This window comes from Electrona antarctica, assembly GCF_951216825.1.
Source record: "Electrona antarctica genome assembly, chromosome: 5".
NCBI lineage: Eukaryota > Metazoa > Chordata > Actinopteri > Myctophiformes > Myctophidae > Electrona > Electrona antarctica.
This window is the reverse complement of record NC_136810.1, coordinates 34,116,949-34,188,895: the sequence shown is the minus strand read 5'-3', so window position 1 is coordinate 34,188,895 and position 71,947 is coordinate 34,116,949. Positions and strand designations below refer to the sequence as shown.

The following is a 71,947-nucleotide window of genomic DNA, read 5'->3' as shown; positions in this document are numbered from 1 at the left end:
GAAAATGTAGTATTTCTCAAATTCTACTATACTTGTCGGCACATTTGCGCACGCACGCACGCACGCACACACGCACGCACGCACGCACGCACGCACGCACGCACGCACGCACGCCACAATTTAACCTTGTTGGTTCATTCACTGTTGTAAGGGCATTGGACCCAACTTCAACGTTTAAAGTTTCATGATGCTACGTCTATTTCGAGCAGAGGCACGGCGAGATTTATCAATTGCATCCACGCTTCCTAAGATGAAGTGTCAAGTTTTTTCCCTGCTCGCCAAGTGCTTGTCTCAATATTTACCAGTCTGTTTGCCCCCTGTGTGAGTGTGAATTCACTGTAAGGAGGAATGTTTTTTTTTCATTGCTCTATAGTTCTCGCCTCACTGTGAATCTAAACAGCCTGTCTCCTTTCTCTCCACAGTTGATATGCAAAGTGTCGACACTGAGAGCGCTGTGCAGCAGGCATACAGAGAAGCTTACGGCTTTCAAAGCAATATACCCAGACATTGTGCGTGCCCACTTCCCCCCCTTATACAAGGAGCTGTTCGGATCGGACTTTGAGCAGTCCATGCCCGTTGACGGGTAGCAGCTCTGCCACAGGTGCCAGTGTGACCACCGTAAGAGTGGGGGTGAGGTTGGGGGTGTGTGTGTGCGTGTGTGGAGGAGGAACCTGAGACACTTTAACGGTGCCCTGCATAAACCAGGATGGACGGATGGCACGCTGTTCTGTTTTTTTTTGTTTTCTTTTGTTTATTTACCTTGAGGGGAGGGTTTAGGGATTAGCTTTTATGGTGGTTTACTTTACTGAATTCAGTTATCTTTGTTTGGAAGGCATGTGGGTCTTGAAAAAAAAGAAAGAAAAGAACTTGGCGATCAAGAGAAACATAGAAACAATTTCTGTTCAGATGAACTTGACCTTCCTGTGCACATTATCCCATCATGGATATGAATCCATATTGCTTTAACATATATGCTATTTATTTATTTATACTAACTGTATATGTTGGGTTTATGTGAGCCTATGGCCTGGAATTATCTGAATAATCAATTAACCACATGAACCCTTGTGTCCCTATTTAGGGCAAATTCTGTCAAATTCTAAACAAAAACAAACGATAAAAAACATATTTTCAAAAATAGTGACAATAGCAGATCTACAAGATCACAATGCATTGCTATGCGACGCATTATGAGCGTGTATATCAGCTATATATGCTATTTGATGTATGACAAAGTATATATGGCTTAAGTGGTTAAGTGGCATCCTTTAGAGTTCAAAAATACATTTATTAACTTTCTGTTAGAAAGTACATCCATGCCCCAAAGACAATATGTTTTGAGGCCTGTGTTTGCAGAATTCCACTGCTGTGCGTCTGCCTCCCATTTATATACCCGCTCCCCCAAACTGATGGTATATGTGCACATCTGGGTCAAGTTCAGCCCATTGTACTCTTGTGTTCTCTTGTATCTTTTGGACACAGTGCTTGGAAACGGAAAACTCATGGCGACTTTGAAGGGAGGTACCATCGGCAGTGGTGATGCGGCACCTCTCTGTGGACAATCGTTTAAAAAATAAGATAAAACAAAAGAAGCATAGAATTCTGGTAATTCTAGTCAAAAACGCAATGATTTTAGCTGTCAAAGACTCCATCCACCGTGGTTGCATAGTGAAATCATGTAAGACCATCTGCTATTAAAATTCCTTTCTCTGGATGGGTGCCCTGAGGAAGCACAGGGCACTGACACAACGAAAAGGGTTCATTCCACCTGTTTTCTAATGTACTACAGGGTATACGGTCATAAGTACTTACTATACAGAAAAAAAGTAATGTTTATAGAATCTATTTTAAATAACATGTATGATATCAGTAGTTAGACCATTCTTAATTGTTGAATTGATAAGGCACTTTTATTTGCACCTTTCTTTAATTTAAGACTTGTATATTTACCTAGTGATGTGTTGCATGTGCACAAGAAATACAAGTTGAAGCGTGATTACAGAGGGTAGTCCTGGGAGCTGCAGATGATAACTGGTCTGAGAGTGTGGCGTGAGAGGGCTTTTTGTTAGGGATGGCTGGCACTGGCTGATCAGGGGCAGGGGTCAACTCTGAGGCCTGGACGAGAAGGCAGGTTACACTCCTTACCTGTTAGCATCACCAGATGTAGCTCTGGTCTGTTCTAATGCATGCACACATCTAATACAAATGGCATGTGCCCACCTGCTAGGTGGGCCACATCGGTGGGGTTTGGAGCATCAGTACAATTCAGGTAGTTGCCAGTTGGAGACATGTACTGTACTTGACTCTGAAATATTTTGCTGTGATTGTCTAAACCTTTTCTTTTGCACTCTCTGGGTTGGCAAATCCCATCAATCTTGCAATGAAGAAAACTGAAATAAATAAACCATGAAAAGTATTTATAAATCTGACCTAGGTCTGATTACAATCAACCTCAAATGAATAGCTTCTGACGGGTCAGCTGTTTTGCGTAATCCAATTGTTCCATCTAGTGGAAGGTTGAGATACAGCAAGCCGGGTAATGGTTGATTGACCTAGAGATGATCCACAGAGTTACACTCATGAACCTCTTTTGAATACTGTTCTCCATCTTATTTGCGAGAGATTTGATCTGCCTCCTCGCCACAGCCTCAGCCCAGCAATGCCACGATGCACGACACAAAAGAAACAGGAAAGGGAAAGTGAATATTCAAAGCCTTGTCTGGTAGTAAAGCTTCTATTTTTGTAACATGTTTTGGTTAATTAACTCATGAAAGAGAAAGAGGGAGAGAAAAAGATGTCAGGTAGCACTAAACTATATTCCCGCAATAATTAGAGACTAGCTGTTTGTTTGTTTGTATGGTTTTAGGGGAGACATGAAAATGGTGTAGGACAAGTGCTATTTTCAGAATTCTTTGTTGTTGTGCTTTTGTTTCGTCAAGTGTGTCTTTCTTGTCAGTGTTGTAGTAAAAGTGTTTTCAAAAAACAACAAAAAAAAACCCTGGATGTGCCAAACGGTAGTCGTTGCTTCTACTGTACTCTCCAGTCTAAATGTAGAATGGATTGCTAATACATTCCTGCAATCTTGGTAGCGGCTTCTAGGAATATCATAATGGGAGAAAAAAAGAAGAAAAAGAAGGCAAACAAACATTGATATCCCTTTAGAAACTCATCAAAGCATGATAGTCAAACTAGTCACCGACTTTAACATAAACACCAGTTGGGTTCATTTGTTTCTTTGTTTTCTCTGTTTGCACACTATCATTCCTCTACCGTGCAATTTGCACAAGGCACTAACGCCTTGGGCTGTCACCCCTCAGGGAAGATTTTCTTTGTCTTGTAGTGGACAGTTGTTGAACTCTTGGTCCTTATTAGTTTATCTTGTTTTGTTTCTGTTTGTTTTTATCTTTGTTCAGGGATGATCCACATGAACAGGCTTAGATTTATATTATGTTTCCATTATTGATATTCCTTAAGGGGCTTTCAGCCCCATATAATCACTACACCCTGTCTTTAAAACTCAAATCCCATTACTTATTCAAAACATAGATCCAACATACAGCATTTCTGTCACACACACAAAAGACTAAAACGTTTTTTTGAGTCTTGATTTGGTTTCAAATGGTGTTATCAGGGTCAACTTTTAAAAGAAAACCCCTCTTTGTTAGAAAAAAAACCAAATATTCTTATGCAATATTAAATCTGTCGTGTGTGTGTTGGGCCGTAGTAGATATGCTGTACCTGAGTAATAATCTCTGTTATTATCCTGTCCTATTTGGATATGCACAAAGCCCTCTATGACAAGTAAACCTCAGACTCCCAGCAAAAGAAACCCAGTCTGGAACACTGCTAGACAATCCCGGTAGAGACGAGAGGCCTTAGGCCGCAGTGAGAGCAGAGAAGAGGAAGAGATGTGAACGCTCAGGGTTATGGATAGACAGACGCTGCAGCTGTCTTTCCTGTCCTCTTGGACAGTTGTGGAGGAAGCATGGCTCTTTCAAGAATTCTTTTTGATCTGTTAACAGTTCTCAATTGATTATTATGGGAAGAGGCCGAAGAGTTTTGGCATGGCACACTGAACATGCAGTACAGCACTTACGGTTGGTAGTATCATGATTATGAGAGTGAGAGAGATTCAGTGAGACTGGCTGTTTTTAAACTATTAGTCAGGTTTCCTCTTCAAAGGCATTTTATGTTACTCTTTTGGATGCTTCATTACTTTATATCTCATTTTACGGTCACAAAATAAATAATAAAAACAGGCATGCAATGTAATTTTGTAAACTGTAGTCCTATCATCAAATTGATTCCTCTGTTAATGCAAAGGCAAATCTGGTTGGTGTCTTAGTTTAAATCGAAAGGCTATAAGTTATGCTGACACACGGCCATGTCTACAGAAGAAGTTTAAATGAGCCTTAAGTGGTGATTTGCTTCTAATGTGTGTACTACGATATAAGACTAGCAATAGTCTTGTCTTACTATCGCACGTCTCTGAGGAGTAGCCACTGTCATTTTCTATTTCCTTGTTCTACACGTTCTCGATTCTGACGCTTTGTCAAATCATTTCAGTTTCACATGAGTGATAAAGCCCCCACCGCTCTGTGTTCATCACCGTATATAATTCTAGCCGTATAGTTGTGACCTTGGCAGAATAGTAGTAAAATGATCATCATAGACAAGGATACATGTATCTATCTACAATATAAACTACTCCTTTAGACAGTCCTTGTGAAGAGATGTCCTGTGTAGTCTCACATGAGATAAACCCATTATGTAGTAAGGGATTGATGGTTGGTGTGCTGTTCAATCAATGTATATACAAAAAAACAAAAATGTGTTGGTCCTTCTGTCTCTGCTCTGTTGTCTGTGTGTAAAAAAGCAATAGTGTGTGTGTGTGTGCGTGCGTGCGTGCATACGCCGTACGTGCGTGTGTGCGTGTGTGTGTGTTTATACTCTGTGTGTAAATAAAACAAACCCCCAGACAAGGCTTTAATAATTACAGATGAACAGGGTTTTCGTGAACGAGGAGTCTGTAGGTCTTGATTTCCTTTGGATTTTTATTTTATTTTATTTTATTTTAAAAAGGCTTTGGTAATGCTGACCTTGATGATCCATCCATAATAGGTGTAGGTTTTTAGGAGCATGACATAATGCCTTCAACAATTCATAGGTCTTCAGAATACTGTGGAGCAACATAGATGAACTATAAGCGGAAAACACACCATAGCCATCCTATTAACCAGCATGGCCACAGCCTGACCCATTAGAAATTGTGCACTCTTGACTATAAATTGTAAAAACGAGTGTCTTGACCATAAATTGTGAAGATCTGTATTATGTCATGCTTAAATTTTACATGTACTGGAGTGTTTGTTGTGTTACCCAGATTTATAAGTCAATTTCATTGCATCTTTAACAACTCATTTTTCGGAAGCACAGCTGATAAGGTTTTATGATTAAATTACATTTAAGAATATAGTTTAAAAAACGAAACGCGACTTTTAGCCATAATCGAATGTCAAGCAATAATATATGTGGTGTATTACTTTTTTGATTTCTCTGCCTATAGGATTTGAACATCTGCATGTAAATACACTTCTTATTTATCATATTTGGTTCTGTTTTATGTTGATTTCCTGGATGTTTATTTTTTTGTTTCATTTGTATATTTGACCAGTTTTGTTCCCAGGTGGTGAACAAAGAACACGACACGGCCTGTATGCTGTATATCTTATTTTCTCACTCTTTCTCTCTCCCTCATTCTCGGCTGTTTATCCACCATATTTAATGTTATTATTGATCACATGTATAAAGGTAGCTTGGTAACTTCTGTCTGTATAGGTAAGAGGAAAATACTGCTACTAAGGCCTACCCCAGTGCAAATATTTATCTGTTTATCAATTACACCATATTGTACGATAACTTTAGTTTCCTTCCCTCCTTTAGGAATAGTTTGATAGGGAAAGGGTGTGCCGACATTTATTTTGTGTTTCCCTGACGTGTGGTGCTAGGTAAGTTAATTTTGTGATCAAAGTATTGATTCCTAGGCCAGGCCACCCTATTAGTCCATTCATTTCATTGCGTATTGGTGCATTATTGATATTAGGATTCAATAAATAATAATGATAATGATTATGATAGTGGTTAAATTACCCAGCCAGTACCTGTATCAGTGTGCTAGCCTTGGGATAAGATGCTTATTTCCTTCTCACTTATAGCAAAGCTAGTATCTGCTAATAAACAAGTTATTTAAGGTTGCTTTTCTGGTTTGTGGAAAAAAATGATAATGTTCAAACTGAAACAGCAGTATTGTGTTTGTTTCCTTTGTTCTGATTGTAAAAAACCACTCACTGAGGCTGTAGTTGGTCAGGTTTTAAGAAACTTAAGTATTTACCTCTCTTGTGTCTGCATAGCACTTCACCTGATGCAGGGAAGCGGTGCCCAGACATGCTCAAACAGAGCCTCTTTATGGCTTATTCATTCCCTATTTAGACCATCCTGGAAGAGTGGTTTTCTCCAGACCAGTGGCATAGACATTTTTGCACCACATTTAAGTGTTATTAAAAATGTACATGAAAGAATTGCCATGTGAGGATAAAGTTGACCTTTTCTCTCCACACTGTAGCAAATGTCAGTCCGAATATGCTTGCAATAATACACAATGTACGACACTGAGTGCCTCTTGGTGTTCCAAGATGCATACACGGTTTCTGATTGTCTCTTTTTGTGGTTTTCCAAATGTGTACTGAAGTGACAATGTATTTTGTACATGAGGATGAACTCTCGAGCCTAATTTATGCTTTGTCGCGTGGCGGTGTCCCTCGTCGAAAATACTGAATTTCAGTTATTTTTGACGAGTGACACTGTTGTGCAGTGAAGCATACATTAGTCTTTACTCTCGTGTGCTTAGACATTTTTATTGTTATGTTGTTGATCATGTCCATGAGGTTGATACATTCATGGTTGAGGTGTTGATTTTACGGAAAGCGTAGGCCTACAGTACATGCTACCCCACGCCCATACTTGTTCCGAGAATCGATCTGGAATGGTCGATTTAATGCAGCATTTTTTTCAGATGATATTGCATAAAAAGTTCACTTGCACAATGTTTTTGGAAGAGACAAAAACAAGTAGGCGGTTCACATGACTTCATTTCCAGTTTGTTTTATATATTTTCTTTTCTTTATTTTTTCACTAAGAACAGAGAATTGACTAAAGCATTGTATATCAAGTATTTGTATGTGGTATGTAAAAGAGGCATACAACACATCTGAATTTCTTTAATGTTCTGTGTTTAATGTGAGCTCAGTTGGTTGGGGGTAAAATATGAAGGGTGGGTGGAGTACAGGGGTGGAATTTTCTCCATGCAAAAGCAGTACAAACTATGGGAAAGCCGAAACTAGTGTGTGGTTGTCACAAAATTTCTTAGTCACGTTTGCTACTGATGTTAAAATGGGGACAGATGATCATGTACCTTTTTATCCAGCTCTTTTGAACTCTTTAGCAGGTAGTCTATTCACAAACGTAGTTTTGCTCCTTCTCGTCTGATTCTTAAATATGAAAATAAGTATTTTGATTCATTTTGTAAATACAGCTGTAAAGAAAAATAAGAAATTTAATGTTGTCTTTTAAATACTTTTCATTCTAATATGAATGTTGTTATATTGTACTTAGAAACTGTACCTTTAATATTACCTTTATTAAAAGTGCATTGGACACATCGATTTTAGATGTGCTTTATGTGCTGTTATCCCATAATAAAATTTACCGCTTGTAATGGTCTTTTATTTCCTGTCTCCTCTGTTGTCTACTTTTTTTAAAGATAATTTTGACACACTGTATACAGTACACTGACTTCATCAGTCCTGTCACTATCGTCCTCAGCATATCTCTTAGGTCTATTATGAAATGCGGTTCTTTCTTTTGGAAGCGGAAGCTTATTCCTAAACTAACACTAAAATAATCACGACTCTAACATTTTGTAATCACTGCTGTCTATAGATGAGTGGATGTTCGTGGAACTTGGTGGGAAATGATCAATTTGGCTGCCCTGAAGACACAACGCTCTCTATACTGTATATATGTATTATGAAACAGTCTCAAATAAAGGTGGCATAGATAGACCCAGTCATCTTATAATTAACCTAATTAAACTAAAACTATCAATTATCTTAACAAAAAAAGAACTGCACTAAAATATAAGATATAGGAAAATGATTCTGTCTTTAAATCTTTCACTTTGAACAGTCCTAACTATAATAGATACATATCCCAAAAAGAGCCTAGACACTTGCGCGCGCGCGCGCACACACACACACACACACACACACACACACACACACACACACACACACACACACACACACACACACACACACACACACACACACACACACACACACACACACACACACACACACCAGAGAATCTCCATGCTCTCACAGTCACCTTGCAAAATCAGTAGAGGTTTTACATCCATGCAGGACTTCTTTGAATTCTGGCTTCAGGAGAGAATTGTTGCATGCTCACAATATACTTTCCTAGCTCGATCGGATATTTTGTATGTTGATGAAGCACATAGGCCTAATGTGACATAGTTGTGTGTGAAACTTGTGTATCATTTATTTGCAAATGTTTAAGTGGTTTCAACAAATCTAGCAAGCACTAGGCAACGTAAAATGTATTTATTAATTTTATCATGAGTATTCTTATTTCTTAACCCTAGAAGCTAGAACACTAAACATATTTTTGTTACACCATCACTAAACACGGGTATATTTTACCTGATAAAAATACATTTGTCATCAAAATATATTGAATACATGGCAACTTGAGGTACTGTTCATTAATATTTCATCATGACTTTCCAAAAAAAAGAAAAAGAAAAATAGATATCCTTTTGGGGGCCCTATCATAGGGGGGCAAAATCGGTGAAAAACGTGGGTATCATTTAAAAAATATTCCTAAAAAAACTAAATGGAGCTGCGAACTTCTCCTTTGGTCCATCCATTCCTGGGACATGTGATAGTGTTGGGTCAGCTACTTCGAAAGCGTAACTTGTATAGCTACAAGTAGCTCACCATGGTAGTAGCTTGATCAAGCTACAGTTATGCCCCTGGAGAAATGTAGCTTGAAAAGCTACAGCTACACTTTTTTTTTTCAGCGTTAAATTGAGAACCTACATGTGGTGTATATGAAACAAATATCTATCCTACAAAAAAGGTCCCATGGCAGCAGAAATATGCCTGTCTCAACTAAGTTTTATTAAAAAATAAAATAAAATGTGTTGAGGATACTGTTACATTATGACATTTGAACGTCAATGTTACAGATATCTTAACTGTAAAAAAAAAAGGCCAGAGGTGACTAAAAAATAAGTAAGTTATACTCAGCTGACATCAGGCCATATCACTTTCTCTTGGAACAAACAATACTACCTACAATCTTGTTTAAAACAATGAAAATAACTAATTCTATTTTTATTGGTATGACCATGACGAGCCACATAGGCTACATTAAGCAGGGGCCGCATGCGGCCCACGGGCCACGGATTAAGTAGCACTGGTTTAGATGCCAGGGCAGAATCGCTTCCAAGACTAGTCAGAATCGAGCTTGACATTAAGGCTTGTCCTGTTGTTCGGGACAACCAATAAATCTTGGACAAGTGACTCACAAGTGATTCTTGGTTTCACTTTTTCTGTGACGCTCATAGCAGCCAACAATATTGTCTGACATCATTGTCTGGCTTTCCTAATAATCACCTTTCCAATATTGTTGTCCACCATTGCGTTTCAGGAAAACCTTGTGTTATGCCGTGGCTTGTTTCTTTACTTTCAATGGGAAACAATGTCACATTTATTTATTTTAAATTGCTACTGGCCATCACATAGGCTATTTCTTTTTGCTAAATGAGCGATCAATCTTATCCCAGCAAGCACGGTCAGGACCTGGACGAATTAGTGATGTCTCTTGGGGCCAGATCAAGTCAAACCAAGACTAGTCAGATCTGGCCCAGAATATCACCTGATTTCAACCAACATACATTCTGCCCACTAAGACGGACGTCCCTGCACCAGAGAGTCCGATTGGGGCCAGATCAACTTAAGTCCTATCATAACTAGTCAGATCTGGCCCAGAATGAGCTATAATATTTCAACTGGTGAAGACGTCCTGGAAATGACGTAAAGATCATCCCCATATGGGCTGTGATCTGGCCTAGTCCTGAACGTCCTGAACGTCATAACGTCATCATGACGTCATTTGGCTTGCTGGGATGGCTCGATGATTACATGATGAAACATTTAAAACATGACGGCCCCCGTCTATTGAGAAAGTATACATGCTAATCAATGGACTTCTGTTAACTTGTTAGTCCTAGAATGTATGTGATCTTATACATTTCATGTATTCCAAATACGCGGCCATAGATCGGTCCTCTCCGCACACGTTTAGCAGACTGACCTCGTCAGTTAATTTCATATCCTGACGGTTCTGGCAGAAAACGTGTAGGCCCTATTTAGTGAAATATCTCCACTTTTCCAAGAGATCACCCGTCTGAAGAGATTCACACGGACGTCGGACAACATTCTCTACACTGTAGAGTCTACAGCAAGGGGCCGAAATGAATGCAGGACTGAACATATCAAAACTTCCTTTAAGAAGCACAAATGTAGGCCTATGGGGCACACTTGGCAGGTGGTGTGATCAATCACCCCACACCAATCCAATTGGGTGTGTACACTTTGATTGATTGATTGAAATATTTATTAACAGTTTGTAGAATTACAGTACATTTCAAGCACAAACTCAATACAAAGACTGTTAACTGTGAGTGGACAACCCAATTAAGCATTACACTTGTTTACAAGAGGGTCCACCTTGTTCAATTCATCAAAGTATTGTAGTACTCAAGTCCTGACTCGATTCGAGTCCGGTCTTGACTCCACATTTTCATTGACTCGGTCTTGCCTTAAGTAGTAGCCTGACTAGTTTGTTTTGGGATGTCTGCAGCCTTGTTTTTTTAGGTGCTGTGTAGTGTGTACTAGTGTGTAGGCCTACTGGTACCATGAGGTTCATGATTGCATCATAGTCGAAGAAGAACTACTAAAGTAGACTAGTAGTTCATTTATTTCGGTCATGATAGCATGATATGGCATAACATAATTTTCTTTATTTAATCCATATAGTTATTAGTCATCTATTCCAAAATTAGTTTTCATATTTAACATTATTATGATTTGTATGTATTTAAAATAAAATCCCACAGTTAAGATGAGATCGCTTGGTGTGTGTGGACCGTTGTGCAGTATGCCGCCTTGTTTCCGGGGGATTTGAATTAGAGTTGCACCAAAACATTGTCGCATGTTGAACGTTTTTGTTATGCTGTCATGTCAACAGCAATTGTTTGATAGTTTTCGTAATGGATCTAGTATGGTAAGAGCGCGAGGACATTACAATTATATCTACGACAGGAGCGTGTTGAGCTAGCTCCGTTTGGAAGTAACCTCTATATCTACGCAGCAGCGTAGATATAGAGGTTCCAAACGGAGCTAGTGTTGACCATGATGCAATGATACATACAGTACCTACGATCTAGTTTAACTGAATTGGCACAGTACGGTACTGTTATCGGTACACTGTGTCCTTAGTCCTGACTGTACTTACTGTTGAAAGAGAGAGAGAGAGCCTGGGCACACCTGAACTTCCATGCGCGGCCAAAAGAAGCTGTCTGTCTGGGTCTCTTCCGGGTTTTTCATCACTCTACGAGAGTCTAAGCGACCATACTGCTTATTTCTTGCGCGGGCGAAAATCCATGCCTCAAAGTAACTCTTACCTTGTACAAATGCAAAATCTAAGCTGCTTTCCCGGTTGCCCCACTTGTCCGGTTAGCCCCTTTCGGGACCCTCGGTTAGCTTTTCTGAATTTTGGACGTCGCTACCCTAGGGTCCCTAAGCTTATTCCACCTTCCATGGGATGCAGATTTACATACTCTCTGTTCACGGAGAGCCGCAGTGCCGCTTGAGTGTTGGTGAGATGTTTCAAAGATGCATAACACAGCTATAGGAGACAACGGAAACGTGTATGAAACCGCATTAACCGCCGATGCTTTGCTGAACTTCTCTCTCCTCTCTCTTCCTTGACTAGTTACTGCCTCTGATTGGACGACCGCGTACATGCAGGATGTTTATAATGCTGTTGTGTCTTGGGTGTTAAATACTTAACGGCATCGGCTGTTAATGCGGTTTCGTACACGTTTCCGTTGTCTCCAATAGCTGTGTTATGCATCTTTGAAACATCTCACCAACACTCAAGCGGCGCCGCGGCTCTCCGTGAACAGAGAGTATGTAAATCTGCATCCCATGGAGGGTGGAATAAGCTACGAGGGACCCTAGGGTAGCGACCTCCAAAATTCAGAAAAGCTAACCGAGGGTCCCGAAAGGGGCCGTGGTCCGGTTTGTGTGCGGCAAGCAATTACACCCCGCACGTCCGTAGTTTTCAATAAAAAAGGTGTTTTGATCCACTCTGTCTCGGAATCTGGCATCCATCTTACCATCATTGGTAAATGCGCAACAGCGCCCCTAGCGGCCAGGGTTCTGTTGCGCACTAATACGATGGAGGAAAATGCCAGATTCCCTTTTCCGGGAATCTGGCCGACACGTGGGTGGAGCTTCATTTCCATCCACCAGCTGTCTAAAAACCCGGAAGAGACCCCGGCAGACAGCTTCTTTTGTCCGCGCATGGAATCTTAGGTGTGCCCAGACCCAGAGAGAGAAAATACCAATAGCCAATTTAACACAGGTGCCCAGTCTGCCCACTCTTGCTTGGTGCCCACCTGTCCGTTTATTTGTTCTTTTAGGGAAGACTCTTCTCCAGTCACCGAAACAACATTCTTTACAAGGGATGTTTATGACAAATATTCCCTTGCACCTAATATATCAGAACTGTGGGCCATCACACAAAGGTACGTACAGTGTGAAAAAAGTTAAAGAAAATCACTGGTGATATTTTGAGCTTGTTTTAACTTCAGTATTTCCATTATTTATTTTGTTACTTTATAATTCTGAGAAAGAAAAACTGTGTCGGTATATAAGACCTTCGTCTTAAAGATAGCCTGACGAAGGTCTTCTCTACTCTCGTATGGTGTTCTCCTATGCACCTGTCACCTCTTTAGGTGTGCAAGAGATTACTTTCTAGTACTTCTACCTCATAGGCCAATATTGTACCCTTTACTACAATATTTAGTTAGTAATTGTTACTTTGCAGATTTAGATTATTAATTCAAAACACAATTTATACTTTGGATTTTTGAAAATCAGCCATTTTCAAAATAATTTTATACATTTTGAAAGATTATTTCAAAATGTATTTTACTTTGGTACTTTATCTATATTTTGATTCCAATACTTTTGTACTTCTACTCAAGTAAAGTTTTGAATATGGCCTTTTACTATTTTTATATTGTGGCATTATTACTTTTACCTAAGTAAAAAATCAGAGTACTTCTTCCACCACTGTAAAAACAAAAAATCATATGCTGTAGATTGTAGAAGTATGCACCGTTGTCATTAAACTAATATATTTGTACGTTTAAGTCCTCCTACAGTGAAGGTTGAAGTGAAAGAGGAGTCCCCGGGTGCTAAGCCTGAAGGCCCCGCTTCCCGAGAACAGCATTCAAGGGTCACGGTCCAGGACAAAGGTCATGTCAAGGACGAACACGGTGCATGTTGGGAAAGCTGTGATAGTGACAGTCCCTCTGCACGTGACACCAAGAAGAAGAAGAAGAAGAAGAAGAAAATTCAGGATGTTAAGCATGAACCTCATGACACGTTTCCTGAACCCAGGCTGCCTTACCCTTGTATGTCCATCCTGTCCTACAATGACCAGAAGACATATCTCGGAATCCTGGCAAAGAAGATGAAGGCTCCACATGTACAGTTTGAGACTTATATATGCAGTTTTATCATTTCTTTCCCCTTTCTTATGTATTGCAGACTGCAGTGCAGAAATAATCCTTTGTTAAATTACAGGGTTTGCAAATGCGAGTGAAACAGGAAGAGGCCCAGTTCACAATGTACCTGCAAGACGTTGCAAGAGTGTGTGCTGATGATTACAAGTCCATATCCCAGGGAGCTTTGCGATATTCAGAGGTATTGGTACTACAAGCCCCATAATTCTTGTTTTCAGTATTCTAGTACCACAAATGCCTCAACTCAAAAGCCCTTATTTGTTCCCCAGGAGTTCCTCAGCGGTTGTTTAGAGTATTTAAGGACCTTTCCACAGTTCAGTCAGATCCACGAGACAACCAGTTTGACAGGAGGAACCTACAACCCAAGGCTCACTCTGACTTTTGAAAAACGGCTGCTAGCGCTGGTAATGTACTACTACTACTACTACTACTACTACTACTATACCATGTGTATAACAGTAACACAATATTTATAGTTCTATCATCACTTTTGTCCTTTGCCATTTCTATATTGCATTGGCCAGCTTTCTGTCATTTGAACTTGTGTTGAATTCTAGAGCATCTTGATGTTGGTGCATTTTCTCTATTTCCATATTTGCTCCCCTTTTTTTTCTTCAGGGCAAAGTGGATATTACAAGCCACAATATAGTGCCTGCTGATGCACAGCTTGCATCGGATTATGAGAGTGTTTCATCAGAGAATCCCCCATCTCAGAAAGCGAAGGACAACCACGCTGTAAGCAGTTGTCTGTATTTCTTTTTTAATTACCCTAACAAAGTAAGCCACACAGATGTAGAGTTTTACAGTTAGGACGGGATTCATGACCTGAGGCCTTTTAGAACTCTGTTGCAGCATTTGCATTTTTCACAAATACCCTGCAGAGGGCGCTCATGTATAACAGACACCAACTAGTGATATGAATCTGCAGTATTGCACATTGTAGTGTGTAGTAGTTATTCTTCACCACTTTCATCTGGCTTCCCTATAAAAATACAAAAATAAATAAAAACTATTCTGTTTAATTCTAAATTCCAAAATATATATTTTAAAATATCGATCTACAAGCTTGGAACACGTCACATTTTGTTACTTTTATGCAACACCATTATAGAAAGTATAAAATATGGCTTAATTAAGGACCTTATACCTAACTACACTGATACATTGTGTAGAAATGTTGGCGAGCAACCCATGGTTTTGTGTGTTAAAGTTAAAGGACCACTTCACCCATTTTCTAACTTCATATTGGTCTCACTAATGCTCATTATACGATGGCACCATATCTGTCTCAGGCTGTGGACAGTTCAGAAACCTGCCTACCAGTGACATCATCGGTAGGCAGCTGAAAGGCATGTAAACATACGTATTCACTCCTAAAATGTATAGCTATAAATAAATAAATATTTCACAAAAAAAAAGAAATTGTAAAGGCATACATGTCACACATGACGATGTGTCATATGATATTGGTAGGAGATTTCCAACTGTACAAACAATTCAAATCACGCAATTAAAAACAATATAACACACGTTTACAATGTTACAAGTTTAGATGCTTAATCAAACAGTGCTTTACTGGCTATGTTAAAAACATATGCGAGCACATATGTGCGAGATGATTTTAACCACAGGACAGCGTGACATCAGAAGCCTATAAATATCCCTGTGATAATATAACGTTTTTATTTTGCCATAAATGGATGGCCTATTTTATTTCCAAGTGACAATGACAAGCATAGCTTGCCTATTTGCAATGGCATAGGCAGTAGGGGCTTAATCATTCACCCATTTAAAAGAGTGCTTGCCTTTAACAGTCATTCAGATAAATTGCAGATCTGGTCATCTGGATAAGATACGCTGATCGCTTATGTGAGATAATTTTTGGGAGTTGCGACCGCGGTGGGCGCCGCTGTTTAAATCCCATGCATCCCACCCAGCACACACCAGCCTTCATCCATATGTTTATGCATTCATTCATCAATCACTCCATAAATGTTGATTATGACTGCCTTGCCAGGCTATCTCTCATTAACGTGGCATCACACACTCACAGCAGTGTCACGGGGACCTACATGACTGCTTTAACGTGCACTGCGCACAAATGGGTAAAATGTATATACGGTAGCCTACATACCTATTCTATTCATGGCGATGTTAACTGTGATGTGTGAGTCATGTAGCCTATTACTTGACAAAGGTTGTAGCCTCATGGAATAATCCTCCTGGCGTTTCTTGCCAGTGTGCCAAAATGCACGTGCGTGCGTGCACGGACATGACAGGCAAGCGAGGCGAGAGGGGGAACCTTTTTTCTTATCGGAGTTCAACATGTATGTTTGGTCGGATTCCGGTTGTTCATGTCGTAAAATTGGGGCGTTTACAAAATATTTAAGGACTGTTATTTAAATGACGGTCGGTTTCAGCTGTGGCATTTATCAAAGCTCCGACCTAAAATACGCTGGGATCAGCTGTTTACGAGCACTTCATAAATTCTGTGCCGACGTGAGCGCAAACCAAAACCCACGCTCGAATTTAAGGCAGAATTTACACTCCATTGATAAATTAGGGCCTATGGGTGCAACAGTTAAAGGACCACTTCACCCATTTTCAACCTATCTTCATATAATCCTCAATAATGCTCATTATAAATTGTCCATTTCTTTCAACAGTAGACAATTGACAATTAGGATTCCAAACTACAGCCTTTCTCTTCCTGTAAAGTTAGCATTCTGAAATAGAAGCCATTATTCTCGTGTTATTTAAAATAAATACATTTCAATCTTGTTTGAAATGACCAACCCCTGCCTACCGATGATGTCACTGGTACTTGGTAGGCATGTTTCTGAACTGTCCACACCTGTCCCTCCTCTGAGACACACATTAACATTAGTGAGGACCAATTATATGAAAATGGGTGAAGTGAACCGAACTATTCGAATAAAATAGTTGATTCATAATGTATCCTCATTGGGCTTATTTCATTAGGTGAACATTTCCAAAATAGTGAAATGAATAGGGAATACAAACTCATGTGGGCGGCGTTTGTAAATCAGTTGTTTTAATCGCTATAGGACAAAATGATAAAATACAGTTTAAGTAGATTTTCTTTATTTATTTAAAACAACTTGCTTCTCGATTATTTAATTAATCAAAAAAGTAAACAGTAATAAGATTAGTAACCTGATGTGTTACATTCTACAGTCAGTCAGCAGCGACAGAAATGCAGAGAATCTATGTGGCCATTATGAACCGCATGTATGCCTGACACGAGATGCCCTCGTCAGGCTGCTGGACAACTTTGGCGATGAGTTCTCTGATCCATGGGAGCTGCCGGTTTCTGTTAAACTAAACCCAGGAAAAGGTACAATATATGCATAGAATCTGACACACTGGAGCCATGGTCTTAACATTTGTTCTTCTGTGTTTTACACGGATATATAACTAACATAAAATTGTATCAAAAATGAAGAAGATCAAAGCCTCACTTTTCTTTATACAACTGTGCACATGTAGTCTCTCGAGACAGACTGTTGACTCCGTCAAAGGAAAAGAGGGCACTGTTTTTCCTTTATTTTTTGATGATGGGTTCTCAGATTGGTGCACATGTGGCATGAGCAGCTAGCTCCTGTTGCCTCAACAGTGTTTTTTTTAAATACATTTTTATCCCATGATTTTGTAACCCATTTTTCACCCCTGTGTCAATTACCTAATGTGATCCTGGGCTCTACACACCCTCCGCCAACCTGGGGAGAGCAACGGACTTGAACTCATGCTTCCTTCATGCATGAGTGTCCAAGTCGCTCCTTTACACCTGGCGGGGGAGTTTCCCTGGTTGGACGTAGCACGTGGAAGGAACACGTTATTCCAACCAGTTCCTTTCCCCTCCATCAGGCGCCCCGGCTGGCCAGGGGGAGGCCGTTTAGAGACCAGGATTACTGCGAGGGTACCTACCCTCACACGGGGAGAACATGCAAACGCCACACAGAAAGGGGGGGCATGAGACATGGCCAAAGCATTTCCAGGGGTCCCCAGCCAGTTGAGAACCCCACACAAAACATGCAGTAATCCTGGTCTCTATGCGGCCTACCCCTGGCCAGCTGGAGGGGAAAGGAACTGGTTGGAATAACGTGTTCCTTGGCTTCCACACGCTACGTCCAACCAGGGAAACTCCCCCTTGTCAGGTGAAAAGAAGCGTCTTGGACTCCTCATGCATTGAAGGAAGCATGAGGACAGTCCGTTGCTCTCCCCAGGTTGGCAGAGGGAGTGTAGCGCCCAGGATTACATTAGATTAGACAATGACACTGGGTGAAAAAATGGATGAAAAAATCATGGGATAAAAATGTAATTATGAAAATAGAGGGTTACATTTTTAATTTGTCACAAAAAGGATCATATTGTGTTAAATTACAAGAGCTTTATTATGCTTGCAACTTATCATATTTTTACATTTACTACACTGCTAGTCATGAGATATTTGAGGTTGATTTCTAATCACGGATTGAAATTGAATACATGTTGAATACTATCACCAGACCCATATTTATTCAAGGGGGAAAGAGGTCCTATGTCATTTCTTTAAATTTAAATATTTATTATTAATCAATTGGACACATTTCTAATATGACTCTGATCACCAGGCAGGAAGACTGTGTACATAGACTCTCCCCTGAGGAGAACCGAGGTCACTGTGAGAGAGAGGAGCCATATTTTCCACGAGGAGAGTCTGAAGCTCTCCATCAGCAAAGCTGGCCACACACATGCTTACAATGTGATGACAGAGGTCACTGATGCCAGGAATAAACACACACCGGTATGCTCACATCCTGCAACCAATAGCATTAACTGACATCTGTGATTTAAACACAAATACTGATATCTTTGAATGTTTAAAACAGGAGATCTCCCAGAGAAGTTTAGTGTCATTTGAAGAGACTGGCCTTGACTTTGAGGGGGATCTCACTGACCTGGAGACGTTCGGAGAGGCAACAACTGCAAAACCGACTGTGAAAAGGCTGAAGACTGACAGTGACGAGCATGTAGCCGTTCCAAGTCCAAACACTTCTCCACAGACAAGGAAAACTATGAGGTCCAGTATGCGTCTTGCTGCTAAAAACACCACAACTTTTCCACTAGCCGAGGTCAGTTCCTCATTGTCCCGCACAGGAGATTGCCTGAACGAGACTTCTCAGCCAGGCTGCGTTGAACCCAGTGCCTCACAAATATCTGAGCCAAAGGTCACACAGACGAGACAGGTCGAGAACAGTCAAGAAGAATCGGATGATGAGAAGCTGATCATTGATGACCCCTCGACTCCACCCACAACACAACCCACGGAATCTGAGACTGTGACCGCCTGCCCAGACCCTCACGCTGTTGAATGTGTCCCTGCAGATCCCCAGTCTCCCCAGAATGTTCCTATGCGGAAACGAGTCTGTAAAAGAGCCAAGGTGGTCCCTGGGGACCAGCTAGGACAGCTCCTACGCATGCAGACAGCCATGCTGAAAGCTGCCAAGGACCCGACCAAACCTACTGCCGCATTGTCGGAAGCCTGTTCACCCCTACCAGCCGCTGGAGCCCCAAGCTACACCCACCCAACCTCCCTGGTCAAGGCCTGTGTGTCTTCATATCTAGAGAGCACCCAGAGCCAGGATGGCGAGACCCGTTACGCTGCTGCGCACGGCGGACCTGCAGCTTCTGTTGACCTCATTGCTGTAGAACATAAGAGTTAGTGTCAACATGGCATTTTCTGATATCTTCTGATTTTAAGATATTATCTTTCTTATGTTACCACACTATAGCGTTGAGCTAATATGACCTGTCCTACTCCTCCAGAAATCCTTTCCCAGGACTTGCAGGAGAGTGCAGAGGATGTACAGGATTACGAGGCTCCAGAACAGGGCAATTTACTGTACAATCTGTACAGTCTGCAAGATGTGCTGCTTATGGTGCGCAGTTCTTTGAGCTTCACCCATACCAGGAGGGTAGGGGACGGCTCCAACTCGGTAAGAGGTTCTACCATCTATTGTGCCAATTTACCAATATAACAATATAACGGTAACTCTTTATTAAATTAGTACAATCTTAAAGTAATTTCTAATATTTTATATGGGTGTTATATTTATCTGAGCATCACGATATGTTCCCATATTCTTTCTTTTTTATGATATGGTCATGTTTAACACAATGTTTTTTTTTTACTTGTTTTCATCATAGATAAGATGTTTATTTTTGCTTTATAACCTTTGTCCTGTCCCCTAACAGTATGTACCAGTCCATGTGCTCCCCAAGTTGGAGTACCAGATGTGCTACGGTGTTGAGTGTGTCACCCACAGCGAGTGCTGCCAGCAATGGGTAGAGACACTGCTGCACTCCAGCACTGTATGCTACATAGGTAAAAGGAATCACCATCATCAGCCCTGTCTTTTTTTATGTCCACAGACCAGACCAACCAAAGGCACGAAACGGTTCGCCCAAATTGTTAAATGCCCACTACTGGGATTTGGAACCACGCCTTTGTCCTCTAATTTTTCCTAACAAAAGCCAAGAAAATCAGCATTCAGCAGTATAACATTTATGTGGTTTATGAATGAGCATTTGCTCTTTGAGAGCAGCCCTCCTTCGCAGCAGAGCTGATTAGAGCGTATGCTCCCACAGACCAGTGAAATAGTCATGAGATGACTCATCATCCCTCATGACTGTTTGCTGATTTAGTTTGTCCTGTTGCCATAACTACAGCCATTTTTGGTTACGGAGGCATAACAAAGAATGGAGTGTGCACTGTGCAGAGCTTGGTTAAGTATTGTTTTCAGCTTCACTGGCTTTTGAGCCGAATGGATTTGGTGTTATGTTTCTTATCTCTTGCCCAGGGTTCTGAGGGAAACCGTTTTTCGCTCTTCTATTTTTAAACAGTCTTTCCCATTTGTTACAGTGTGGGTGTGGCTTAAGGGAAAGCACTATATTTTGTACAGGTGATGATAGGAAGTGTTATCCTAGATTGTAGGCTTCTAGCTCCTAGGTCATTTCATATACTGCATTCCAGCAGAGCTTCTGTTTGTTGGAGGCACGCCTTAGACTGTCTACCTCAATTTGCATTTCATATTTTCCATCCAGTCTGTTTAGGTGGTTAAATCCGTAACCTTGTGTTCAATAACTCATCTACTGTATACAGGAATCTTTTTAAGTGTTCATATTGGCTTGAGGTGGGAAGATTAATTCTGCTGTGATGTGTTTTGTATTTGCTTCTATAATTACAATTACAATACAAATAGTTTTCTCTATGCTCTATCTAGTCTAGGCTTCACAAATTACACTGGTTTTTGATTCTGAGCAATAATGTAGAATGGATTCTCATTGTAATGGTTCTGTCCTACCTACACTAACTGCAAAAACAAAAGTGGGGCTAACTGGAAGCTGGTGCAGATTTGACAGAAACCCCATTACTGGTGAGAACCTTGAATCTTTTAAGAGAGGATCCAATTAGAACCACAAGAAAGGTTGAACTCCCTACTTTTTTAATCATCAAATGAAAGAGAACAGAACTAATCTATTTATCATGCTCTAAAGACCGCTGGGGGTCCCTGGACCACACTTTGAGAACCACTACCCTAACCAACACTGTGCCTCTATCAGATGTTAAATGCTGAGAGTAGGGCAAAGGGCATCATCTCTAAACAATGTTATGTGGCCCAAATCAATGAACGTGAATAGGATTTGCCAGTAACAAAGCAATAATGTCATTTTGGCATAGTCATACACTTTGATGAGATCACTCACCTTGTTACAACACGTACATCTCCTGTGTGTAATCCTGGGTCTATTTAGACATACGTTAGTCAGGCTTCCCTTTTTGCTTAGCGTTAGTCATGGTTTATCACGAGGCATTTCTTCTATGTATTGTATATTGTCTCTGTCGGGTGGAAACCTCATATCTCCAAAACTGTAACTTTTCAGGATTCAACATTTTGTTGCTTTCTGTGATGCTGTCGAATGATCAAGTAGGGCGTTGATCTACGAAAAAAACAAACAAAAACAACACAAATAGTTAGAATATGGAGAGATAGGAGTTTTCTGCCCGACACCAACGATATGTTTGGCTCGGAAATTTCAGAATAGCAATATGTGTTTGAATGAAGACACTGTTCCCATAACAATCTGGTACAGGGTTGAGTGGGAGGTTATATAAGATCATTGCAAAGGAAGTGCTAGCATTTCTTACATCCAAAGCTCCTAACATCTTTTGTAAATCATGACAGGCTAATCACCGCCGTGGCCTTGTCACCGGCGTTGAGGGCGTGACATGTTTGATGTACAGGCTCATTAGAGCTTGTTCTTTTCTCGATGCACATCTCTCTGTCTGACTGATGATCTGTCTCTCTGTGTCTCAAGCTCACATCAATGCGCACACATCAAAAGTAGCCCTGCTGAGAAAGCTACCTGAAAATCAGATTGATTACAAGTGAGTACCCTCTGTCCAGATGTGTTGAGGATTACTGCTACAAAACCCATCTAAATCAATAGGACAGAATGGTGCACTTTTTGTGGGGGAATTTAGTGACATTTGGCACAAATCATCCACTTGGACTCAAGGATCAACTGATTAGAAGTACCCGTTCGGGGGCACGGTGGCACAGTCGGTAGTGCTGTCGCCTCACAGCTAGAAGGTCCTGGGTTCGATTCCCGCTCGGGACGCTGTGGGCGCTGGCGGCGTGTTTCCTCCTCCTCGTCATCAGTGCCCATACCGTGTCCCCTAGGGTAGTTACCCTCACAAAAAACATGCAGTAATCCTGGTCTCTAAACTGCCTCCCCCTGGCCAGCCGGGGCGCCTGATGGAGGGGAAAGGAACTGGTTGGAATAACGTGTTCCTTCCACGCGCTATGTCCGACCAGGGAAACAAGGAGCAACTTGGACACTCAGGCATGAAGGAAGCATGAGTTCAAGTCCGTTGCTCTCCCCATGTCCCCCATATATGGGAACTAGGTTGGCAGAGGGTGTGTAGAGCCCAGGATCACATTAGACAATTGACACAGGGTGAAAAATGGGTTACAAAATTGTGGGATAAAATTCAGGAAAAAAAGGGGTACCTGTTCAAAGGTCAAGCTAACTAACATCACAAGACATGGTCATTAAATTCCTTCATTGTCTTTACTACATACAGTATACTGTATTATAGTGTAGCAGCTAATTGCATTTTTGCATTATAATCGTTCACAAGTGGAAACAAGTACCAAACTTTTCACGAAGACTTCTTAGGGATTGTTCTTCAGATAAAACCCATTAGTCACAAAAAAATCAAGATGGCTGCCACATTTCCAAGATGGCCACCCGTTAATACATTTTTTGGAGCAACTTTGTGTACAATTGTCCAATATTAATGATCTTGCTAGAAGCCAGATAAATGCCCCTGGAGAGGCTAAGAAACTTCATTCAACCATACTAGCCCATACCCGGGGTTGTGCGCAAAGTTTTGTCTAAAGAATGACCCAAGAGGTACAGTCAAATTTTGGTCCTTGTTTCTAGATTTGAACGATTGTTGTGCTTATCTGAGTCTGCACAGACACATGTAAACAGCAAATGGCTGCCAGAGGTATATTACTGCGATGTGGTATTTCTAGTATTCTCTTTCTTGTGTGAATCTATGTTGTGATGTAATATGGATGCCTGTTGAGACACATTTATTGTAACCTGCTTACTTTTCTTTCCCACCCACAGACATTCTAAACAGCTGAACATTCTGCATCACTTACTGAAAAAGATGATTTTGTAAGTAGGGGTGTGGGGGGTAGTCTCTTGACTGTGTACTGTTGGGCTTAATTAAAGGGTGGCACATGACCTCGGTGTAGTAGAGGTCATGGATTCAAATATTTTGAGGGAGGGATGCACATGCAGATTAGACACCAATGGACCGACATGTGGAAACAACGGTTGCACATGCGGTTGCACATGCGCTGCTCCGTGCTTGTGGTTAGGTTGTCGGTCTAATGACAGTCGGACCAATAGTAGGTCTAAACTTTGACCTGTCACATGGAACTATTTTTTGTGTCCAGTATCACTACGCCAGCACCTGCACAAAACCATAGTTCCATATGACAGGGGTCAAAGTTGAACGAAAGTTGCGCTATATGGTAGAAATAGGTCAACAATACAAATTCTCGTTTTGTGGATTCATTTATTTAGAATGAGTGGCCCTATTGACCGGAACTACTTAATATTCACAAAACCCAGACAAGAACTCCCATGCAATCAATTAATACCTTTGCAACCACTATATTAATGGTTTCCTATATTTCCTACAGCTTTAAGTCCAAAAATCTGAACTAACCCTTTAATATCAAATTCGGTAACACTTGAAGGACAGGTCTATAATGCATTGTAATCGCATTTATAATGAATTACAATGTGCTTATTAAGTGCTGGTCATAATTATAAGCTCGGTGGAAGAGCACGTTATAACTACTTTGTTATAAAGTGACTTTGTATTAAGACATTATAGCATAATTATAAACATTTATAAAGTGTGTTATGAAGCATTATTTATAATACATTATTATGCAGTATATTAGAGACCCCGAACTTTAAGTAAAGTGTTACTTAAGGATGTGCTGTTCCACTGAGTTCATAGTGCATTATAACCAGCCCTTATAAATGATAGTATGAGTTATAATAATTATAAACATTTATAACAAGTATTATAATGCAGACCTGACCTTAATATAAAGTCTTACCTTTAATTCTTGTGGGACTCCAGTGCCTGTCTTTATTGCATGGTGGTTTTGTCTTTGCACATCTGCCATCACGCTCTCTTTACATGAATGTTATTGCATCACAGTGTTGTCATTGTCAGACAGCCGCAGGCCAAATTACGTCACGCGTGTACGTGTGTGTGTGTGTGTGTGTGTGTGTGTGTGTGTGTGTGTGTGTGTGTTTACTGTGTGTTACTGTTTGCTTTAGACAGAGGTATTGTACAATATGCTTTTCAGTCACACAATAGAAATGATACCTGCTGCTTTCTTATGGGTCTGCTCGCCTGCATTCCTCACTGTGCCGCCGCATTCCTTCAGCATGAACATCAAGCTGAAGGCAATGGGAAGGGATGCCTCTGAATGCTGTGCGTGTGCTCCACACAGGTTAGAGGAGGGAAGGTACCTGATCAGGCACAAGGGTGGCGATCCCTTTGTGACCATATTGAAAGCAGCAAATGGAAAGGAGAGCCAGTGCCCGGACCTCCGCACTGTGCCCCCGCCCCCTGCCTGTGGCCCCGTGCCCTGGATAGCTGTCGACCCAACTGTGGTCCTGCCCTTTCACCAGAAGCACGGCCGTGTTCCCTGCACCTTCCCCCCGAGACCAGATCAGATGGTACGGTCCTGGTCTATGATGATCCTTGAAAGACTTGAAACCTTAATATTAAAACAGTCTTCAAGTATCTTCAATGGATTTCACATTTTGATACAAACGTGTTTCAGCCCTTCTGGCCTTCATCATCAGTGTTTGAGGTCATATCCTAGGTGGATATGACCTGAATATAGCTCATCAGTCATTAATATGCAACAAATATCATACACAGTACAATATCCAAAAATATAGAATGGAAATATAAAAGTTATGTTACAAAATTGAATTCACATTCAGAGATTAGTGAGATTCACAGTACTATCGCGTATGACATCTGTTCGTGCAATGTCCCATGTTCACTTCCTGTTGGTACAAATCGCTAGTAGTCTATTTCCCACTAACTGCCAATATATACTGTACTATAAAGATACTAATATGCACAGTAAATAAATACTGTATAATATTAGTGTTGATTCGAATTGGGACACAAAGTGTCTATTCATTCACTTCTCAGATGGGCTGGACCAGTGTACCACACAGTCAGCTCATTACTGCCAGCGGGGACAATGGAGACCACAAACCTAATTTGTTTTTATTTTATTTATTGTTTTTTAAATCAGTGAAACATTCTGTGGAGGTCTGTCTGAAATAATAAACAAACAAACCCCAAAGACGTTACCACATGCAACTCACAACATCCCTCACAAATTTTAACCCAGATAGATCGGTATCCCCTCCTATACGTAACTATAGAGGGTATGCGCGTGACATCATCATCGTACTCTGAAGTTATGCGGAAACGCCTGCTGAGTGGCAATAAACAACTTTCTGGCCTTGACAGCCCATACATCCAAACAGAAAAGTCCTATCTGATCGCATTAAACGACATTAAACTTACCTTTCCACTCGATTTTCCATGCGCATACCTTCTCTATACCTTTCAATCTGGGAATCCCTTTTGGGGTAGTTGTTGCTATGTACAGAAGCGGTTCCCAAACCTTTTTGGCCATCTACTGTTACCTCCTAACCTAGCTTATGCACCCCCCCACATGGAAATATTAATTGCATAAGCTATATAGAGACATAGATTTCCTATTTATCCACATATGCACATATTTGAACCTGAATATGGCATATATGCAGCATATGCTATATTCTGCATTTAAGTAAAAAGTAGCCTTGCAGAGCCATGAGGCCCATAGGGCTCCTAGGAGCCTATCTCCTGTTTCTGTAGCGTGAGGCAGCTTGATGTACAAGTACACCCCCTGGACATGACGCTAGTATGTCGCAGGGACTTACCCCCAATCCAACCCTTGATGCTGCTTGAGTGTCAAGCAGGGAGGCACTGGGTCCCATTTTTAGAGTCTTTGGTATGACCCGGCCGGGGATTGAACCCTGACCTCCCAGTCTCAGGGTGGACACTCTAACCACAAGACAACTGAGCTGGTCTTCTGCATATGCTTGCCATATATTGGCATAATATGTTAAAATATTTAAAATAACACCATAGCACCACCATTAGCCTTTTCATGGAGCCCGCACACCACAAGGGGTGCACACACCACAGTTTGGGAACCCAATATAGCAACATACATTTTTTGTCTTTTTTGAATAAATGTTTTTCAGAAAACGTAGGTCAGGATTTAGATGGCGTTTTAGAATCGGCCTCAGGTCTAAATGGGTTAAATCAGTTGGGTTTGGTTGTCATGATCTGGCCTATCTTCACCTCTGGTGTTAATCTCGTTAAACCCTATTTCCCTCATTTCTTTCCCCCCCACAATGCATTTTGTGCTATTTTTGTGAAATGTTCACCTATTATGCTATGGTTCATGTTGTTAATACTTAGTAGTGACTGAAGTGTATACTAGATATTTCAAAGGAGTCATTTTAACTTTATTTTCTAACTATTTTTACAGACCCAGAAGGGCAGGCCAACACCATTCAACAAGCAAGGAGGACATCCACCACAAGGCAATTCTAAAGCAGGAAGCAACAAGAAGAAGAACAAGAAGAAGAAAGCAGGACGTGCAGCTAGGCGTAATGAGTGGATGAAAAAGACAATTCAACAGTCCGTTGAAAATCCCGACATGTAACATTATATTTCATGCCTACATGTCTCTTATACCCTTAATAATGTCATCTTCAGATAAGCTGAAGCTAAAAACGATTGGGCATTGCTTGGCTTGACATTATAGACAAACTTTAATTCAGACATATACAGCACTTGTAGTGTTTATATTTGTATAGTTTTTGTTTCTCCCCCGGCCAACTGGGGCCATGCTGTAGCTCAGACTGTTCCAAGGGAATTGGTGGCTGAATTGGGGAGACATTTTGAAAGAATAACTTTTGTTTGTTACCTTTTCATTGTTATACAATTTAAATGTGGGGGGGTTTTTTACGAGAAGAAAAAAGCAATAAAGGTTATATAAATGGTCTACTCTAGGTTGTAGTGCTTGACTGTGCATGCTGAATTAAAATGTGTAAACGTAACATCCTCCTATAATTCTACAAACCAAGTCTTTCTGTGTGACCAGGTTTTTCTCCTCAGTGCTTTCAGCAATTGATCTGAAGTTGCACACGGGCAATGATCAAGAATGTATGTATGCACTAAATCACCCAATAACTCTACGGTCGCATGGATCCGCACATCCCAGAGCAGAGCTGGGGGTCGACCTGCCTCAAAAACAAATTATTCATTCACCTGAATGGTGCTAATAGTGGTTACTACTACTAGCCTAGTCCTACTACTATTTTATTTAGGGTACACACAGGCAACCCAAAGTCTGCAAATACTTTTGTGCATACCCCCCTGGGTTAATAGTTGAGATAAGTAGCTTTGAATAGCTACTCTAGTACCACTTAAACAAACCTTATATTGTGTAATGACAATGTACTTAGCTCTTGGCCAATCATATCTCTACTACATGCCAACATAGACAAACTATGGCATGTTGGATCTATTTTATCTATTTTAGCCATTTATCTTGCTCTCCATTCAAGCCGTTGGCTTTGACTTTCAGAGCATACCTATTTACACGCACCTCGACAGTGGGTGCAGGGCCAATAAGGCAATTATGGAAGGAGGTAGGGCCCGCACACCATTCTTTTGGTAAAGAATTACTTTATTGAATAAATAGACAACGTTTCGATCTTGACAGATCTTCGTCAGGTCAGTATACAGATGCACACATTTTCATCACTTTTATCTAGTTCCCTCAGATCGAGTCCCTCCCCTCGTTATGTGCCACCCCCACAAAACACAGGTGAGTCTCATTACTCATGAGGAGCCAGAATTGTGACAGAGTATACAAAATATACTTATATATACCATTTACATAGAATACATCATAATATTAAAAACATTACTTAAAAAAAATGTTTCACTCTAGTTGAGACTCCAGTACCACATTACCACAATTGTTTATTTTCAATTGTTCTATGTCCACACTCATGAGATAATGTGGTACTGGAGTCTCAACTAGAGTGAAAGAATGTTTTTAAGTAATGTTTTTAATATTATGATGTATTCTATGTAAATGGTATATATAAGTATATTTTGTATACTCTGTCACAATTCTGGCTCCTCATGAGTAATGAGACTCACCTGTGTTTTGTGGGGGTGGCACATAACGAGGGGAGGGACTCGATCTGAGGGAACTAGATAAAAGTGATGAAAATGTGTGCATCTGTATACTGACCTGACGAAGATCTGTCAAGATCGAAACGTTGTCTATTTATTCAATAAAGTAATTCTTTACCAAAAGAATGGTGTGCGGGCCCTACCTCCTTCCAACAAGTTGACTTTGCCATAGTTTTTCCACAACTTGACTTTCATGAGCTGAATTAGCAAACTGATCTCGAGTTGAGTTCTGCCAGGGATACTCAAGGGTGATTTGATTTGTTGTACTTAGTTGTGTCCCAAAATAACCTAACTCGACGCGCTGCAACACGGTGTGTGTGAGCTTGTAGGTCTGTAAATTGGGACTTTCATTGGACAGGGTGGGGTCTGAGTAGCCTGGCTAATAAGCCAGACTAATATCACACTGATTCGGTCTGGTTTATTAACCAGGCTAGGGTCTGAGTGCAGAGTAGACCTACGCATGTGGAGCTGAAAGGGGAGTATATTTTGGTCAGGGGAGGAGAAAGGGGAAGCCTTTCCATGGGAAAACCCTGTGGTATTTAAGTACCACACCCAGTCCACTCCACACACAGTACTCTTCTGTGCATCATCTCAACTTTGTTAAATCAGGTAGGCTGACAGTATTCATGCTTTACAATTGTGTTCTAACTATGATTTCTGTTTGCCAAGTTAATGAGGTTACTTCTGCGGTAGCTTGAAGAGAGTTCTCTGTCACTTAATACATTAGGAAGATTAGTGATTTACGGTAAACCACATAACACATGATAATCACCTGTATGCTCCTGCTCATTCAAGTACAGTAGTATGTTAATGTTCAATTTAGCAGCTTGCAATGTGTTAAATGGTGTACTTCATGCTAGAAGAGGCCTTCTTAACATAAATGATACAGTGCGTTTAAGACATTCCACAGCAAAGTATTTAACGGACCACCAAAATCTACTGAAACATAATTTGGCTGACACTGTGTCTGGCTGGCAGATGTGTGTCAGAACTAAACTCCTTGTGTGTTTAATTCATTGTTTGAAAAAAAAGTGTAAACTACTTTTGGCAACAGTGTTATCTGTAGTTGTGTTATCAATGGACTGTTATCTGTAAGTATTAACAATTAAACTATTTGATGAGATTAAATGGCTTAAACTTGGTGTGGATATTTTGAGACGGGTTCTGTAAACTTTCAAGAGGAAACTGGTCTTGTGATGAAATGTGCCTTATGACTAATTGTTGCCAGTAGTGTGTGGGTGGGGGGGGAGAGGGCGAGGACTATATACAAAGCAAATCTGACCTCAGCAGGGTCAGATTTGCACACTGATGTGTCAACAATATGTGGTGGGCACTGAGCTTTACCTTGTGTGATTTGATAAACAAAACCATTCGTTTGTCATCTTTTTCCAGGACAATCAACATGGCTATGGTATCCGAGTTCCTGGGTCAACTCTCTCTTAATACAGTAAGACACTAGTTTCAGTCAGTAACATAAATCCAACACTAAGGACATTGCATTTAATCGTTCACTTGGATTCACTCCACAGTCCACACTCATTATAACATTGTCTTGAATCCACAGTGCCAAGAGGCCACCTACCCCACTGTGGTTCCTGCCAAGGACTTTGATGCTGATAAAGATGCAGCCAGAATAGAGACGGCTATCAAAACCAAGGGTAAATGGTTCACATGTTTTTTTGTAAATTAGTGCTAAGTGTGGGATGGGCAATGAAGCTGGTATTTGTGAGTCAGCTTCCTGGCTTTAAACACGTTTTACTGTGCTTGGAGCCTGGGAACGTCTCCAATGTAATGCTTCACTGCTGATGGTCTCCATCCCAGCCAGTGGCAATTTCTGTCATGAGTAAAGCCATGGAAGCTTACTCATCTGATGGAAGGCCTGTCAAACATGGTGGTGAAATGGTGAAACGGTACAGTTAAAAGTCTTTATGCAGAAAATTACTACTGGTGTTTTTGGAAACAATTGCTATTTTACCTCTTCCATTTACATATAACATAATGTTCAATCAATTCTATTCAAGTTCATGTAATATGAAAATGCAAATCCATCATCCTTTTGTCTATATCTCCACTCTGTACTTCAATGCCAGGGGTGGATGAGCATGCCATCATTGACATCCTAACCAAACGGACGTACTCCCAGAGGCGAGACATTGCCTTCGCATATGAAAGGAGAGCCAAGAAGGTAGGCCATATAACAAATCTGGCCAGTCTTGCCTGATAAGTCTGAGTCTGATAAGCTTATTTCCATCAATTCACACACGTTAGACGTTACAATGCAGGGTCCTTGATAATATAGGCCACTCTCTGATGAGGTTCGATGCTTTTCTTAACAGGACATGATCACAGCCCTGAAGGGAGCGCTGTCTGGTTCACTGGAACCCGTGATTCTGGGACTGATGAAGAGCACGGCCCAGTACGACGCCTCAGAGATCAGAGGATCTATTAAGGTAAAGGACACATTATATTACCTGTTAAGGCTTACCAGAAAACACTGGAGCAGGTTGTAAGGCTGCACTGCCCTCTCCTGGTAAAATGACAGTAATTGTCTCCACCTTGCACTCCAAATGAGTCCATGTGTGTGCGTGTGTCCGTCCGTCCCTCTGTTAACAGCTCATCTCCGGCACCGTTAACCCGGTCGATGCCAAATTTTCCACACACACTCCCTGGTTGCCAACGATGAACCTCTGCCCCAAAATTTCCAGAATGGCCTGTTATAGCACTACCAGGAGGCCGACTTTTGAAAAACAATTATTTTTATATTACTCCTCCAGATTCTGTCCAAAAATCCCGCAAATCGTTACACACTATCTCTATAGTCATGTGTTCAAGACGGATCTGTCCGATATTTCATATTCCATCCTAATGCTAACATTGGCTTTCAAAGATTGCAGGATTGGCCCATTTTGAACAAAAAGCCTGAAATCACATGAACGCAGCGTGCAATTTACGTGAAATCTTTCACGGACTTTCCTACTAGACTGAGGAATATATCCCACCCTTTTGACATTGGCCTGTTATGGTGGTGTTGGTTGGTGGTGCTATAACAGTTATAGCACCACCAACAACTCACAGGCTCACAATGTTGTGAGCTTGTAGATCAGTTTGGGAACCACTGCTTTAGTAGATGGTCTATCCAGGCCTGGGATTTAGTCCTCCCCTGCTGTGTCGCCTTTTTCAACAACAAAATTGAAAATCAACATGGCTGCATCATACTAATCAATAATCATAGTAGTTAAATGATAGTGTCACACTTTTTCATTTGTATGATCTGAATGTTATCACTACTAAGTCTCCGTATTGATGGAAATATGAATGGAAAGATGTTTCATTTTCATTCTCAGGGTCTTGGAACAGATGAGGAGGTCCTAATTGAGTTTCTGTGCTCGCGCAGCAACAGTGAGCTGGTAGAGATCAAGAAAGTTTACAAAGAATGTAAGTCTAAAACGTGCATTTAATAAGATTCTCAGCCATTAATATGAGATGTGGAAGCTGGCATCCCAAATTGGCTAACATTGGCTTACAAAGTTTGCAGGACGCCCGTTTTGAACAAAAAGCCTCAAATCATGAATGCAGCGTGCAATTTACATGAAATCTTTCACAGACTTTCCTACTAGGCTGAGGAATATATCCCACCCTTTTCACATTGGCCTGTTATAGCGCCACCAACAGGTGGATTTTTGCAAAACACATTTTTTGGAACAAAATGCCTCAAATCATCCAATTGCCATCCAAGGCGTAAGAAGAAATGGGACCCTTTTCACATTGGCCTATTATAGCGCCACCAGGAGGCCACAACCTGACCTGCCCTGGTGGAGACCTGTGCCCCGAGGGGCACTTTATCTAGTTTATTCTCCCTTGGGCCTGATGAAAGGTGGATTTTCAGGCCTGTTTTAAAAGATGTCAGATTTTTTTGAGGGAGGGGGTCAGGGCATTCCACACCTTGGTGGCCGTGTTGTAGAAGGAGAATTTACCCATATTTGTTTTAAAAGTGGGAGGTACCAGATCGTTGTTCACGCTCCCTCTAGTATTGTGGCTGTGGGTGTCAGTGTGTCACTCACTATTTTGAGGTAGTTGGTCAGGTATGCGGGTACTGTTGAGGGCAAGGCTGCATTTACAATTTTGAATGTCAAACCCATTTTCAATTGCTTAACTCTGTCTTCTACCAGACTAGCCAAATGGGATGGAAAGAGGTGGGTCATGGGCCCCGGGCCGAGAAGTAGTCGAATTAGTTTGGTTTGGGAGGTCTGAAGCTTAGTCTTAAGTGACATTGTGATGCTGGAGAATCAAGAGGTGGAAGCATAGTCAAAGGATGGCTGAATCAGAGCTCCTGCTAGAGTTTTGAGAGCACTTTTGTTGACAAAAGAGGACATTCTGCCCAAGAATCTTGTTCTTTGATTTACTTATTTTTTTTAAATCAGCTGAATATCTGACTTGTAAATGTTTTTACTGCAGTGTTCAAAAAGGACCTGGATAAGGATGTGGCTGGGGACACCTCCGGGAACTTTGCCAAGCTACTCCTTGCCCTGATTCAGGTGACTTCTAGTGGTTCCTGTCTTAATGCATATTTGTCTTTAACACCATATGCCCTCAACCAGTTCCCTGAGTCATACCATTATTTCTATGCAGACTAAGAGGACAGACCCATCCTGTGTTATAGACTATGAAAAGATTGATGAAGATGCCAGGGTAAGTACCATCACATTTCAGTCAGCATACTGTATGTGAATGTCTATGTAAACGCATGACACCCTGTGCCATGAGCTTGCAAAGGCGCCCCTCTTGACAAGTGGTTCATTATTGTAACCCAGGCTCTATACAATGCTGGAGTTGGGACGAAAGGAACAGATGTGGCTACATGGATCTCCATTATGTCAGAGAGAAGTGTACCCCACCTCCAGAAAGGTACAAGATCCAGTCAAGTTACAGCATTAAGTCTTCTTAACAAATGTCTAATGAAGTGCACATAAGAGGGAAGGCCGATGACATGCAAGCAAAGTGTCTCGGGTCAGATTTGAATTTTGAACAGGGGTCAGCTGCAGGTTGATTTGACTTGGTTACTAGGTCAGTAAGAACTAAGAATCACTGATCCCGTAACCTTAATGTCGCCAGTTTGATTATCAATTATAGGGACCTTTGTTGCACATTGTAAGCCTCCTCACCTCACCCTCACCTCCAAGTCTCTCTTCACTGTCCTATGCAGAATTCTAATAAAAGTGCTATAAAGATAAGCAGACTTGTATGCGCTTTGTGTTCTAATGCAGAGTAAATACTGTAACCACTGACTAATTGTTCTCTCTCCCTTGCTAGTATTTGACAGATATAAGAACTATAGCCCATATGACATGCAGGAGAGCATCCGCAAAGAAGTTAAAGGAGACCTAGAAAAGTCATTCCTCACACTGGGTACGTACTCCGCACTTGTGTGTGTGTGTGCGTGTGCGTGTGCGTGTTTTTATGTCCGGAGACTCAGGCTTCAGTCTCGCCTCCTCGGGAGACAGGTCTGCACTTGACTATATTTATGTAATTTTTATCAAGTTCTAAAATCAGTCATAACAAATGTATGTACTGTACATTAGTTCAAGTTCCTGAATCAGCTAGGATGGAACATGACTTATCAAATGTTTATTTATTTTGCATTTATGTTCCAGTTCAGTGCTTTGAGAACAAACAGCTGTACTTTGCCAACAGACTCAGTGAAGGCATGAAGGTAATTTATAACACCCACTTTATTTTTCTTGCTGAAATTTGGTTATTTTCAGTTTTGGGGATATTTTTGGGAACAGATGCAATGCATGTGAGATGTACTGTACATGTTCTTGTGAAAGTACAATATTCCTACAGGAATGCTGCAGCTGCCAGTGGCTTACACCAGCATTGCATCACTCTGAGCTTATAGAGTGCTTAGTGTTTGCTACTGTATGTATCTCAGTGCCTCTTGTCTGCTTAGGGCAAGGGAGCCAAGGAGAAGGTGGTGACCAGAATAATGGTGTCACGCTGTGAAGTGGATCTCATGAAGATCCGAACAGAGTTCAAGGCACACAATGGCCAGTCCCTGTACAAGACCATCACTGTAGGTGTCAACATAATACAGATCATATACAATATTGAACATTTATTTAAACAATTTAGAATAGGAATTGATCTCATGCTGTGTATTTGTTCCACATTCAGGAACACACCAAAGGCGACTACCAGAGGGCTCTGCTTAGCCTGTGTGGTGGAGATGACTGAAGCACGAATGACATCTAGCTTTCTCATAATGACCAGTTTCCACTCTTGGATAGGCTGGTGGAGAGGGTGACCACTGGATTACAAATATAAACCAACAGTGCAAATGCAGTGCTTACTTTTCTTTTCATATCGAAATTGGACAGTGCTACATGGAAATTATTTTCCAGAAGACAGTTTTACATTAACAAAGTATTAAGGTGCCAAAGCACAGTTTACAGTTTTTAACATGTACAGACAATAAAAATGCTTTGATAAATGAATGCTTTGACATTTTGTTTGTTTCAGTGAACAATGCATGTGGTTCTCCAGCAGAGGGCACCAGTGTAACATTTGAATGAAAATAACTTAACTGTTTGGAGAGAAGGCATGGACTGTTATGCATTGCCTTAATTAACTATAGAACACTAGCAGCTATTTGGGCACGTCTTAACGAGTCAAAATATAAAATGTGAATCTGCTTTCATTTATTAAACTTTGACTCTTACTGCAGTATTGCTTATTATACCCACATGTCAGAGACATTACAAGCTATGATTCAATGTTTATGGGGACCACAGCCTATGACTGTATGTTGAAAGAAGAATGATGTACATTATTTTGTCTAATCCTCAGGCATATGACAATGCAGTACGAAACTATACATGGCCTATTTGAGCACTGTCCAGCCACAGGCCAACAACAGCGACCATCTGCTCAGCCTGTGGTGCAGTCTTATAGACCTACTGTCAATATCCATTTGTAGTTTTTTTAAGTCCCCAACGGGGGAGAATATAATAGGTCGAATGTGCCGCTTTTTATCGTTTGGGTTTACACAAAGATGGACATAGCTGGAGTGAAGATATATATTTTTTAGATACTTACACGCTGATATTAGTAGATTTTGAGGCCTATGTTTTTGCCAGGAGTGTTGATTTCGTCGACTAATACTATGACAAAAAAAACGTTCGTCAACTACCTTTTTTCACTGATGAAAACTAAATAGAAACTAAATGAAAACTAAGCTACAGTATCATGACTAACTAGATAAAGTGCCCCTCGGGGCACAGGTCTCCACCAGGGCAGGTCAGGTTGTGGCCTCCTAGTGGCGCTATAATAGGCCAATGTGAAAAGGGTGCCATTTCTTCTTACTTGGATGGGAATTGGATGATTTGAGGCATTTTGTTCCAAAAATGTGTTTTGCAAAAATCCACCTGTTGGTGGCGTTTCATGATTTGAGGCTGTTTGTTCAAAACAGGCCAATCTATCTATTAAAGAAAGTTTGAATATCATTATTGCATGCTGTGTATAGGCTACTATTATTACTGATATCATTCTATGTTGGTGGGGAAATGTCCCTATGGAAATGTAATAAAATACATCATACTGTATGTTTTGTAGGCCTTTTGTAGGGGTATCTGCATATTTCTAAAGTAGCAATTTAAGGAATTGTAACTAAGACATTTTTTAAATTAAAAAAAATAAGACCATAATTGCACCATTCAAAAGTAATCAACACACTATACTATAAAAGTCAAACATTGGCCAAATTGTCAAATATCTAAGACATATATCTTTTACATGTTCAAAATGATCAAATTAGATTAATTTTCATGATGCTAATTTTCATAAACTCTGCTGGCCAGTTGTTCTGACTTCATTTGTTTTATTCGTAAAAACATTTTACAGGCATAACCCCCACCCCTACTGTTTACCTCTCAGGAAACAAACTATATGTGCGCTATAGATTTCTCTTTTGGATCATGAGAAAGAGTGGGAATCATTGCTTCAGTCAGACCACATGTTAAGTTATACATTTCCATATTACACCTAAGGGGATAAAAAAGTGGTCATTCATTAAAATTAACATTTTTAAATTAAAGCAGTTCACAGGCATTTGCACATAATTACAACTAGAGATTTCACATTTTCATCTTCTATAATTCATAACTTGCAGCTACATAAAATAACCAATCATTCATATCAAAATCATTGCATTCTTAGAAAATAGTACAAGTAAAAGAAAAGTACAAAAACTACAATGTTGTGACCTTTTGGATCTTAACTGGTTCATCTAAATAATACATGTTTCAATGGAGAGCTCATTTAGTATATTAGTCTGTAGTTCTTTTTAAATATTTGTATTGTTTTTTTAATTTTTCCACGTACATGCACATACTTTACAAAATACATACTTTACAAAACTGACCAGCAGACAAAACAAATAAAAACAAAAAACAGTGGGACGGGGGACGAGGGGGTTCCTCCAGTTCTACTCATCATCCATGCCATACCATAAAAAACAAAACAAAAAGAAAAGAAAGCGAAAAGGAAAGAAAACCAAGACAGCCACAGTATTGCACATGCAATTCACATGTAGACATAATTAGTCTGTAATTAGTTCTAATTAACACATGTACAATAGTTTCTTGTTTTTCATTGAAATGACAGTTGAATTGAACTTTTAATATAAACATTTGTTATAATTGAAAACAGACTGCAGGTTAAATTAGTCTAATCTGTGTGATTGATCGGAGAGAAGATCAGAGGAGCAGAGTTTTTACCACCATCAATGGGATTAGGATTAACAATTGGATAGAGTTTCTCAGTGAAGGTGCAGTCAGTGAAAGAGTAGAGATGAACTCTGGCCTCCACATCATAAAAGGAGACCAGACCCTCCTCATAATCCACAAACACTCCCACTGTCTGGACCTTCTGTTTTACAGGAAGGATGACACAAGGGTCAGTAAGAGTCCTGTACTCATTTCCATGAATAAACCCTATAGACCAGAAACCCCGATTGGGACTCTGTATGACTTGTTTCCTATTGATTGACTCCCTGGCCACTCCTATAGCCCAACTAGTCTTCCCTTTAACCTGAACCTCATAGTCAGCTCTGCATCACGTAGCTTCTTCTCCATCTCTTGACTGAGTGTCTTCAAAGCGGTCCTCACAGTCTCCACATATGAAGATTTATGGACATTGACCTGGGTGGGTGGAGGGGTGTTGGTGGATGGGATGTTCTGGAGGAGGTGGAGGTGGTCTTCAGTGTGAGAGAGCTGCATCAGCTCAGAGCTTCTCTTCTTTAACTCAGTGATTTCTTGTTGCAGATCTTTGATGAATCCTTCGGCTTGTTTCTCTGTTGTTTTCTGCTTCTCTTCAATCTCATCAATGAGCTCAGCCTGGCTTCTCTGAATACAGCTGATCAGAGCAGTGAAGACCTGACCACTGTATGCCATCTCTCTGTCTGCATCTTTCTTACCGAGTTCTACTGAGTGTGTGACCTCCTGAATCTTCTCTCGTCTCTCCTGGATCATCTGCTGAACTTCAGCCTCTGTCTTTCCCAGCTCAGCCTTCTTTCCGTCATATGCCTCTTCTAGAGATACAATGTTATGTAGCTTGTGGTCTGACTTTGTGCAGATCTGACAAACACACATGTGGTCGGTCTTACAGAACAGCTCCAGAGGTTTGTCATGTTCCTTACAAATAAAATCTTCCAGGTTCTTTACAGGTTTGATTAGTTTGTGTCGTTTTAACGGTGTGACTCTCTGATGAGGCTCCAGGTGAGTCTCACAGTAGGAGGTCAGACACACCAGGCAGGATTGAAAGGCTTTGAGCTTGGTCTCAGTACAGACGTCACAGGATACTTCATCTGGTTCAGCAGGGTCTTGGTTTGTGATGGAGGTTTTGTTCAGCTGCTTGGATTTCCTGAACTGATCAGCCATCTCAGAAATGAAAGTGTTGACAAGGATGTCTGGTCTCGTACAGAAGATTGTTTGACATAGTGGACACAGACACACATCATTACTGTCCCAGTAATGTGTGATGCAGGTTTTGCAGTAGTTGTGTCCACATGGAGTGCTGACTGGATCAGTGAACACATCCAGACAGATGGAACACAGGAACTGCTCTTCAGACAGAAGAATGCTGACAGAAGCCATGTTTACACCCTAAAAAAAAAAAAAAAAAAAAAAGAATATTAACTTCTCACAGCTGAATAGTTATGAATCAGATCGGCAACGGGAGTCGAACACTCTAATGTTGACGATATACCTCAGGCTGTACTTCCTGGAAACCATACAAATATTAAACAGGGGAATTTAAAGGAATACGTAAATATGAGAAGTCTGGATACAGTTACAACACAATATTCTCAGTTACTGAATCATTAAGTCCTTAGGTGTACTCACCTTTTCACTACAGTATGTTCATAAAAGTCGTGTTCAGTCAGTGTTTGTAGAGTGTATGCTGCCTCCGAACTAGTTTCCCTGTTTAACTTTCATTTCACTAGATTTGCGTCACATGAGAAACCACTCCCTGTGCTGTAGTTGTTAACCCTTCACATCCTCCATTCTTCTCTGTCTTGCATCTCTTTCTCATTCCATTCAAGTCCTGCTCCACTTGTTCTTTACCACTTCAACTGGCTAGGTGCTTGGGTAGACCTGGTAAAGACAAATCTACAGAGGGGTGCCCTGGGCGTGGCCATTACTGAAGTTATTAAGTTAAATTAACTGATTAGCTACACATGGCCTACAGGGCACTGCTGCTCCATGCATTAGTTTCCTGTAGGCAATGTGTAACTAATATCAGTTAATGTTATACACCTCAGAAATGGCCGTGGCCCGGGCACCCCTCTGTGGATTCGTGTCGCTGGTTCCCTTCCCTGATTGCCCAGCCTGAGTGGACTCACCTGCGGGTGCCAGCTGAGCCTGGTCTAATCAGCTGAAGGATAGCCTGCTGGTGAATGATTCCTGTCATTTTGGTAGGAGCTAGGGGCTGAAACCAGACAGTATACATTACCTTAATTTGTTACATACCGTTATGGAATTATAAACACAAGCACTTCTGTAGATATTAACAGAACTGCAGTGAAGAAAACACAAGGCAGAGTTTCAAATCATTTACATTTAAAAACATCCATGTCTGAGTCAGAGTCAGACACAATAATACATTAGGCCTGCTGGAGATAAACATCCATGCATGGAACTAAACAAAAAAATGAGGGCTGGGCAATATGGACAAAACAAAATATCACAAATAATATTGGATCAAATACAAGCATGCAATGAATTGCAACTTGTAAAATAAGTATGAAAAAGGTTGAAGTAGGATAAACTAGAAAAAGTGCCCTTCTGGGCACAGGTCTCCACCAGGAGGATAGGACTGTGTGAGATGTTTGGCAAAATGTTTAGGAGTAATATAAACATGTTTGCCTTTGATGGCAATTGGATGATTTGAGGCATTTTGTTCCAAAAATGTGTTTTGCAAAAATCAACCTGTTGGTGGCGCTATAACAGGCCAATGTGAAAAGGGTGGGATATATTCCTCAGCCCAGTAAGAAAATGTGTGAAAGATTTCACGTAAATTGCATGCTGTGAAAGCTAATTATAGCCAATTAGGATGGAATATGAAATATCGGACAGATCCGACTTGAGCACATGACCATAGAGATAGTGTGTAACGATTTGTGAGATTTTTGGACAGAATCTGGAGGAGTAATATCAAAAAATGTGTTTTACAAAAGTCGGCCTCCTGGTGGCGCTATAAAAGGCAGATGCGGAAAATGCAGGTCAACGGTTTGTCCTTGGCCTCTAGGGAGTGTGCATGCAACGTTTCACGCAGATCGGTGCAGTTTTAGGTAAAAACATGTGAAAAGCTGCCTCATGGTGGCGCTATAACAGGCCGTTCTGGAAAATGCGGGGCAGAGGTTCATCGTTGGCATCCAGGGAGTGTGTGTGCAAAGTTTGGCATGGATCGGGCCAACGGTGCCGGAGATTAGCTGGTAACAGACGGACGGAAGGAAGGACGCACACACGCACACACACACACACACACGGACGGAGTGCAAAACATACTCTCTCCCCATGCCTTCGGCCTGGTGGAGACAAATATATTTGGGCCTTGGGCCTTGTTCTGCCTCCGAGCCCACGTCGTATTTAGCATGGCTAACTAGAAGGTCTCCAAGCTCCCACGGAAGACCTGCATGACAAGATGCTGCAGCGGTGGGGTGGCGGACACAGACGCCCAACGCCCCGAACGACCACCGCCACTAATGCTTCACGTGCATGGGCTGTCGGGCTCTGGACGTCCCACAGCGCTATCGCAGGAAACTAGAATGGTGAGGACACTGTCTTCCCTGGCTGGGCCATCTCCCCAAGACAACAAGGTATGTGATTGTGATGCTAGGTTTGTTTACCTTAACGCTAATTAAACTGTACGAGGTCGGGATACCTCTTTGGGATTCCTCTTTTGATGGCTTCATAGGTTTTCAGATAGGATGTTTTCAGGGGGACCCACTCCAACTAACAAGTCTCGTCACGGGATATCAGTTAGCCAGCCCGAGCTGGGCTATTTGCTACACTGCTGAAAACTGGCCTGGAACACAACTCAAGTGGTGCTCCACATGTCTTCCCTAGGTTTCACCATAAATCCAGAGAAGAGCGTGATTGTGCCCACAAGGTCGATAGACTTCATAGGCATAGCACTGGACTCAGTCTCCTACACGGTTCGGTTGAGCCAAGCGAGGATTGACGCTTTCTGGAATGGCCGGACTCATGGCGTCGGCCATCTCACTAGTACGACTAGGCAGACTGCAAATGAGACCTTTTCAGAGATGGATAGGATCTCTACATGTGCCCACCATGTGCCTTTCACAGCGAGTGACGGTGCCTGCGGACTGCGCACTCGCACTCAGGTGTTGGTCAGACAGACGTATCTTGACGGAGCACGTCCCACTGGGACTGACCTTGGCCAGGAAGATTGTCACCACGGATGCCAGCCTGTAGGGGTGCAGGAAGGCCAGAGGTGAGGGGACGGATCCCTGAGGCTTGCCCACATCAACTATCTGGAGCTCCTGGCGGTTTTCCTTGCTCTGTGGCACTTCGACCCGTTCATACAGGGTTGTCATGTTCTTGTACGAACCAACGACACCAGCACAATGTGCTACATCAACAGACAGGGAGGACTCAAGTCCTTACGCCTGCATATGTTGGCACACATGCAGGCTACTGACGTGGTGTGACAAGCACCTGCTGTCACTCACGGCCTGTCACGTCTTCGTTACAACGAATGCTTTATGATGATCTTTATAATAACTGCGACCGCAGGTCAGTTACTATGAAAACGTGGAACATTTCCTGTACATAGTACAGGAAGCCTGTCACACTTCCTGCACACACACACACACACACACACACACACACACACACACACACACACACACACACACACACACACACACACACACACACACACACACACACACACACACACGTACGCTTTGAAGAGCCTTGGCTTGTACGTTTTCATGCTTTACTTGTACTTATACTGTTGCATTTCTGTATTTTGTGCGAAAGTGCATTGAGAAATGTCCTCAGAAACTTGTTTCTGTACATTTCGAGAATAAATAAGAACTGTGTTCCAAAAATAAACAAATGATCGCGGTGGTTTGACTCATATGGATATAAAGAATCAACTGACTGAGAGAAAACGCTAATGTTACTGCTGTCGAATTCTTAAAAATTTCTGTTGTGACAACACAGAGACCGGAGCAACGGATTGTGTGGCCTTGGTCTTTCCCTAATGGGACTGATCGAGGGTAGCTACTGGGATGTAAGTTGGGACTTGATCACCCCGACTGAGTCACCTGAGTGAGGGGTATGATGTTGCCAGACGCGAAACCCGGATGACCTTGGGATACATCACTGAGGATACGTCCCAGGTGCATCCATGCAATGTTTTTGAGTGGTGTAAACCACTCCTACAACTGGCTTTTGTGTGCAGAAAAAAATGACCATGGTTGCTATGTTCAAAATAATTTCTGACGTAATTAAATCACACCCGGGTGAACTGGATGACCGTAGCAACCGTGGTCATTTTCTCTGCGCAAAAACAGCCAGTTTTGAAATCACATCCGGGTGTGATTTCATTACGTCAGACATTATGTCAGACCACAGCTGATCATGCTATATAAAACCTTACACCACTCAGTTCACACGGGTGTGATTTTTTAGTTATATGAGACAATTTAAAATGAAACTTCTACGGCCCTGGACCAGGGGATGAGCGAGTGACATAAAGACTTCGGTAGAGATTTCACCGTCTGTCTGCTCCGCTGTAGTGCTGACATAATGAAGTGACCTTATTCTCAGCCCTGCAGTCGCTTCTCGCCTAAGGCGTCTTACTAGTTGTTTAAGACACCCTTTCTCCTCTTTTGATCACAGTCCAAAACTGTCTTGTTTTTGTTCCCCTCAGCAATATTGTAAATACTTTCATTTTGTTTCTCCTTTCCTTTTCTTTTTTTTGGCTTTTTTTCTCCTTTGAAGTGTTCCTTCTGAAGTAATAAATTGAGCATGCACCTGTTATGTGTTGTCCTAATACTGTAATGCACCTGAAGAAAGTGAGAACTATACAGAGACATTGGAGATGGTGTCACTTGGAGAAGGGATGACATGGGACGGGGGAGAGAGAAAAGGGTTGAAAAAAAGAAACTTGGGAAATGCACTAAAGACTTTTCTGTTTAAGAAATGTGTAACGTATTTCTCTTTACAAATAAAATAAACAATAAAAAAATAAAAAGTGTCAACTCTCTCCGACTTTAGGCCTGGATGCGTTGGCACACCCTTGGTCAAAAGGTCTGCTCTACGTATCCTCCCTTTCACTCTGGCCAGGGTGAGGACTCAAGGTCTTAGCATGCTACTGGTGGCCCCAGCGTGGGGGTCTTGGAGGTCCTGTATGACCAGCATTGGCAGCTCCTACTACGGAGAGATCTGCTCACGCAGACGGGGCACGAGGTCTTCCACCCGTGTCCGTAGGACCTAGATCTCTGCGTTTGGCCCGTGAGGGGCTGAACCTGAACACCGAAGGCCTGCCCACGAATGTCGCCGCGGCGATTCTGGGTGCCAGGGCCCCGTCGACCAGACAATGGTACAACACAACGTTTGAACGTTGGTGCTCAGCCAGACCTAATCAGGTTATCCCGTTCCAGGCCTCGGTGGTGCACATTCTGACCTAGGAGTTTCTGGATAGAGGCTTAGGCCTCTCCTCAGTGAAGGTCAATATGGCAGCCATTTTGTCATACCACCAAGACGGTAGGTGAACAGCTGCTGGTCCGCCGATTCACGAAAAGCATTGTGCGCGCCTGTCCAGTTTCTAGGTCTCTGGTCCCTTCCTGGGATCTGAGCTTGAAGTTCCTCTCACTGAAGACCGCTCTATTGGTTGCCCTGACAACCGCAAAACAGACACTCCAGAGTGTCTATTAGGCCGAACCTGGCGTTCATGCCTAAGAATTTCCCCTCTGTGAGCGTGTGGATGTGGTGACTGGTCATAAGGCGGTCTATGACAGTCAGCTTATCCTGGAGCACATATGGCAGTACAGACTGCCGGCTCCCTAGATAGGGTTTTCTAGGTCGGTCACCCGGATAGCCCCTGTGCTCTGTTTCCCGATCTGAGGGTGTTGACGTGAGGTGTGCACGCCCTCCTGAGAAGGGGGACCATGGTTGGGCCCATATTCAACTAGTGGTAGAGGTACGGGGGTGTATGCAACTCCCATAGGGCGACTCACTAGTGGACGACCTTAAACTAACTCTAGGTTACTTCAATAACCACAGCTAGTTAAGGGATTGAGTGACGTGAGTCGCCCGAAAAAGTACCCTTCTTGCTTAACGCGAGCAGAAGAATAATGGTTGATAGGAATGACACGGCACGGCAGCGGCTGGCTTTATCACCTCAGAGGGAGGCACCGTCATGCCATGATGCGCAAAAGCCGGAACCAATAAGAAAATTGTTCACGCCACAAGATGGTGCTCTCCCATAGGGTGACTCACGTTGCTCACTTCCTTAACTAACTGGGGTTACTGAAGTAACCTACAGTTTTGGATGATCGAAAACCATGCAAAGTACCATGCAAAATACCCACCCATACATGCCTCATTTACAAATGGGAGTTACAATAGTCAAGTTTTGACAAGACTGTTGTCTGAATTAGGAGCTGGGCTGACTGTGTGAGGAATGGTCTAATTCGTCGTATGTTATAGAGTGTAAACCTACAGGATCGAGTGACAGCTGTACTGACTGACTGTCCAGGACAACACCAAGGTTCCTGGCTGTTGGGACAGACGTAACCAAGGCGTTATCTATGGAAATTCTTAGCTCCCACATGGGGCAGGACATAGCTGGGAAGAAGAGAAGCTCAGTCTTGTCTGGGTTCAGCTTGAGGTGGTTGGAAGACATCCACTGTGAGATGTCAGCCAGGCATGCAGTGATGCACTCTTCCACCTGAGTAGCAGAGGGGGGAGTATAGAAACAGTTGTGTGTCATCGGCATAGCAGTGATAAGATAGATTGTGAGCAGTGATGTAGTGTACAGGGAGAAAAGGAGGGGACCAAGTACAGATCCCTCCCCCAGTTTGGAGGGTACGGGGGGATGATAGCAAACCTTTCCAAGAAACCTGGTAGGTCCGGTCGGTGAGGTAGGAGGAGAACCACTTTAGCACCGTCCCGCAGATGCCTAGATCAGCTAGGGTGTCTACTGTCAGCTGGTGGTTCACTGTGTCAAATGCTGCTGATAGGTCTAGAAGAATCAAGACTGCAGAGTGGGAAGCAGCCTGGGCAGCATGTAGTGCTTCTGTGACTGCGAGGAGTGAAGTTTACGTGGAGTGGGCCTTTTTTAATCCTGACTGGTTGGGATCCAGCAGGTTGTTCTGTGAGAGATGGAGAGAGAGCTGGTTAGAGACAACACGTTCAAGAGTTTTGGAAAGAAAGGAAAGGAGTGATACCGGTCTGTAGTTCTTGACATCTGAGGGGTCAAGAGTTGGTTTCTTGAGGAGTGGCGTTACCCTGGCTGACTTGGAGGCAGATGGGACCCAGCCTGAGGTTACCGAGGTGTTGATGATGAAGGTGATGAAGGGGAGGAGATCAGGTGCGATGGTCTGGAAGATTGGAGACGGGACGGGGTCGAGAGGACAGGTGGTAGGTCTAGTGGATGTGACTAGTTTTAGGACCTTGTATGGGGATAGAGGAGAGAAGGAGGACATGCATGGTATGTTGGGGTTAGTTTTGGTTGAGTCAGACGCTTCTTTATGGGGGAGGGGGGAAAAGGTGCTACTGATATCATCAACCTTTTTTCGAAGTAGGTGACAAAAGCCTCAGCAGTGAGGGATGAGGGTTGAGTGGGGTGAGGGGGTTTAAGGAAGGAGGAGAAAGTTGAGAAGAGCTTCCTTGGGTTAGAAGTGCAGGATTGGAGGAGTGGTAGAAGGAGGTTTTAGCAGTGGTTAGTGAGAGGGAGAAGGCAGAGAGTAGTGAGTGAAAGTGGGAGAGGTCATCTGGTAGCTTTGTCTTGCGCCACTTCCTTTCAGCTGCAAGCTCTTAGTGTCAGTATCATGGTCAGTATGTCAGTATGGTCAATATCATGGTTAGTATCATGTGTGTCAGTATCATGTAACTCAGTATCATGGTCAGTATCATGTCAGTATGGTGGTCAATATCATGTCAGTGTCATGTCAGTATCATGGTCAGTATCATGTCAGTATGATGGTCAATATCATGTCAGTGTCATGCCAGTATCAGGGTCAGTATCATGGTCAGTATCATGTCAGTAAGAACTGCTGACCTGTAACCATGTCCCCAGTTCAATTCCCATTTAGGGACCTGTATTGCACATACCAGGTAATTGGCCTTCTCACCCTCACTTCACGGTCCTGTGCAGAATTTAATACAAATGCCATAATGATAATCAATCACCTCCAAAGCTATTATGGAACATGACTTGTCAAATGCTTGTTCAATATATGTATTTATCATTTATGTTCCAGTTCACTGCTTTGAGAACAAACTCTTTACTTTGCCAACAGAGTCAGTGAAGCCATGAAGGTAATTATGCACTTTATTTTTCTTGCTTAAATTTGGTTATATTCAGCTTTTGGGACATTTTTGGGGGAACAGATGTGAGACGTAGGTACTGTACAATATTCCTACAGGAATGCTGCAGCTACCATGCAGTGACTTGCACCAGCATTGCATCATGCAGTGCCTCTTGTCTGCTTGGAGCAAGGGAGCCAAGGGGAAGGTGGTTGACATGGGAAAATTGCTCTATAGGCATACTGTTATAAAATAACCGAACTGGTACAAACTGACCTGTGGTTTTCTAAATATGTTCCATGTACCAGTGTTTCCCAAGCAGAGAAAGAGGCCATGGGATGCCTACTCCTTAACTACTGTATCTCAGAGATAGTGTAGGCCTACTTATGACTTAGGTACAGTGAGAAATGTAATTATAGGTAAACATGTAGAGTATGTAAATTTGCCTGCAGACTGTCTCTGTCATTTTTCCCTATTCCCTATGCCGACCAGCAACTCTTGTTGATCTGACCTCATCAAACCCTGTACATTCAAGACACGCTCCATATATGGCCAGTACAGAATTAATTCCATATGTTGATATGACCCCCATGCCAAAGCGCCAGCGCTCGCCCAGCAGTCTGCTGTCTGCCATCACCCAGGCGGATGCGTGCACGCGACTAAAAGGCGAGGCCCTCCCCCAACCCATCTTCACTGGATTAGAGATGTACTCCACTTTATTAAATTAAAAAAAAATTAGATGTACCCTGAGAGGCTCGGTATCCAAATTTGAAGACACATGGGGCCCCTTCCTCGCACTTGTAAATTACTTGCAGTTCCAAGCTATTCCAGATTGAATGAGTTTAATCCTGAATCTGAGCATGCTAGATATATGATTCCCGACGCAGCTGGGTTGTCCAGTATATTTATTATTAGGAACCATGTGTGGGTGCACTGCCACGTCCATTATGTTTTGGAGGGGTGACCAATGACCATGCCATGTCTTGTCTTGTCTTGTCTTGTCTTGTCTTGTCTTGTCTTGTCTTGTCTTGTCTTGTCTTGTCTTGTCTTGTCTTGTCTTGCCTTGTCTTGTCGTACGTTTGTGTTTTTGTTTCAAAACTTGATTCAGGTTATGTGGTTTGTAACTATCAGTGTCACTTCCCTGTTAGCATAGGACTATACAATTTATTTTTCTTTTATGCTACCACAATATTTAGCATAAAGTGGTCACGACATTTATATGTACATGTTATCTCTTTGGTATGTTCCGTATGGGTGTGTCACATATACTGTCATATTATTTGATGTACTGTATACCCTGAAATCTTGAATAAACAAAACTGTGAAGAAAAAAAAAAGGCGAGGCCCTCAGGGCGTTGTCTGTGTACTAGATCATTGTGCAGTGTATTTTTGTACTTAGTGTCTTCTTCTTTGTCATCTTCTTCTTGTTGTTTTTATAATACATATTAGTTCTTAGTATAGTTTACGTCATCTGTGTTCTGCGAGTACATTTCCAGAATAGTCTACTGGAATTTTCATGAACCCAGAAGTGGTGATTAGTATAAACCTTTATGATAGAAATGTCTATAGGCCTAATGGATGAAATTCAGCTTGGTTGCTAAAAGTTGATCAATTTGAGTAATTAGCATAATTGTGACCATACTATTAACAACCTGTATAAGGCAAAAATAATCTAAATTTGATCATTCTTTAACATTCTTTAACATTCTTTGACATGTCAAACTATCATTTTGAATCCATTCCAAGCATTAGTTTTGCACAAAAAACACTCCTTGGGCTCCAAACGGCCATAGACGTCATCACAAATGTGATGAGGTCAGCACATTTGGGCTATGGCTGTTTTTAGCCCAAGGAGTGTTTTTTGTGCAAAACTAATGCTTGGATGGATTCAGAATGATGAAAACTCCCTAGTTTGATATATCACATGCTACTTAAAGCATAATGAAATTGTGATGTTTTTGCCTTATACACATAGGCACAACTGGGTAGGGGACGCGAGGTCCCCTGCCTTGTCCCCTGCCTTGTCCCCTCCAAATGAGTTGGGGGGTCCCCTGCAACGTCACATGTTGTGTCGTCGTGTAAATCCCAAAATGGTTTTGCCCGTTCTGCCGTTCCCTCGCTCTTGTCCCGTAGCCGTATCTGTTAGCTTGTTACACCGCCATCAGTGACACATTATGCTTTGCACTCTGTGGTGATTGTCTAATGATTCTAATAATACAGGAACATAGGTCCCCACTTTTGGTGTGTCACACTCACAGCTCACACAGTTCTTGTTTACATACTGTATGCTGTCAACACGTGTGTTGACCGAGAAGATGGATACTTTATCCTCTAGTACAGTGGTTCCCAAACCTTTTCGTGTCAATGACCCCCAAATGGACAATTATTCGCCCGCGGACCCCCCATTTGAAAAGATATGCCAGGGACCCCCATAAGAGAAGATTTCCAGCAGTGATTCTCAACCCGTTTAATTTCAAGCACCCCCAGTTTGACAAGCATTGCCATTAGGCTACGGACCCCCTTTTAATGGCATTTCTACCTGTGGGACTCCAATTGATAATGTAAAATCAATGTTAATTTAACTCTGAGAGCGTCCACATGACATGCCATAAGGGTCCATTTGGTTCCAATTAACTATCATGTAGCTGGGTACCCCCTGGAAGGAACTCGCTCAAGGACCCCTGGGGGTCCCTGGACCCCACTTTGGGAACCATGCTCTAGTAAGGCTGTGGAAGTATTTTTGTATATTATTATTATTACACTATTTTTGGATTCATGGGGAAAGGAGGAGATCGACGCGTCGCTAATGAAAGCTCCACAACTGTCAACACCGGTAAGCTGCAGTTGTTTCTTTTTTCTTCCTTTTTTTTCTCTCGCATGAGTTTTGCAGCCCAACACTCACTTACAGATGGTCAGTGAGTTTTGACCATGCTCGAGCTGCTGATAATGTGGTTAAACTTTTACGTTTTGAGACACATGGGAGGAGGAGGAATCACAGCCAGGTAATTCATAATAATAATAACTGTGCCAAAACGCAGTTTTGTATGTGCATTTCGGGGGGGTTTTGGGTAGCGTGGAGGCACTGGAACAACCTCTCTGTAGTCCGACCCCAAACCCCAACCATAACCCCACGTTAAGGTGGTTTGGCCCCTCCATCCACCCCTCCCAGCGTTTGGTGGGAGTTGCGCCACTGCTTATACAGGTTGTTAATTGTAGTATGGTCACATATTATACTAATTACTCAAATTGCTCAACGTGCAACTTTTAGCAACCAAGCTTAATCTCATTTTCTAAGCCTATCGATGACATTTGAATCATAAAAGTTTATACTAACCAACATTTCTAACATGGGACTTATGGGAGCTTCTGGGTCTAACATGGGACTTATGGGAGCTTCTGGGTCTAACATGGGACTTATGGGAGCTTCCAGTAGACTCTCTGGGTCTAACATGGGACTTATGGGAGCTTCTGGGTCTAACATGGGACTTATGGGAGCTTCCAGTAGACTCTCTGGGTCTAACATGGGACTTATGGGAGCTTCCAGTAGACTCTCTGGGTCTAACATGGGACTTCTGGGAGCTTCCAGTAGACTCTCTGGGTCTAACATGGGACTTATGGGAGCTTCCAGTAGACTCTCTGGGTCTAACATGGGACTTATGGGAGCTTCCAGTAGACTCTCTGGGTCTAACATGGGACTTATGGGAGCTTCCAGTAGACTCTCTGGGTCTAACATGGGACTCATGGGAGCTTCCAGTAGACTCTCTGGGTCTAACATGGGACTTATGGGAGCTTCCAGTAGACTCTCTGGGTCTAACATGGGACTTATGGGAGCTTCCAGTAGACTAGAAAGGATGTTCCATTTCTTACAGTAACACCACAGTGGTGACCAGAATAATGGCCTCAGTGCTCTAACACGGTGAGGTGGACCTCAGTGCTCTAACACTGTGAGGTGGACCTCAGTGCTCTAACACTGTGAGGTGGACCTCATACAGAATAATGGCCTCAGTGCTCTAACACTGTGAGGTGGACCTCATACAGAATAATGGCCTCAGTGCTCTAACACTGTGAGGTGGACCTCATACAATGGCACCAGTCTCTGTACAAGACCATCATTGTATATGAGTGGTGACTACATAATACAGAACAGATACAATATTGAACATGTATTTAAACAATATTTAGAATAGAGGGTATGCGCGTGACATCATCATCATACCCGGAAGTTATGCAGGAATGCCTACTGAGTGACAAAAAAACTACTTTCTGGCCTTGACAGCCCATACATCCAAACAGATAAGTCCTATTTGATTGAATTAAATGACTTTAAACAACATTAAATTCACTTTGTCACTCACTTTGCCACTCGATTTGCCACTCGTACTAGTGGCAAATCAGTACTGCACAGTCCAGTTTCCCCGAACGGCCCCTGAGAGCCAAGGACCCCAGCCCCACTGGCCCAATGCTAATTTGGCCCTGCATCCAGGTCCTAACCTGCTCCTGCTGTGTCTTTGTTCCTCATGCACTTGTGGCTGAAGAATGAAGGATATCTGCTTTCTCATGATGTCCAGTTTCCACTGCTGAATAGGATGTTGGGATGATGATCATAGGGAAATATTAACTATAAAATGTCAAGGAAAGGATAGCAGTTCTATGTTACTTTGTATCTTGGACATCAGCCTGCAGTACACAGAAATTATTCTCAAGAACACATACCAGCGTATTAAGGCTCAAATGTGCAGTTTACCTTTCTAGCACTTATACACGTGCAATAAAGATTTTTGGTCATTTAATGATTTGACCTGTTCATGCTTCCTGCCTGGCTTCCTTGTGGCTTTTTCTTACTTCCAGTTTCCTTGGGTGTCCACCAGAGAGCGCTAGTGTAATATGTTAGGTTATAATAAACACACTGCCGCTTCTGTTTCATGGCCTCAAACTATCTAATGCCTGCTGAGGCACTGCTTTGATGTCCTCTTTATTATTTAATAAAATTAAATATTTGATCATGAATAACATTTTTTTCATCTCATTTCCTAATTATTACAGGGAATATTTATCTGATGACAGATTATATCCAGGTTGAATATTTTATTTGCACGAGGCAGAGAAAAAAAGGTTTTTTTTAAAGCAGTCTTTGCATTTAAGCAAAATCTACTCTTAATCCAAAAAGCATTTGCAAAATTGGAAACTTATAAGATGCTCACAATCTTTTGATAAGTGTTAGCTACAGACGTTCTCTCTTGACTTACGGAGAATTAATTCTGTTTTCTTTTTCATTTTCCAGTAAGAGGTTTTATCAAGATGATTTAATCATTAGTGTGTTTTTCCATGTTTGTTTGGTGCTAATATTTTAATTAAAAATGTTAATTTTACCTCCGGCAAAGATGATTTGCATACTACTAAACAAGCTTCTATACAGTGTGTTTCTGCTGTTTAGTTTGCGGTCTCCCAGGATGAAATATCCGCCACAGTGTTGACAAGGCATTTCTACAGGAGGATACGCACGAATGGCCCCAAAAGACAGAGAAAAGAATTACAGAAAATAGATATTATGGAGGAAAAATAAAGCTTACACAGTAAAATCCCCAGTGCTAATTTAACTCTGAGAATGTACAAATGTATCCAACATTTGTACACTCTCGGAGTCACAGATGACTATATAACACTGAGAGTTTTACTGTGTAGCATTTTGTAGCCCAGTGATGATTAAAATATAATCCCTGTATCATGATTCAAATCTTTGGCGTCAGACAGATAATGCTACTCTCTAATATAATTTCAAATGGCTGAATAACTGAGGAGAGAGATGGCTTCAAATCTTAACAAGGCACTGAATTTATGATCATTTTGTAATAATATTGATGAGAACATTAGCCCTTTGTGATGGTTTATGTTTATTGCCAATAAAAAAAAATTGTGTAAAGTAAGGTAAAACGGTATTTTGCAAAGCCGGGAGTGAGATTTACACATTGATATGGTGACAGATTAATCTCTGCGCCATAAAGAGGAGAGTACCCCCATATTTTTCCTTTTTTTATGTGGATGTACAACATGCTGTTCTGTTCAAGGCCAGCCCGTGGGGACCTCCGGCAAACCCAAGGGGAACTCTCTCCTCAATTGAAACGATGCAATTTACAGTCGCAAACGCTGGCACTTCATCATTCAGAGGACTTTAACCCCATGAATGTCAAACACAGAGCATGCAGGGAAGGTGAAGGGATGCCTGCTATTACCATAACAACCAGAGTCAAACACTGGCACTCTAAAAGTAAAGGAATTATTCCAATATAATTACTTTGTGGCATCTGTGTTGGAGAATAATGATTTTCCATCTCATGGGAGAAAAAAAAGGAATTAGAATTTGGCTAATTGCTCAACATTGAAATGGAAACATCTCATATCCTTCTGAGAACTTCCGGTGACATCAGTCGGTTGTCACTGCAGGTATCAGACACTGTTTAAACATTAAGGGTCAGTGGAAATAGTTTTCTTGGTGGTTCCAACACATCCTGTCCCAGTTAGATTGAGGTCCCTCCGTTACTTCACCCCAAACCCCCAAGCAAGGCCTAGTCGGCAGCCCTTCAGGCAGCCATGCAGCAGCATTAAAGTTTCAGAGCACAGCTGTAGCTTGTGCTGGCCCGCCAGACATAACAACTGTACATTGGGAAGGCAGTCGTTTGTGCTTTTCATTAATTCATTGCGTGGAGTGGAACGCACGGCCCAGAGAATCGATGGCTTCTCTCTTTGTTTCAGCATACCCTCATCCCTTTGACGGATCTTAACTAACACCAAATTCTCATGCAGAGAACAAAGGATGTTTAATTATGGAATAGTAGACCACAGAGGTCCGTGGATAATTGTGTGTGTGTGTGTGTGTGTGTGTGTGTGTGTGTGTGTGTGTGTGTGTGTGTGTGTGTGTGTGTGTGTGTGTGTGTGTGTGTGTGTGTGTGTGTGTGTGTGCGTGCGTGTGTGCATGCGTACGCGCGCATGTGTGTGTGTGTGTGTGTGTGCCTGAAGCTCTATGGGTCACATGCATATACTGTAAATGAGCACTCCTACAGGCTAAGCTGCGAGACCTGCTCCCTCAACACAGAGTTTGATTAATATTTTCTTAATTATCATTATTTAATTCAGCAAAGAAGCCACAGCGTATATTCAGTCAAAGCATGCGGCCTCTGTCGACACAATCCAGAATATCCTGGCTCATTAAGGGGCAGGGAGAAATCCTGTATATGGTAAATAAGAGGCTGCTTCTTGGGCTGCCCCCCCGGGGGAGGGTTGGCACCACAGTGAAGGACAACTTCTTCTAAAGGCTGGTGCCACGCCGGCCTGCCACTTCTCTCATGCTCAGACCGCGGATCTGGATCCTGCTGCCTCTGGCATTGTCAGCTCCGCTTCCTTTTATGAGCCTCAAACTGAGACAACAGCAAAGGCAGAGGCGAGCCGTGCTCGTCACGCCGTCACGACGCCTCCTTTGTACAGTCGACTGGTGATTGAAACAACATAAGAACCCCAGAATAAGGCCTGTCTCTCCCCCTTGAGTTCTGGCTACAGTCACACCGTCTCTGCCGACAAAGACACATATATGGAGGAGTTTATAAAAGAGCATTGCATACAAGCATGGCACATTCTCAGCTCTTTGGAAGAGTCAGGGTTCTGAGGATTTGGAAGGGCCGAAAAGAATTCTCAGAAGCATGTTGATTTTCAGAACTTTGACGTTATGAAACGCTGTACATCTAACTCACCACAGGGAGAATCTACATCTTGGATACTGCCTGTTCAACACACCTCCACATAAGTCTGACGGGTGCAATATTCTTTATTTGTAACAAAACAACCACATTCTTTTCCTTCCATTGTTCAAACCCTCCTCATCTTTCATATCAAAATGAGTGTTGTAGTGTAGGCTACTCCCATTTGAAGAAAAGTGTGCCCAGAGAAAATGCCTGACTTTTCCATAGTTCATCAGATCAGCACTATTTGATGCTTTGGGCTGACTCGATGCTGCGTTTCTCATTGCTGCAAGATATCTCTTTATTTGAAAGGATGAGGCTCAAAAGTCAGTGATTCAAGATTCAAGGGGTTTAATTTGTCACTCATTCATACAAGTACAAGCAGTGAAATGTTGGTGTGACATGCTACACAGTCTCAGACTGTGCTAACAACAACAGTAAGAAGATATAATACTGGTTGTATACAATATAATACAAGTTTAAGACAAGTAAAGGTCAAACCGTTAGTAGCAATGAGGTGTACATAAATGAAGCAAGGGAGAATGATTCAGCAACTGGGATATCCAACAGGAATTACAGTAAATACAATACATACATATAGTGCAGGTAGAACATGTGTAATATAGCAGCCAGGAGGTATTCTCCACCAGAAAATAAAGACAATGTGTGTTCTGTTGTGAGCATAAAGGGGTTGTTTCCAGATTGAAGGCCTTTCACCTTGCCGTTTTGTTTTGTCATTGTTCACCAGGGCTCTCATGGTGACCTTGTGACACTGCAGGCGCTTGCCTGTCTGCACGACGGACCCTGCCAGGACGCTAGCTCTGAGATAGATCTGCAATGTTTGGCGACTGTTCCCCAATAAGCATGCTGGGTTCAACTGGTTATTAACTGCGGTGGTCTGCCAAACATGCATAAGGAAATCGTCTGACAAGAAACATCAAACATGGATGATCAAACTTTCCGCCATGGTTTAAGGAAGTGTAGGTTTTTACCACACAGCAGAAAGTTACTATAGTACATTTTGAGAACTAGTAGGCCTAGTAGGCCTACTACAGTATGTGCCTATCTATCACATTCATGCAAGCCTGTTCAATCTGTCCATGGGGCTCTATGGCTTCCAGCCAGAATCACTAATGATGATTTTCTGTGAAGTGGTTTTAATGGTCTGGCCCTTATGCTGTTTGCACATGCCACTGCATGCACTGTGTGTGTGTGTGTCTGTGTGTGTCTGTGTGTGTCTGTGTGTGTGTGTGTGTGTGTGTGTGTGTGTGTGCGTGCGTGCGTGCGTGCGTGCGTGCGTGCGTGCGTGCGTGCGTGCGTGCGTGCGTGCGTGCGTGCGTTGTAGTCTTGATAATGATAATATACCAGGAACTGATGAAGGCAAGAATTATCAGGGATGCATATTAATGTTTATTTACACCAAAGCTAATAAGATGCTCCCCTGCTAAATAAGCCAAGATGATGCAAGGGTAATTAAATGATTTTTCCCCCCTCTATAGACATCTATTATTCACACTCAAGCATGCATAAATAAACTTGTAGAAGTAAATTAGATTACCTAAGTCTGAGTTGTTGGTTTTTTATCTGGACAAAAGTCAACATGATTGTTGCTGCTGTCAAAACATACTCTCAATTTGATCAAATATTCAGGTGTGAGCAACCTTTTCCAAGTAAGGACCCACACACACGCACATACACGCACATACACACACTCACACACTCACTCACGCACGCACGCACGCACGCACGCACGCACGCACGCACGCACGCACGCACGCACGCACGCACGCACGCACGCACGCACACACACACACACACACACACACAGAGAGAGAGCTTAGGCTCACTTGTGTGAGCATTTTGGCATTGAACCGCTAACCTGTTAGAGCCTTGGGATTGACTGAGAGCATCTGTAATCCACATTGTCATAATCCCATCTCCTGAAGGCAGGCCCTGTCACCAATGTCCTTGTCAGGTTGGCCACTGGGCCCTCTAGTTTTCTCTCTCTGTGTCCGTATACACACGCATAAAGACATGCACTTGTGAGTGCGCACACACACACACACACACACACACACACACACACACACACACACACACACACACACACACACACACACACACACACACACACACACACACACACACACACACACACACACACACACACACACACACAGCTTGCCTCACCTTCATGCAAGGGATGGAAATCAGGCAGGCAGACACTCGAGCATGAACCAAATGTCAGCGACAAGCCACAGGGAGAGGGAGAGGCGCCCATGTTAATTATTACAGAGAGAAATCATTCCCGTTCACCTGTAACACACGCGATCCAGGAGATCTGTGTGGATCACAAGTCATTTTCTCCCTGCCCCTTGAGGGATAAACGAAGAACAGTTTCAACGAGTAGGTGTTTGAAAGCAATGATTGGATGTGTTTTATTTTTTATTTTTACCATGGTTGGTATATCCTTGGACGGTAATGTGTTCTATTTACTGCTCTTCTGTGAATTGTGATGACAATCTTAAATGTACAGAGAGGATATAAAAGCAAAAGCTTCAAATAAAAAGATCACCAGCGTATTGAAGACCGCTGACTTCTTTTCATCATGTTATGAAAGGAGAGCTATTGTTTTGAACACAAACCTTTGAGTACTGTCTTGTCTGACGATAGAAATCTAAAGTTTCAGATAGGTATCTACAAATTATTTCCCTATGTCGTTCCCCTCCACCCTCTCTCCCTCTCTCTCTCCCCCCCCCCCCCTCTCTCTCTCCCCCCCTCTCTCTCCCCCTCCATCTCTCTCTCTCTCTCTCTCTCTCTCTCTCTCTCTCTCTCTCTCTCTCTCATTTGACTTTGAGCGAGGGGGGTGGGGATCCTTCCACTTCTGACAACACGTTTCCCATGTGACACTTAACCTTTGGAGATTTCCCATTCTGTCTGATCATTTGCTGTTTGGTTCATGTTAATTAACCCTGGGGCCATATCAGAGGGTTGCATGCTTTGAAGAGCTAGAAAACAGAAAGGAAGAGGTATGGGAGAAAGAGAAAGATCTTCTTGCTTTTAGTATTTCATGTCTTGTGATTCATTTCCCCTACCCCGTGCACTTGACTGTGCCATGGAGGACAGTGAATGGCATAGGGTGTCGGATGCAAGATGTCGGAAGAGGAGTCGAGGGCAGGGTTGTATTTATGTGCCTGGCTGTCACTGTCCCACGTAAAGAAGTTGGCCGGAGCGCACTGACCTCCCTCAGGTGGCCATGGAGATGTAAATGAGTTCAGAAATAGCACACAAGACGGTTTTCATAGCCCTCGGCTCTTCCAGAAAAAAGGGAAGGATTTTTTTTGTCTGATTCTTTTCATGCTTTTTTTTCCGCCTCCTGGCGGAAATGGTCTTCTCTGTATCGCTTGACAAACACAAAGCACATTTCTCAGAGAAAAGTGCCACTGGTGGCAGGCAGAGCAATATTGCCGGAACCCATAGAATACGCTGTGCATGTGCAATTATTTTGTAAACCAGTTCAGTGCTTGGGTCTCTTCTCTCCAAGTTTAGCCTGACACCATAGAAAAGGCCATGACGTACGTCTCTACACTGCGACACCCTGAGTGTTCAGTTAACTGAGAACGATAATGTAAACATTTAGCCATTTACACTCTCAGAGCTAGATAACACTCTTTTGGCTGTGCACTACACAGCCTGTGCTAACCTCTGGTCTTGCCATACCATCACTTCCCACTAACATTCTGAGCATTAAGTAAAAATACACAGTTTTCAGTGGCACACATTACATTTACACTGGTACTGTATCTGAAATTACAAGTTGCAGATATTTGTTTGTTGGTTTATCTTGATGTGGAAAGTATCTTTTCTTACAGAAGTGATGGGTTGAAATCCAGCGTTCTGTAACAGTGGAAATATTCATGAGTGAATCCGCAGGAGGAGAATAAGAACCAAAGCACAACCAGGGGCTTTCTTCTCCAGGTTCTCTCAGGGCAAATCTGTTCCTGTGCTGTTCTATCATGATGCTTGTCTAAAGCACATAAAGACAAAGACAGGAAGTGTGATTAGCCATAGAGAATACAGGAGTGCGGTGCTCCCTCCAGGATAAAGTCTTGAGGTGCGACTGATCAAAGCTATGCCCAGAGACAAGGGGAGACTGAACCAGCACTTTTTCAATGGCCATCTCCGCCTTAAGAAAGGGGCTCGTGCGGGAATATACATATTTCCCTTTCAGCATCTCTGCCAGAAAGTTGGCAATAATGAAACAATGTTACGCTCTCCCTTGTAGCCTGTATGTATAACTCTCATAATGTTAGCTTGTGAAAAGTTCATAAAAGAGAAGTTGAGAAAAAGGTTTCTCTCGTCATATATTCATAATATAATGTAATTTAGTTTAATTTGATGTGTATATTATGAAAAGTATTAAAGCATATCATGCCTCATGTGTGTATGGGAGGATAGATCTTTTAATTTCTGTAGCTGCTCTGATTGTACATACTTTATATGATTTGCAATCAAACCAAGGGCACCATGACTCTCTATATTGTATCCAATTTGTCTATCAAATGATACAGTTTCAATCACATTCTCTCTCTGTATTTCCATTCTAAAACAATGCAAAATATAGCTGCAAGCAGCGATAACAGAGGCCAAGGAATGCAGCAATAAGAAAAACCTATATGCAATATGCACAATAAGCCATAGAAAAATAGAAGACTGAACTTGAGAGAAAGAAGACCATGCAATTAACAAATTAACATTTTAAATGGTGGCACAATGTAAGGTGACATTGTGCTTTTCCCACCTCCTCCCATCTCCACCCACCCCATGAACCATCTTGTATGAGGCTGCTGTCCTAGACAGCTTATTTCCCTTCAAAGGCACTTTGTCCAGAGCGAGAGTTTGAGATGACTGCACGGTTAAGACAGAACTGCAAAAAGTGGCGGAAGAAGAAGACGAATAAGAAGAAAATGTAGAACAACAATAAGGGACCATAGGCCCTTCGGGCTTGGCCCCTTAACACTTTCCCTCCCATTCACGAGTTACACGAGTTAATTGATTGTAGAACAGCTTCCGTCCCAATAACGAGTTATTATTAAGTTCCGTTTTCATTGTTTAATTTGCGTTTTTAATACGTTTTAAGACTTACAGGGTTTCCATCGGACAGAGTGGGATAGATGACGCGTTCGGATATGTCACCGCAAAAAGTTTAGTCGCACTGGCATGCAAAGGGTTCTGGGAAATTGAGGCCCAATGCATTCCAATGGCGGCGGTGGTGCGCAGCGGGCGCGTTCCTCTTCCGCTCTGTTGTTGTTGCAACTTTGGATTATTTTTCAACACTACGACAAAGGATCACACCATTTTAAAGTGGATTTTCATGAAAAGGAACGATGATGTCGGCGCGGTGGTTCTTCAAAGGTTAGTGAAATCTAGGCAGTCAACGGGGTATTGCGATTAATTAATTCCGCAGTCTGTTCCGCAAACTGTTAATGATGAGCCCGAAAGCATTCATAAGATTCAGATTCATCGACGCTTGGTAACTCTGTTCCCTAATACAGAATAAGAAATAGAAATAGTTTCACACAGAATATTCTGCCACAATTCTCCTTTCAAGTGGGGCTGCATGGTGTCCTTTTAGTAGAGGAGAGAAAGGCATGCAGGTATACTTTAATTTAGAGAGCCTGAGGGGGGAGTGCAAGGTTGTGGCTGGTAATTGAGATGGACAGATCACGATTGAATCCCTTCATTATTGATGTGTTTAAGGGGAAACAGACCTCTATGGGACTGGCTGTATCAAAAGGAAGGCTTTGATATCTGCGCCTCAAACACTTTATGGTTGTAGTAATGACAGCTGCCTGCACCAAAAGTTACTGCTTTTGATTTGATTGTCTGTCTTCTGTGGGAAGTTTCTCCAATATCAACATCAATATTTGATATTTGGTATTTCTGTAATGACCATATGGGCTCCCATATTGCAATTGTATGTAAAGTATACACTAATATATATAACCGGTATCTATCTTTCATATAAAAAATAAAAAGTGTGCGTGTGTGTGCATATTTTGCACACGCACGCACGCACGCACGCACGCAAGCACGCACGCACGCACACACACACACACACACACACACACACACACACACACACACACACACACACACACACACACACACACACGGAGAGTGCCATTTCTGTAGTAGGCTTACATCAGTGATTTTCATTTCCATTCTCACAAAACCCCACCTGAAATACAATACAAATCCTTCAGCGATGCTCCAGAGGAGAATGCACATTGTTTATTAATGCATTGTTAGCATTGGTATAGCCAGCCAACCGTCAATATACGTGCTCATAAAAGCTCAAATTTGAATTTCTGCCATGGCCTGCAAGCCTTTAAACTAGGAGACTAAATATATACTTACGTACATTTCATTTCAAGGGGGGAGGGAATCCTCCCTGGCTATGAAGAACTTTCAGGGTTAGGAAGCACATCATTAAAAATGTGAAGAAATATTAAAAGGGGATATGAAAGCGTGAAGATCTGCTCGCCTTTGGCTACTCTTCGCTTCAAAAAGAGCTCAAGATCTTTCCTTCCCTCAGACCAGCTTTCTCCCTTGTTATTTGACTTTACTTGCTGGCTTGGCTTCACATGATACATGCTATGGAGTTTTGTACTAAATAATCAATCAAATAGCACAGCATACAGTAAAAAAAAAGAAGATCCACTTCTTGGGAGATTCTCTTCCCCTGCATCCCCATAAACACAACGCTGAGTGATGGGCTGCAGAGCTGTGGTCTCCTCATGTCTACTTGACACCTCAAATTTCATCAAAGGACCAAAGTCTCTGTGTCCTCAAACACAGCCCCAGACTGTGCTATGTTTGGCCTAATTATACAGAGAAATATGAATGCTTTGGGGGGTCCCGCCTCTCCAAAAGAAAGAAGTGTATGTATGATGCAATTACCTGTTTTTCTCCTCCCTCTCTCTTTCTTTTTAGCCTGCCATCATTTGTGACAAGGAAGGATGGCTTGCTGTCAGCTCTGGCCAAAGAACGAGCCATGAGAGAGGAGAGGGCGACATTAACACATTACCGCCAGTCCCTCATGGATAATGGAACAAGGTGTTCATTTGAATGATAAACAAAATGACTGGGAGACACTGAAGATCACTAGAGAGCCCCACGCGCACACACACACACACACACACAGCTTCCCTCTCGTGTTCAGAGTGAAGCTGCATATGCAAAACACAGGCGGGGCCTTTGGAGTGTCGTGCATTCATCTGTGTATCTCCCAGGCATGTTGGACAATTATGAGTCGACACAACTAACGACACACCTTGCTAATGCTATGCAGCGCACTGTTCTACTGTACTTGTTCTTTCAGAAGAGCACAGCTACTTTCATCTGAAGTTCTTCAACACATGCAGTGTGTCATCATCTGATTAGCATAGGGCTGTAACTTGAGCCTCTAATCAAACGGCTGGATGGCATTTGTACAGACTGTTAAATAATTCTGGCCTGTACAAAAGAAAATATAAAAGATTAAATATTAATATTACCAAAAAATACAAACGCTGAGTAAATATATTCATTTGCACCGAATCTGTGGTGAATTTAATGATTTGGATGGAGGCCATACAGTATATAGTCAAAAGGCCTCTGTGTGTCTGTGTGTGTGTGTGTGCGTGTGTGTGTGTGTGTGTGTGTGTGTGTGTGTGTGTGTGTGTGTGTGTGTGTGTGTGTGTGTGTGTGTGTGTGTGTGTGTCTGTGTGTCTGCGTGTGTGTACAGTACGGTTGTAATGCACGTAACTCGAGAACCGTTTGCCCCCACGACTTCAAAATCGACACACACGTTCTGGGAGTGCAGTGCCCAGTATGGAGTCGGTCTTCTCCAGAACCACCACTCTGGTCAGGCTCGTCAGACCCACGGTTCTCCAGAACCACCACTCTGGTCAGGCTCGTCAGACCCACGGTTCTCCAGAACCACCACTCTGGTCAGGCTCTGCCAGTGGGCCTAATCAGCCTAAATCCCCTCACCTGTGCAATTTCCAGCCTCTGCCTCAGCTAATTGATTGCCATGGCAACCCCACACCTGCCAATTGATTACTTAACCAGTCCACTTTTCACAGTCAGTTTGCACTCCTCACACACAGGCAGACAGACAAATACATCTCCATGTGGCACAGACAGACAGTTAAAATGGGTGCTATGACAACGGGTATTGATACTACAGAGATCTCAGTTCAGTTCAGTTCAGTTTTATTTTGGTCATAAATACAAAAACAAAAAAACATTACATTACATGTATTCAATTCATCGTGTTTTTTTACACTTAGACAAAAGGGTTTAGGCTGAAGCCAATGGCTTATTGTGCCTATCCCAGGGGGGGAGTGGGGGGGACATAAAACTGACAGAGAAACAAAGAGAAGAAACAAAAAACAAGAAAAAAAACAAAAAAAAAAAAACGGACAAAAAAATAAAAATAAAAATAAAACAGTATGGGCACAAAAGGGACACAGACAGATAGTTAAAACGGGTGCTATGACAAGTTGACAACGGGTATTATTAGGTTCCCAAGTTGCATCGTTCCCAAGTAGGCCAGAGGCCGACGGGCACGTACAGGTCTAGTCTAACTATGCAAGTCTCTGTCTGTGTACTGTTGTAATCCACGTAACTTGAGAACCGTTCGCCCCACCGACTTCAAATTCGACACACGCGTTCCACACCCCCACAGGGAGTGCAGTGCCCGGTGTCGAGTCAGTCGGACCCACAGTTGTCCAGAACAGCCCCAAAAGGCCTCTGCCCGGGCTCTGGACAGGGCAACTGCCCAGTGTCCATATGGAGCTGGACTGTTCTGACACCCCTGCCTCGGTCCATATTTAGGTATGCCTGACACAGAACTCCATATAGGAATAAAGGGACACAGAGAGACAGATCCAGAAATCTCCATATATGGGCATAAAAGGGACACAGACAGATGAGTGGAACGGGTACTCTGACACGGGTACAACTAGAGATGTCCTGATACTGTATCGGTATCGTAAAAGTATCGGTATCAGCCCTTATTTGTCATATCGGGTCATATCGGTATCGGCGAATATGCCATGTGTGCACCATGGGGAGTCGTGACCGTAGACATAGAAAGGCCTCTTCCGGCTCTGGGGCGAATGCTCTCAAGTGAGGGCAAGCTTCCGCGTTGGTGCCAAGGAGGAAGGGACGTGAGTCGCGTGACTGGACGCCGCCATGACACTCATATATAACTCTATGGACGCACTTCCGCACAATGAATTGCAGCTGCGAATGAGGCGTCTACTTTTCTATGTCTGTGATGGGGACCGAAGGGTGTTAGGATTTTATTTAAAGGACTTACGTCATTGTTACGGACCACTCTTGGTCTAGGGGAAAACTTGACCCATAACAGTTGGAAGGACGAGACTGATGTAAAAGTATTTAATACTATAAGCACTTATAGTATTAAATAGCATTCAGGGAGTGTGTGTGCAGAGTATGGCTGCGATCAAGCCAACGGTGCCGGAGATTAGCTGTCCACAGACGGGCGGACACACGGAAGGACGGACACACGGACGGACGGACACACGGACGGACAGACACACGAACGGACGGACGGACAGAGTGCAAAACATACTCTCTCCCTATGCCTTCGGGTTGGTGGAGACAATAATACATACAGCCACAGGCTGTCACATCATCAACTGTTTGTGCCGCTGTATAGTCACTACTTGTCGCGGTCCGTGACATGTGTTATGTTTTCTAGTGTTCCTTGTTCTTAGTTTTAGTTGGTGTTTTACTTTTCTGTTGTGATTTTTGAAGTATTGTGTGTTCTTGGTTTCCTAGTTCCAGTTTGAGTTTTACCTTACTGTGCTTTTATAGTGTGCTTTTATTTTGTAGTTTTGTTCCTAGTGTTTCCTGTCTGCCCTGTTAATGTTTGCCTGCCTTGTCTAACCTGTACTGTTATTAGTCTTTGTTCTCCACCTGTGTCCTATCTCTCCTTGTCTCAAACCGTGACAGAATGAACTGACCACATTGGACCCAGCGGACAGAGGTTTGTTTTTGATTTTGATTTTTGCCATGCTGCTGAGGCTGTCCACCATGGCCGATAGCCATCCTCAGTTCCTTGTTCAACTGGCTAAGTATTGGAGGCAGGATGCAGAATTTGCCCAGTACATGGCCTTTTCCAGATGGGAGAGTCGGGGTGCTGCCTCCGAACCTCCGTCCGGCATCCAGTACCGCCTCCGGTCCCGCCTCCTGTGCTTGCAGCACCGCCTCCGGTCCCGCCTCCACCACCTCCGGTCCCGCCTCCGGTCCCGCCTCCAGTGCTTGCAGCACCACCTCCGGTCCTGCCTCCACCGCCTCCGGTCCCACCTCTGGTGCTTGCAGCCCCGCCTCTGGTCCCGCCTCCGGTGCTTGCGGCACCGCCTCCGGTCCTGTTTCCGGTGCTTGCAGCTCCGCTAGACGATGCCTCTGTTGCCTCGTCTCGGCCTCCTGGCCGACCTCCAGACACCTCCTGTGCCTCGTCGCGGCCCCCTGGTCGCCTGCCAGACGACAACACCACAGCTTCGTCTCGGCCTCCCGGCCGACCTCCAGACGACACCTCCATCTCGTCTCGGCCTCCCGGCCGCCCCCCTGAGGTCACCCTGCCTCGGTCCATCGTCCAGGCCGCCCCCCTGAGGTCACCCCCGCCTCTGTCCATTATCCAGGCTGGCCCCCTGACGTCGCCTGGTCTGCCCTTCTTGCACTCCTCCAGACCCCCCACCCACCCTGCTCGATGCTCTGGACTATGTTGAGGCATGTATGGAATCCATGCCTTAAGGCACTGTCGCGGTCCGTGACGTGTTATGTTTTCTAGTGTTCCTTGTTCTTAGTTTTAGTTGGTGTTTTACTTTTCTGTTGTGCTCTTGTGATTTTTGAAGTATTGTGTGTTCTTGGTTTCCTAGTTCCAGTTTGAGTTTTACCTTACCCTTGTGTGCTTTTATTTTTTGTTTTGTTCCTAGTGTTTCCTGTCTGCCCTACTGTTTGCCTGCCTTGTCTAACCTGTACTGTTATTAGTCTTTGTTCTCCACCTGTGTCCTCTTAGTCCCCCAGCCAATCCCTGTGTTGATTTTCAGTTGAGTTCACCTGTGTCCTTATGTATTTATACTCCCCTGGTTTTTCAGTTCCTTTGTCAGTTCATCAATGTAAGTCAGCGTGTTTATTCCTTGTATTCCTAGTACCTAGTAGTTTCCTAGTGTTTCTCCTCGTGTATTCTTGCTCCCTCGTGTATTTAATTCTACTATTAAAACCTCTTGCATCGTACTTAGCCTCCGTTTGTCTGTCATGCACTTGGGTCCTATCTCTCCTTGTCTCAAACCGTGACACTACTACAGCAAGAGCCTTTTCCCCCATGCTCCGACAAGAGTCCTGAACAATATGACCAAACTACAAGGTCAAATCTTCACAGTTTGTTGCAGAAATTTCACCAAGTTAGGTACACATGATGAGTCATGGGGCAATGAATGAGCGTCAAACATCGGTTGTAATAAAACGTATTTATTTAAAGACCTTTTAAGCGTCGTACGAAGCCAACTCTTGTCGTGACAAATCATGACAACACACACAATATTTTGGACCAAACAAATAATTACAAAGAAGAAAAACAACAAAAAAAGTGTTGTAACCTGCCGTTTTTTTCTACTTTCTAATTATTTGTTTGGCCCGAAAAATTTTGTTTGTTGTCATGATTTGTCACGACAAGAGTTGGCTTTGTCCGCGGCGTAAACGTCTTTAAATAATACTTTCTGAAAAGTCTATGAGGAAAATGAACAGGGATTTATTTTCCGGGGCGGGACTGCGACGCTCTATTGGTTGGTAGTTTTGACAAGAAATGCATCATGGTCCAATCAACCCCAAAGTTGAATCACACGTTGAGGGGCCCCTCTCAATAGTGAAACTCCAAATGCACTTTCACTACAAATACCAGTAAGACGCCTAAGGGCGAGAAGCAACCTCGCCCTTCGCATCCGCCTCGTTGACGGCAAACTGCTGGGCGAGCGCTGGTGCTTTGGCATGGGGGGTCAGATCAACATGGAATGAATTCTGTACTGGCCATATAAGGAGCATGACTCTTGAGTGTACAGGGTTTGATGAGGTCAGATCAAAATAGTAAATGGTAAATGGTGCATTTATATACCGTATATAGCGCCTTTATCCAAGGTGCTTTACATAGATTGTGCATTACATTCACCCATTCACACACACATTCATACCGATGGCGGCGGAAACCATGCAAGGCACCACCCAGCACATCAGGAGCAATTAGGGGTTCAGTGTCTTGCTCAAGGACACTTCGACACTAACTCTGGGGGAGCCCGGGTTCGAACTGGCAACCTTGTGGTACCATCCAGCCACTCTACCCCTGAGCCACCGCCGCCCATCACATATGGAATATGGAAGGTGCTGGAGATCCCAGTCCGTTTCTCACCCTTTACCTCCAAAGAGGTATTAAACAGAACAACATGGAATCAACACGCGTTCGTTTGATGATTATTCCCAAAATGTACTCATACCAGGCAGAATAATACACAGGAGAAGTTAAGATTATGTCAATTCGTTTTATGTCCTATTTCTAGTTACAATGGTGCTTGAGCCAAATCATAATATATGAATCCTATACAATCATACTATAACGAACAGAGACAGATGTTACCAACATTGATTACCGCAGAGCTCATAATGAATTATCAGCTCTGGACCCATCATCCTATAGTGACAATGAGTGAAGTTCACCAACAACCTCCATAGTATTATAGTCTCTTAGTGCCGCCACTCGGCCAATCATAAGTTCTCCTCAGATGGTCTGATCCATCGTGTGGTCATCTTCTCCCGGTCATCTTCTCCCGGTCATCCTCTGTCATGAGTGAGTGTTGTGTACGTGTTTTATTAAGTCAGCTTGTGTGTGTGTGTGTGTGTGTGTGTGTGTGAACCATCCGGTCCCATTGTTTGCTCAGTCCGGTCCAGTCGAGGTGACTTTGACCTGTGAGGGAACCTGTCTGTGTTCCTCTGTTTGTGTATGTGTGTGCATGTGCTGAGAGGATGACGCTGGAGCGGGCCTGTGTGTTTACCATAATATCATTTTCTCCTATATTTACCTATTCACTCTATATATAAGGTAATAATTCCATAATAGCTTTAGTGGTAAATATATATATATCCATTAGGTGCATATACTGATTTTCCCAGAGATAATTATCTCTTCCAATCCCTCTTTCCATCTCTGTAAATCTCAGAGATGGACCAAAAAATGTCACCAACATTGGAAAATGTCTCTGTACTGTACTTTTTCTTTTCAAACTGTATCGGGACTTTACCGGCCGTCAAAGGCATTGTAAACACCCTCTTTGAGATACAACATACAACATGTTATGGTTTCTATTATTCAACTTCTTAGTTTAGCTTTAGACTAGCCAGATGTATTGATTACCCCGGGCTTTCCCCTGCAGTGAACTTTGAGCCCCATGAACATTACTACCCGCACCCAAATCCTTATCTCTTATATCCACACAGCTTTGGACTATGACCTTGGCGTGGTAATGCTGCATGTCTACTATTGATTTTCTTAATAACCACATCAATTAATACAGAAATAAACATTTAACATTTCAATGTAACCTCATTAAAAAGTAACTTCATGAAATAGCGTGTTGCATGATTAATGTAATATGGGTTGTATGGTTCCCAATTTGTCAACACCTAAAAAAAACAGTCTTTTTGACTTTGACTTTGACTAGGCAAACAATCACTCATTATTTAGATGGTACTGTGGGAGAGAGACAGAATGACTTTTCTCTCTCGATGATGATGATGATGATGATGATGATGAAGAAGATGATGTGTCCGGGGTTCCCATGAAACCCAGCACCGTTGTAGCGCTCCTGCGCCGTCGAAAGTGCCAATGGCAAAGTTCTTAGTAGCTCATCAGAGCAGACACTGCGATAGTTCTTCTTTGCTCGTTGTCAGAGCCGAATCTTCGCCCCGCCCCCATGGATGGGTGACATAACAGGTGACCCACAGGTGACAATATAGCCTATACGTTCTCATTGACAGATACACTTGATCTCTGTCGCAAACGGGAGAAAACGTCGGAGATGCACCTAACACAGTTCTTATACCAAGCAGAGCTTGGAGAGGGGGACGGGGTACTTGATGATGTTATCTTTGTCGCGCTCCTGCGCCGATCGTAGCAGCTTCCGGGTGAGTCAAATTAGTACCATAAAGGCCCAATATAGAATCAAGTCTATTCAGGGGAGGATATATGCCTAGTCAAGCCAAACTCATGGTGATGAAAACAAAATAATAAAATGTAGTGGAAGGTGTCCCTATACCAAAATAATAAAAATATGATGAGGTGGGATAATGATATATAATGAAATTAAATGTAGATTGTCCAAAGATGGGATAATTCAGTTAAAATAATCTATATACTGGGGAAGATGGAGATCCTTTTTCTTTTATCTATACAGTACATGGTTAATTAGCCTACATATAAACATTCCGGCCGTATGAGAGCTTGTAGATCTGCTATTTTTCTTTACACTTATTCTAAATATATATCCTTTAGAACGTCTTTGTTAGACCCTCTTTTAGTGTCTTCTCCACCTGAAACAAGATCATTATACACCTGAAACAAGATCATTAATTATATTTTGTCATAGATCTATAGACTTTGTGCCGGTTACCCGTAACCTTTTTCAACCTAATCAAAGGGCAGGCCTAGTGTTTTATCTGTCCTTTTGAGATTTGTTCCTCTTAGTTTTATGTGAGTGCTGTTAAGGAAATCTGTTTGGAGAGCACTGAACTTTGTAACATCACTACCTAACTATTTAAGATTTATAAGACCAATGTGAGACCATCAGCTGATCAGAATGAGGCAATACACTATTTTATCAATAGTCATTCCGTATCTGTGAGATAAAACAGAAAAGAACAACAAATACTGGTGAATGAAATGAAACAATAATTATTGTTTTAAAAAAAATGAAAATAAAAATAATAATAAAAAATAATATTAATATTTGTACTTCTCCTGACCGTTCTTACAGTACGTATTTACACATTTATATGGAGGGAGGGTACTTAGAGAGACCGACGTTCTCTACGTACGCATTTACACATTTATATGGAGGGAGAGTACTTAGAGAGAAGCCATGGAGAGAGAGATAGAGAGAGAGATAGAGAGAGAGAGAGAGACCCAGCGTTCTACGTACGCATTTACACAGTTGTAAAATGGAGGGAGGAGACGCAGAGAGACAGAGTTCTCTAGCGCATGCATTTCACATTTATATGGAGGGAGGTTACGTAGAGACAGGTAGAGAGAGAAAGATATCTCAAAAAGAAAACAAAGTATTCTATTTTTTTTTTTTTTTGCACAATGCACTTAAATATTTAAAAAATATACCTCACTTCGAATCCCTCTTTTACAGATAATATAAACACATTATCTGTAAATTAGTTATTCCTATAGTTAATCAAATACCAATACCGCTGCTTTATTATAAGCAAACATACTCCTTTGAGCCTAAAAATACTACCTTATTAACCTTAAACCAATTTTTTTTTTTACAAGCAGAAGTACAGATTTGAAAAATGTACTTGAGTACAAGTATCCGAGTATCAGTATTGACCTCTAAGTATTCAGAGCACAATACTCATACTGCAGAATGCCTCATTTTTTACAGGTGCAACTTGGGCACCAAATGTTATTAAAACAATATAACCATTCTACCCCATCTCACTATGTGCCGGAGCGCAGTTTGGCCTTTGCCCCACAGCACCAGACACAGAGAGAGACAGAGAGCGAGAGTGAGTGGGAGCTGAGGGGTAGAGAGGGAGGGAGGGACAGACAGACAGACAGACAGAACGATAGACAGACAGACCGACAGACAGACAGACAGTATTTCACAATATCACTGACGGTGCCCTGCGACACCGGGCAGTCTCACAAAACATACATTTTACTTGTAACCGCACGGATTACACTATATCTTACAACACTGCTCATATATTTTCTATGGCTGTATAAATATCCATAATTTGTGACCAGTGGCGACCTGGTCACAAACTAGTTAAAACATCTGTAACCCTATTATACATGTATATATATATGCCACCACAAAAATGCAGAAACTGACGGGGCGCTGAGGCCAATGTCGTCAGGATTTTATGCTAATTTTTACACTTACTTTTACACAGTTCTAAGACAAAATGTCCAGTTTCACTTATACCAGCCTCCCCGGTTTCTGGTTTTTGACACTTACTTTTACACAGTTCTAAGACAAAATGTCCAGTTTCACTTATACCAGCCTCCCCGGTTTCTGGTTTTTGACACTTACTTTTACACAGTTCTAAGACAAAATGTCCATTTATTCGTTAACCAGCCTCCCCGGTTTCTGGTTTTTTACAGTTCTATGACAAAATGTCCATTTATTCGTTAACCAGCCTCCCCGGTTTCTGGTTTTTTACAGTTCTATGACAAAATGTCCATTTATTCGTTAACCAGCCTCCCCGGTTTCTGGTTTTTTACAGTTCTATGACAAAATGTCCATTTATTCGTTAACCAGCCTCCCCGGTTTCTGGTTTTTTACAGTTCTATGACAAAATGTCCATTTATTCGTTAACCAGCCTCCCCGGTTTCTGGTTTTTTACAGTTCTATGACAAAATGTCCATTTATTCGTTAACCAGCCTCCCCGGTTTCTGGTTTTTTACAGTTCAATGTTTTTTAGCAAAACGGAGTTGATTTTTCCTTTGTGAGACTCAATTCAATTTGGAATAAATCAATTAGCAGTTTTTATTACAATAGAGAACTGCTTACCTCTATTGAGTCTCACAGGAAAAAGGACACCGTGTGTTGACCTGGCAGGTTGTCTCCGCAAGACGTTCAACCCTCTTAGATCCTTTTGTGTTCTGCCCGGTCCAAAGTGGAAATAATCACGTGTCAGGGTCACCATCTGCTGGAGATCCCAGTCCGTTTCTCACCCTTTACCTCCAAAGAGGTATTAAACAGAACAACATGGAATCAACACGCGTTCGTTTGATGATTATTCCCAAAATGTACTCATACCAGGCAGAATAATACACAGGAGAAGTTAAGATTATGTCAATTCGTTTTATGTCCTATTTCTAGTTACAATGGTGCTTGAGCCAAATCATAATATATGAATCCTATACAAT

General features: G+C 42.3%; 4 protein-coding genes across 4 annotated transcripts in view; 3 read left to right on the top strand and 1 right to left on the bottom strand.

Moving 5' to 3' along the window:
- Positions 1–1,058, top strand: part of roraa (RAR-related orphan receptor A, paralog a) — a gene marked incomplete at its 5' end in the record, with an annotated part of 20,712 nt that extends 19,654 nt beyond the window's left edge. Inside the window, one exon of the mRNA XM_079502290.1 lies at positions 423–1,058. Coding sequence (XP_079358416.1) covers positions 423–587 — 165 coding nt within the window. The 3' untranslated portion in view covers positions 588–1,058. The remainder of the gene's footprint in view (positions 1–422) is intronic.
- A 10,235-nt stretch (positions 1,059–11,293) lies between these two features.
- ice2 (interactor of little elongator complex ELL subunit 2) lies at positions 11,294–27,788 on the top strand. Its single transcript, XM_079500764.1, has 15 exons — positions 11,294–11,430; positions 12,854–12,958; positions 13,590–13,926; positions 14,025–14,144; positions 14,233–14,367; positions 14,582–14,698; positions 17,162–17,321; positions 18,598–18,770; positions 18,856–19,684; positions 19,793–19,962; positions 20,222–20,351; positions 22,346–22,415; positions 23,669–23,719; positions 25,084–25,312; positions 27,205–27,788. The coding sequence occupies exons 1-15, from the start codon at positions 11,417–11,419 to the stop codon at positions 27,379–27,381; spliced, it is 2,817 nt and encodes a 938-aa protein (XP_079356890.1). The 5' UTR covers positions 11,294–11,416; the 3' UTR covers positions 27,382–27,788.
- Positions 27,789–28,976: 1,188 nt separating this feature from the next.
- Positions 28,977–35,422, top strand: anxa2a (annexin A2a). The gene is made up of 13 exons (XM_079501392.1): positions 28,977–29,537; positions 30,321–30,375; positions 30,493–30,586; positions 31,019–31,113; positions 31,265–31,378; positions 32,273–32,363; positions 33,384–33,463; positions 33,558–33,617; positions 33,740–33,833; positions 34,239–34,334; positions 34,580–34,638; positions 34,879–35,001; positions 35,103–35,422. Exons 2-13 carry the CDS (start codon positions 30,331–30,333, stop codon positions 35,160–35,162), a joined length of 1,011 nt encoding a protein of 336 aa, XP_079357518.1. The 5' UTR covers positions 28,977–29,537; positions 30,321–30,330; the 3' UTR covers positions 35,163–35,422.
- Positions 35,423–36,829: 1,407 nt separating this feature from the next.
- On the bottom strand, positions 36,830–39,678 carry LOC306923153 (E3 ubiquitin-protein ligase TRIM47-like). The gene is made up of 2 exons (XM_079501181.1): positions 39,329–39,678; positions 36,830–39,088 (listed from the first exon to the last, which is right to left on the bottom strand). Exon 2 carries the CDS (start codon positions 39,077–39,079, stop codon positions 37,988–37,990), a length of 1,092 nt encoding a protein of 363 aa, XP_079357307.1. The 5' UTR covers positions 39,080–39,088; positions 39,329–39,678; the 3' UTR covers positions 36,830–37,987.
- Between the last annotated feature and the right edge of the window lie 32,269 nt (positions 39,679–71,947).

Coding starts and splice junctions, on each gene's coding strand:
- ice2 (XM_079500764.1), top strand. Junction 14,699..17,161: donor AAGCGAAGGACAACCACGCT/GTAAGCAGTTGT, acceptor TACATTCTACAG/TCAGTCAGCAGCGACAGAAA. Junction 23,720..25,083: donor TTACTGAAAAAGATGATTTT/GTAAGTAGGGGT, acceptor TGCTCCACACAG/GTTAGAGGAGGGAAGGTACC.
- anxa2a (XM_079501392.1), top strand. CDS start 30,331: ATGGCTATGGTATCCGAGTTCCTGGGTCAACTCTCTCTTAATACA. Junction 33,834..34,238: donor TGTACCCCACCTCCAGAAAG/GTACAAGATCCA, acceptor CTCCCTTGCTAG/TATTTGACAGATATAAGAAC. Junction 34,335..34,579: donor AAAGTCATTCCTCACACTGG/GTACGTACTCCG, acceptor TTTATGTTCCAG/TTCAGTGCTTTGAGAACAAA.
- LOC306923153 (XM_079501181.1), bottom strand. CDS start 39,079: ATGGCTTCTGTCAGCATTCTTCTGTCTGAAGAGCAGTTCCTGTGTTCC.